Source organism: Lycium barbarum, chromosome 9 (assembly GCF_019175385.1).
Source record: "Lycium barbarum isolate Lr01 chromosome 9, ASM1917538v2, whole genome shotgun sequence".
NCBI lineage: Eukaryota > Viridiplantae > Streptophyta > Magnoliopsida > Solanales > Solanaceae > Lycium > Lycium barbarum.
In genome coordinates this window covers 79,219,171-79,291,259 of record NC_083345.1, presented here as the reverse complement: position 1 = coordinate 79,291,259, position 72,089 = coordinate 79,219,171, and the positions used below count along the sequence as shown (strand labels likewise).

The 72,089-nt window shown below is 38.5% G+C and overlaps 3 protein-coding genes across 3 annotated transcripts; 2 read left to right on the top strand and 1 right to left on the bottom strand.

Moving 5' to 3' along the window:
* The first annotated feature begins 11,014 nt into the window (after positions 1-11,014).
* On the top strand, positions 11,015-12,466 carry LOC132611988 (uncharacterized). The gene is made up of 2 exons (XM_060326341.1): positions 11,015-11,524; positions 11,609-12,466. Exons 1-2 carry the CDS (start codon positions 11,015-11,017, stop codon positions 12,464-12,466), a joined length of 1,368 nt encoding a protein of 455 aa, XP_060182324.1.
* Positions 12,467-22,193: 9,727 nt separating this feature from the next.
* Positions 22,194-47,571, top strand: LOC132608998 (protein POLLEN DEFECTIVE IN GUIDANCE 1). Its single transcript, XM_060322832.1, has 11 exons — positions 22,194-22,899; positions 25,225-25,376; positions 25,679-25,782; positions 33,905-33,993; positions 34,111-34,184; positions 34,593-34,743; positions 34,857-35,024; positions 46,101-46,198; positions 46,330-46,452; positions 46,663-46,731; positions 46,926-47,571. Exons 1-11 carry the CDS (start codon positions 22,377-22,379, stop codon positions 47,124-47,126), a joined length of 1,752 nt encoding a protein of 583 aa, XP_060178815.1. The 5' UTR covers positions 22,194-22,376; the 3' UTR covers positions 47,127-47,571.
* Positions 47,572-51,116: 3,545 nt separating this feature from the next.
* LOC132608997 (protein SMAX1-LIKE 7-like) lies at positions 51,117-56,870 on the bottom strand. The gene is made up of 3 exons (XM_060322831.1): positions 55,052-56,870; positions 53,865-54,105; positions 51,117-53,073 (listed from the first exon to the last, which is right to left on the bottom strand). The coding sequence occupies exons 1-3, from the start codon at positions 56,233-56,235 to the stop codon at positions 51,301-51,303; spliced, it is 3,198 nt and encodes a 1,065-aa protein (XP_060178814.1). The 5' UTR covers positions 56,236-56,870; the 3' UTR covers positions 51,117-51,300.
* Positions 56,871-72,089: the final 15,219 nt, after the last annotated feature.

Genomic DNA, 72,089 nt, shown 5'->3' with positions numbered 1-72,089 from the left:
CAACTCGTAAGCCACTTTCCTAATGCTTCTCAAAATCTCGTATGGAACAATAAAACGAGGGCTAAGCTTACCTTTTCTACCAAACCTCATAACTCCTTTCATTGGTGACACCTTTAGGAACACCTTGTCACCTACCGCAAACTCTAGCTTGCAACATTGCATGTCCGTATACGACTTCTATCGACTATGAGCTATCTTGAGTCATTGCACAATAAGGTTCACCTTCTCGATTGCTTCATGAACTAAGTCAGGACCCAGTAGCTCTACTTCAGTCAGTTCAAACCATTCAATTGGCGATCTCCAATGCCTTCTATAAGGAGCTTTATAAGGAGCCATTTGAATACTTGCTTGATAACTGTTGTTGTAAGCAAACTCGACAAGAGGTAGATGTTTATCCCAATTACCCCCAAAGTCAGTGGCGCATCCAGAGTCTAAATAGTTCTTTTTGCCTGCCCGTCCATCTAAGGATGAAAGGCAGTACTCAAGTTCACACGAGTTCCCAAACCCTCTTGGAGCGATTTCTAGAAATGAGCAGTAAATTGCGTACCTTTTCCAGATATGATGGATGTCAGAATCCCATGCAATATAACTATCTCATTTAGATATAACTTGGCTTACTGTGTCGGGGTATTTGTTGTCTTCACGGGAAGAAAATGGGTAGACTTTGTAAGTCTATTGACGATCACCCAAATCGAATCAAACTTGGCCTTTGTACGGGGTAAACCCATACCATAAGCCATATTGATCAACTCCCACTTCCATTGCGGAATTTCGATATTCTGAGCCAGGCCTCCAGGCCTTTGATGTTCAGCCTTAACCTGTTGATAGTTCAAACACTTAGCCACGAAGTTAGAAATGTCAACCTTTATGCTCTTCCACCAATAGTGTTGCTTCAAATCTTTATACATCCTGGTGTATCCTAGATGCACAGAGTATTTAGAACTATGCGCCTCCACCAACAATTCTTGTCACAAACCATAAACATCCGGAACACATTGAATTCCCTGCAGTCTTAGGACATCGTCATCAACCCCAACTGCGAATGAAGTGTACTCACCCCTTTCCACTCAATTTCGCAGTTTCACCAACAGTCCATCTTCGTATTGCTTGGACTTGATTCTCTCCACAATATCAGATCACGCGGGTGTGATTCTCAGTAACTCCCCATCTTCAATTTTATCAAGTCGGACTCCAAAGCTAGCGAGTCTCCGGATTTCTCTACCCATTGGCATCTACTGAGCGTGTAAATACGCTAACGTACCCATATATTTTCGGCTCAATGCATCAACAACAACATTCACCTTACTAGCATGATACAAGATGTTCAAGTCGTAATCCTTCAACAACTCTAACCATCTTCTCTGTCTATGATTCAATTCTCGCTGCTTGAAGATATACTGCAGGCTTTTGTCATCGGTGAAAACATCACAATGTTCCACATACAAGTAATGACGCTAGATTTTTAATGCGAACACCACAGCAACCAATTCTAAGTCATGAGTTGGATAATTCTTTTCGTGCTTCTTCAACTTATGGGAAGCATAAGCGATCATCTTACCATTCTGCATCAAGAAACAACCCAACCCAATTCGGGAAGCATCACAATAAACTATGTAGCCTCCAGAAGCCAAAGGTAGAGTTAAAATAGGAGCCGACGTTAATCTTGCCTTGAGCTCTTAAAGCTCTTCTCACAGGTAGGGGTGTACATGGACCGTGTTGATTCAGATTTTTCAAATACTAAACCAAACCAATTGCATCGGGTTTTTTAATTTATAAACCAAACCAAACCAACAAATGTCGGTTTTTTCAAGTTTGGGTTTTCTTAGCTTTTTCGGGTTGCTCGGGTTTATCGGATTTTTTCGGTAAAGTCTTCATACTAAACATATAACTTGAACTTCAAATATTTCTTTAGTTATAGCAAGGTACGACTATCTAATTAACATACATTTTAATAAAACAACACAAAATGTGAGATGAGAGATGACATTATCCTAAAATATTCTAAAAAAAAATCGCATAAAATAAAATGATCATAATCTAAAATTACTAAGTTATGTTATAATAAATCCTGCTAATTTATAAGGCATATAGAAAATGATCATAATCTAAAAGTACTAAGTCATGTTAAAATAAGTAAGGCTAATACTTATTAATTACATGGCTAAATATTAAAGAACAAATATAATTAAGTTATATATTTTCACTGTCTAAACCATAAAACTAAATAATAGATATCTAAAATTATTGTCATTCCTAGTTTTATAATTGAATTTCTTTTGTTAGCATTAGTATTGATTTGATTATTTGTTTTGTTTAATTTGAGTTACTAATATCTATGGGCTATAAAACTTAATGACCACTCAAAATTCTAAGTCCAAGCTTGAATTAATATGTTAAAGGACAAAAAACTATGAAAACGTTTAAGAAATATTTATAAATAACATTATAAATAGATTTTTTATGTATAAAATATTTATTAAACTTTGTATATGTAATGTCGGGTTGTTTTGGTTCGGTTTGACTTTTTTTTTTTTTTTTGAGTTAAAACCAAACCAAACCAATGGTGGTCGGATTTTTCTTTTTAAAACCAAAGAAAGTCAAACCAAACCACTAGTCGGGTTTTTTTCTCGGTCTGATTTGGATTGTCGGTTTGGTGCAGTTTGTTAGTTTCCTTTGTACACCCCTACTCACGGGCTACCGACCACTGAAACTTAGCCGTTTTCTGAGTCAACCTTGTCAGTGGTGCAGCTATAGATGAGAAACCTTTCACAAACTTCCCATAATAACCAGCAAAACCCAAGAAATTGCGGATTTCCGTCGCACCAGTGGGTCTTGGCCAGTCTTTAACTGCAAAAAATTTCTGAGGATCAACCTTAATTCCATCACTAGACACTATATGACCTAGGAATGCCACAGAGTTAAGCCAAAATTCACACTTAGAAAATTTAGCATAGAGCTTATTCTTTCTAGTGTTTTCAAGTGTTATTCTCAAGCGTCCTGCATGCTCCTCACGACTCCTCGAATAAACCAGGATATCATCAATAAACACAATTATGAAATGATCGAGAAAAGACTTGAACACACGGTTTATCAGGTCCATAAATGTAGTAGGGGCATTAGTTAGACCAAAGGACATCACCAGAAATTCAAAATGTCCATACCGGGTACGAAACGTTGTTTTCGGAATATCTTTCTCCTTTATTTTTAGCTGATGGTACCCAGACCGCAAGTAGATCTTAGAAAAGAACTTAGCACCCTGAAGTTGGTCAAACAAGATACGAAGGGGAGGACACACAAACAGTAACAGAGAGCACAAAATAATAGAGAGCAAAAAATACTGAGAGAGAAAAACACACAGAGAGCAGAGAAGGAAAAACCACTTTCACAAGGGAAACAAGAGAGTAGTTTTAGTAAAGATTTTTAAGAGTTTGTGAATACAAGTTGTGGTTCTTGTCGAGTTCCAGTAACAACGTTCTTGCTGCTATTTTCAGTTAACTTACTACACAGGTTCTTACTCACTGTATTTATTTTTAGCAACTTTATTGTGAATAAAAACTTGCAGCATATAAGTTTGGATTATTTATGTTGGATCTTCAGTTGAATATGTGTTTTTGTTTAGCGACATTACTTTCTCCTATTCTATTTGAAAATCAAAAAAATTAAGTTCATGTCTCATTAAAGTGCATCTGTAATTGGGTTTAGAACGAGCAACATAATGCAACAATGTAGATTTTGAAACCATGTTTTGACCCCTCTGTTGGCAATCATGATTTTCGTTTTCCCCAGAATGCATGTCCGCATATTTGAAGACTTTTACGTGTATTAGTTGTTATCCTTTCATCGTGAGTTCATGTGTATTATTTTCATATGTTCAAATGTGTACAGTATTTCACGTCACTGTTAGCTAAGGAGTTAGTAAGTTTATTATAGTATCAAATAGTCCAAAATGCTTAGTTTAAATTTAATATGTTTGTTTAATAGCATACCACATCAGTGGGTACTCATTTGTTATATGGCAGTGGCTTTAAATATTTTTATTCTGAAGCTGTGTTTAACACAAGTTTTATTCTCTCATATGTGTTTTGTTTATTGATTTTTTATGGATATTTCTTGGTGGGTAACATGAAATTGTTAGTTATTGGAATCCATTAGTTTTATTGAAAACCCATGTTTTAGTGACTTGGTGCTAAAATAATTTTCTTTCTTTAGTTGATACATGATCTAGCAATAAATGTTAAAACCACAGAGAAGTTTAGGTGCCATTAATTTAATCAATTTGGGTCAAGATTATATTTTTACGTTCAAGAAGGAAAATATGGATGTCAATTGAATTTTAAGTTCACGTTGCCAATTTTTTGTGCTTTTTGTTGTTTAAATTCTCACTTTTTGCATATTAACTCTTCAGTTTATATTTTTTAGTAGGAAAAATGATCGGGACTTTTCGCTAAATCAGTTTGGGCCGTGAATGGATTTAAATATTTAGCACGTTTGTTTTGATTTTTGACTAATAATTAAGAAAAAAACAGTATGCATATGAAGTTTTCTTTGATAAGTCAAAAGTGATCTATATTTATCCAAGATTTTATTTAATTACAGTGCTTAAAAGATCTTTTTGTATCTAAAGTGCTATGAATATTTGAACTGACCATTTTCCTTAATTAGCATTTGATGGCTAAAAGTCGTTTCAGATAATGAGGGATTCAGATACTTAATTGCCTTATGTGTATGATGTTTGTGTCGCTAGTCCGTTACCATATGTATATATGTTATTAGCTTATCTTTCCTTTGTTTATTCCAATGTGTTTTTTTTTTAAAAAAAAGTTATCTTCGACGATTCTTATAAATTTAGTTACTTTGTTCGGACATTTTAGGCCTAGATAAATATTTAAGGTTCAATTTTTTTTTTTTAATGTGAGAAAGAACGAGATGGAATACAAATTTATTTCAATCACGTTGTCACATAAAAATAAAAAGAGTCGAAAGAATATGTATGAGGGAGTGAGGCATGGCCGAAAATATAAGTCGCCATGTTCAAAGCGAATTAATTGGGCAAACTAGAATTAAGGCAAGCATAATTTTATCCAAGATTGGTTTAAGCCTAACATTAGTCAATAAAAGCGACCATGCTAGAACCACGGGACTCGAGGGGTGCCTAATACCTTCCCCTCGGTCAATAGAATTCAACAGAATTCCTTACTCGGACTTTTGTGTTCGCAAACCAATAAAAATAGTCATTTCCTTTTGATTAGGAATTCACAAGGTGACTTGGAACACCAAAACTCAATTCCAAGTGGTGACTCTGAATAAATAAATAATCCCTTCTCAAAACGTCACTTTAAGTGGAAGAACTCTGTTTTTTAAATCCTCAATAATTTATATTATGGAAGAAAAGGGGTGTGACAGATGGCGACTCCGCTGGGGAATAACCAGAATTCGAGCTTTATATATTTACTTGTATTTGGCTTTCTTTATTTCTTGGATATATTTTGTGCTTGTTGGCCTAATGTGCTATTTGCTGCTTATTTACCACGTTGATATTATGTGACTTCATATATAAACTGTCTTCTCTTGCGCACCCCTCTGAGTCTCCGAACACATTCACCACTGTTCACTGTGTGTGCGGGTACGCTCCACAAAATTTTCTGTCTGAATGAGCCTATGGGCGATTACACTCCTGGTTCAGGATAATTAGCAGTCACACATGTTAGGCGGGGTTGGACCACCAGTGAAGCCAGAAAAGCTCTGCTACCGGTGATCTGGCCTTTCCCCGACTCGAGTAGTCTGCTTGGGTAAGCCAGTCTAGACACCTTCTCCTTTAGGATGTTAAACCTAGCAGAACAAGCCACAAGTAATGATTATCCCTAGTAGGCTACGCTTTATTTACATCACGTGCATTTGACTTAGTGGGACTCGGCACAGGGGCCAGGTCCGTCTAAGACAGGTATCCATTTCAAAAGACCACCATGTTCATTTTATGTGTTATATGAAAACATATTTATTTGGAAGGCTTTTTCATGTTGACCAGTTTTTAGGTTGATTAGGAAGAATAAGGGAGAAATAATTATCCTCCATTTAAAAAAAATAATCTTGTTTTACAAAAAAAAAAAAAAAAGCTTTTTCAAGAGTCTAAGCTAGTTTAACGAACTACGCGGGTCTGATTCTCACCATTCAGTGTGATACGTAGGCAACCTCTCTATGGTTCGACCCCACATTTTAAAAATAAAATTAAAAAAAAGCTAATTTTAAGTCTTTTAGTTTTTGCTTTTGGCCATCTTTATCAAATTAGATTTAAATCTTGCAATGGAAAGTAGATAAATGTTGTTTTCGTAAGGGTAACCACTTTGTCAATCTTGTCTCCTATTTGGTCATTTCAGCAATAAAGGTTGATTTTGTAAAATGATTACTTTGTGGTCCCGCCTTCGTCCATTTTTTGCTAAGACAATTTTAAAACTCTACTCGAAAGTATAAAAATATGTATCTTGCAAAAATAGTCCCATTAGTTAGTTTTACCCTCCATTTGATCGTTTCTTTAATTAGTCTTAAAACCTCCTATGAAGTCTGTCAGAGTTTGTTTGGAAAAACAAATTGATTTACTAAGGACCCGTGTCTTGGCCAAATCTACTTTAAGTTCCTCATTCTTTTAACTGTTTTTTTTGTATACTCGAGAAAATCGGGAATTTTGTGTCTTAGTAGGTTTCAATCTTGATTTTCTTTATTTCCCTTTTCCTAAAGGTACAATATGTCGCTACCAACTAGAGGAGTGTGTGACAAAAGGCCCAGGGTTGAAGGGATACCAAAGTTCATGATTGTCGACGAAATACCATTGAAACTGTGGCAATGGTGGAGAAACATGGAGGGATATGACCAAAGGCAAGTAAAAGTTCATTTGGGGCATTTGGTGCATATGATGGAAATCAAACCTAGAAGAGATGTGTTTGAGGCACTAGTTCAAGTATGGGCCATAAGAACAATGTGTTTCAATTCTCGGACTGTGAAATGACACTGACCCTAGAAGAAATTGCGGGCTTCATGGGGATGGGCTCTAAGCTCCAGGGTTCTGATCTTCGTAATAAAAGACCCATAGTTCTAAAACCTGTGGATGGAACTAAGTTTTTGAATTATTTAAAAATCAATAAAATGAAGGAAGCAAGTTTGGAAAGCGGTTAGGTTTCTTTGGAGTTTTTATACGAAAGGTACGGGCAAGAAGAAGGATTTGAGAAGTATTTGGGTCAACTTAACAACAAAGGGGAAATCGAGACATCTAAAATACATAGACGCTTTGCTTTCATGGTTGCGTTCCTAGGCTGTATTGTTTTCCCTGAGCGAGATAAACAAATTGATATTCGTCTGGCTAGAGTAGGTACAGGCATTGACTACGATGGATAACCCCACTCTCATACCCATGATTCTTGGGGACATCTTCCGAGCACTGACCAAATGTAAAGAAGGTGTTATATATTTTGAGGGATGCAACATTCTTTTACAAATTTGGTTTCTCGAACACTTCTATCGTCTTCATTTTGCACCAAAATTCCATGTTGATTGGGTGAACTACATGACCGAGCATAAAGAAAGGGTCGAGAAGTGTGATCTACCAATCTGTATCAAAGCCTGGGAGGAAAAACTCACTAAGTTGACTGCTGATAAGATTATTTGGAACTACCACTGGTTCCCCGCACATGAAGTCATTTGTATGTCCTCACATCATCCTTTTCTAGTACTAATTAGGCTCAGGGGTGTCCAACCTTATGCCCCACTTCGGGTTATGCGACAGGTAGGTAGACTTCAAGAAATTCCTCGAGAGGAAAACATGAGCATATTTATGTATGACACTCCTCCAGGATTTCTTTTTGATAGTGATGGAATACTAAAGATTTGGTATGGAGGCATAATCTCCGAATTGAGAGAAATGGTAGAGCATCGCGACAGGGGGAGAGCGGTTCCTGGGTACCTTTCATGGTTGCACAAGCCATCCCTATCTAAAAAAGGGCCCGAGGGGTCTAGAAAAAGAAAGTTGGATAGAGAATCAGTGGTCAGAGCAAGAGTTTGGCAGGCCCGTCTGGAGGTTAAACATGAGTTTCGAGCCAAATTAAATGAGCAACTGCTGTATACGAGGTGAGGATCATGCGAACCTATTTAGATGAGGAGAAAAATTATCAGTCCACTCTACACGCTCTTGACAAAGAGCTAACAAATGCCAAAGAGTATTTGGCCCAGATGGAGGCACAAGTGGATGCTAGAGTTACGACAGCCTGCAAAACAGCTGTGAGGAAACATCGCTCTACAATTCAGACCTTGTATGAGGACTTAGGCATTGTCACGCAAGCTGTGGATCAGTTACAGAGGAAGCTTGATTAGAAGGGAGACCCTTTTGATGCAGAGAAAGCGCGTTTTGAAGACGAGAAAGCTCAATTCTTGACCCTGCAAGCTCGACAACAAGCCGAATTTGACAGAGAAAGAGTTCAATTTGGTGTAGAAAGGAACCAATTAATGAATGACCGAGCAAGAATTCGAAACCATCTTGAATTAACATTGAATTGTGAGGCAGGTATAAGAGAGATAGCCACTACTCGCCAGCAGCAAGTCCGAGACGTAGAGCAGAACTATCAGGATGTTAGAGAACATGTCTACCATTTAGCTGTTCATGCTGCTCAAAGTTGTCTGGACTGTCAGGGGATGGGTTATGAGCAATTTGCTAGAGAGGTACCTACCTTCGCACGCCACTTCACAGCAGAACTGAAGCAGATATACCACATGTTAGGGGGTGAGCCTGGGCCAGAAGCACCGTGAGCAGATATGAATTAGTTCACATGTAAGATCAAGGATTTCTCAAGATTGAAGCTCAGTTATGATTATTAGGAGTTTTAGTGTAGCAGTTGCATTTTTTAGACTGACTCTTTTTGAGTCTTTGTTTTTAGTTTGTTTTTTGGATATTCTAGTCTTGTTTTAGTCTTTTCGAGTCTAGGGTGCCTTTCTTTTGGTTATTTTTCTTTACGTCCTTGTATTGGAAAAATAATAATTTGAAAGTATATAAAATGATTTTGTTTGTTCTAATAAAAAATAAAAATAAAAAGTCCAAATTTTTCTGTTAGTTTTCATGAACTACGTAATGATCTGATTCATGTTTAACATGGTACGTAGGCATCTCTTAATGGGTTCGATCAAAATACTTCAAAATCACTGAAAGAGAAAAATAAATACATAAAATAAGAAAGTGTTGAAATGAATTCACCTAAAAGCCGGGATGAAACATGAAAGCCTTCCGATGCTCATATTAGATGGGAAATAATTTAGGTGCATGGCATACAACGTGTGATTAATATCTGTAAAATGATAAACCCTAACTTGTTTGTTCTTGTCTTAAAGATAAGGTGGTTGGTTTGTGGTTGAACTAGCTCCTCACGAATATAACACAAGGTCCAAAGGAAAGGGGATAATGGCCCATAAGGGTGGAAACGAGTCAGACAGTGACGAATCTCGAGGTCAGATGGTTCAACATGAATCAACGTCAATAGAGGAAGTAAGGATGTTGAGACAACAAATGGCTGACATGTACCAGGCTTGGATGAATGGGCAAGCTCCACCATTTTCAATCCCTGAATTTTCAGATGTGAATATGTCTATTTCCCCACAAACCCAGACAAGTGATCCACTTTTCCCACCTGGTTTGGTCCAAATGTTAACATATCCAACATTTCGGGAACTTCTACGGTGCGCCCTCTAAATGCATCCTTCGGAGATAACCCACTTTTCTTTCCCACTGTACGAACTACTACAGTCCCTCAATCAACGTTGGTACAGAAGTCCAACAATGAGTCTCAATCCAAAGTTCATTATGATCAATATTAGTCTCCTAAATTAACTTTTAATATCCCAGACTCATATAACCCTTTTCATCAGAATAGTTTCCCCGTCGAAGTTGAGAAAACAACTAAGGACGAGGAACAAGAAAAAATGGCTAGGCAAATGAAGAGTCTAGAGCAAAGTGTGAGGAACATGCAAGGGCTGGGAGGTCAGAAAAGCGTCTCATTCAAGGATTTGTGCATGTTCCCCAACGTTCATCTGCCTCTTGGATTCAAGACTCCGAAATTTGAGAAGTATGAGGTCATGGTGACCCCGTAGCCCACTTGAAGAAGTATTACAATCAACTAAGGGGGCCAGGGAGTAAGGAAGAATTGCTCATGGCATATTTTGGAGAAAGTCTAGTGGGGATTGCCTCAGAATGGCTGATCAACCAAGATACTTCAAATTGGCCTACATGGGATGACATGGCACGAGATTTTGTTCAACAATTTCAGTATAACATCGATATTGTGCCTGATCGCACTTCTCTCGCCAGTATGAAGAAAAAGCCTACTGAGAGTTTTAGTGAATATGCTATCAAATGGAGAGAACAAGCTGCCAGGGTCAAACCGCCGATGACAAAGTCAGAAATAATTGATGTTTTCCTCCAGGCACAAGAACCTGATTACTTCCACTACTTGCTTTCCGCAGTGGGAAAGACATTAGCTGAAGTAATTAAAGTTGGGGAAATGGTTGAAAACGACATCAAGTCCGGCAAAATTGTGAGTCAGGTAGAACTCAAGGCTACCACCCAAGCAATTCAAAATGGGTCCGGTGGTTTTGGAAATCGAAAAAAGAAAGAGGAAGGATCCATGATGGCATCAGGGTCCAGTGCTGCTCAAAAGGGGACAAACCACCAAGTCCAACAGGGACGATACAACTCACCTCAACATTTTTATCCGCAGCAGGATCCCCACTACTCAGTTGCTCCACCCCAATATACGGTTTTCAACACCCAGGCATGTGCCCGACTGCCTCAACGCCAACAATGGAGGGCGCCTGCTCCACAAGGCTTTCGTCCTCAACAACAAAATTTTCAAGCACCTTATAATCCACGTCCTAAGATTGATTATGTAAGAGAGCAAGGACAGAGGGAAATCTTCACCCAATTGGAGAATCATACACAAGCCTGCTGCGGAAATTGATACAATTGGGTTTGATTGAACCTATCATGCCGTATAATGTGAACCCAAATGCAAGAGGTTTTGACCCCACTATCAGGTGTGAGTATCATTCTAACACTCAGGGTCATAGCACAAAAAATTGTTTTACTTTGAAGAGAGCCATTGAGAAGCTAATTGATGACAAATCAATTGTGATACATGACGAAGAGGCTCCGAATGTCACCAACAACCCACTTCCTACTCACAACAATGCTCATGTTGTTGGGATGATCTGTGATGATAAGGAATACAAGCAAACATGCAAAACAGTAATGGAAATTGACACCTTAAAAGAAGGGTTGGGTATGGTGACAAAATCCGCACAAGAAGCACCATTGATTGTAAAGGTGGCAAGTTTTAATGAAAATCTCAGAGGCTCGGGAAAGTTGATATTGTATGTCCCTGGAGCCATAAAGAAAAAAGAGATATCAGTGACTGGACCAAAATTATATGTTCCTAGTGGATTTCCCAGGTTTGGTCAAAATCAGAATGGTTTAGGAAAGATGACAGAACCAATTGTGATAAAGCACACGACACAACTTCCAGTGACAAACATGAAAACTATCCCATAGAACTACAACAAAACCACTGTGACTTACAAGGGAAAAGAGATTATTGAAGAAATAGATGAAACTGATGGCTTAACGCGTTCTGGAAGGTGTTATGCTCCAGAAGAATTATGGAGAGACAAACAAGCCAGGGATAGCCAATTTCCAGTGAAAAAACCTATTACCGAAGAAGAGGCTGAAGAGTTCATGAAGAAGATGAAAGTTCAGGATTACTCTATTGTTGATCAGTTGAGAAAAACTCCTGCTCAGATTTCATTGCTATCTTTGCTCATACATTCTAAAGAGCACCGTCAAGCATTGATTAGAATTCTGAACGAGGCACATGTTTCGGACAAAACAATCGTAAGTCACTTGAAAAAGATGGCCAATAGAATATTTGAGGTGAATAGAATCACTTTCATCGATGATGAGTTGCATGTGGAAGGAGCCGGACATAACAAGGCTTTGCATTTAACTGTCAAATGTGAAGAACATTATGTGAAAAGAGTCATGATTGATGGAGGCTCGGGTGTGGACATCTGCCTTCTCTCTACTTTGCAAAGTTTGAAAATCAGAACAGATAGAATTCGTACTAACAATGTGTGTATTCAAGCTTTCGATGGCATAAAAAGAGACACCATTGGTGAGATTGATCTTACTTTGAAAATTGGACCTGTTAATTTTGGGATCACATTCCAAGTTATAGACATGGACACTTCCTACAACTTGCTTTTAGGAAGGCCATGGATCCATGCAGCCAGAGCGGTGCCGTCTACTTTAAACCAAGTGGTCAAGTTTGAATATGAGAAACAAGAAATTATTGTTCATGGTGAAGATGATCTTTCAATATATAGAGACCCTTCCATCCCATGCGTCGAGGCCAAGGAAAGTTATGAATCCCTCGTATTTTAGACCTTTAAGATAGTGGCAGCTGATCAGTTTATGGAAGGGAAGCCTGTCCCAGAGCCTCGTCTATCCTCTACTTCGGTCATGGTGGCTACACAAATGCTGCAAAATGGTTATGAGCCAGGAAAGGGCTTGGGGGTGTTGTTGCAAGGAGTTGTTGACCCTATCTCTCCGTTTGGTAATCAAGATACTTTTGGGTTGGGTTTTAGACCAAATACAGCTGATAGGAAATGGGAAAAAAAGCAAAAAAAGAAGGTTTGGAAATTGCCAAACCCAGTTCCCCATGTTGCTAAGTCTTTTACTAGGTCACGTCTTGAAGAGAATAAGGACATGTCTGTCCAAAATGACGTGGACGAAATATGTCAAGGTCTCAAAGAAATGTTCCATGGGGTAAACATGGTTCAGATTGGTAAAGGCCCCAGTCATGCAGATGTGCAACTTATTGGCCCAGAAGTCAAGCTCACCAACTAGGAAGTTATTCCTCTCCCCACAAGGAAAGAGTCTTGGTAGTTTATTTTCCTATTTTTCCTATATTTGGATTATTCTCTGGGTGGCAATCCAGATAGTTTAGTTTCTATACTCTGATGTTAACCCTTCTATCCTTTCCAAGTCAATAAAATGAAGTTTCAGTTTCTTAGTCAATTCCATCTTCTTCTTTTCCCTAATTTTGTTATTTAATTTTCATTTCAGTTTCATTAATATCGGCTTTAATAATATGACATGTATGCGGAATTCACGTCCAGATCTTAAAGACCTGTCTAATATAGAAACAACGAATCAAGAGGTTGATGAATATGATGAAGAAGAGGCTTTTGAAGAAATAAAAAAGGAACTGGATCAATTTGAGAATAAGCCTAAGCCTAATCTAAATGAAACCGAGGCAATTAATTTAGGAACTTCGGAAGAAACTAGAGAAACAAAGATAAGCATTCATGCCGAACAAAAGACCAGAGATGACATAATCCAGGCTTTGTTTGAATATAAAGATGTGTTCGCTTGGTCTTATGATGACATGCCGGGTTTGAGGGTTGATCTGGTAGTGCACAAACTTCCTACATAACCTGATTTCCCACTAGTCCAACAAAAAGCAAAGAAAATTCAAGAAAGAGGTGAGTGATAAGATTAAAGATGAAATCATGAAGCAATTGAGTGCAAATGTGATCAGGTCGTCCGATTTACTACATGGTTGGCAAATGTTGTGCCCGTACCAAAGAAGGATGGGAAAACTAGAGTTTGTGTTGACTATAGAGATTTGAACAAAGCCAGTCCAAAGGACAACTTTCCCTTGCCTAACATCCACATTCTTGTTGACAATTATGCCAAACACGAGATTCAATCTTTTGTGGATTTTTATGCCGGGTATCACCAAATTTTGATGGATGAAGAGGATGCAGAAAAGACCGCCTTCACCACCCCCATGGGGTACTTACTATTACAAGGTCATGCCATTTGGTTTGAAGAACGCAGGGGCAACTTACATGAGAGCTATGACTACTATCTTGCATGACATGATGCATAAAGAAATCGAAGTGTACGTTGATGATGTGATCATTAAGTCCAAAACTCAAGCTGACCATGTGCGTGATCTGAGAAAGTTCTTTGAAAGACTGCGCAAGTACAACCTCAAGCTCAATCCAGCCAAGTTTGCATTTGGAGTTCCATCTGGGAAACTTCTGGGGTTTATAGTTAGCTGGCGAGGAATTGAATTAGACCCCTCCAAGATAAAGGCCATTCGGGAATTATTGGCCTCGAAAAACAGAATTGAAGTCATGAGTATTCTTGGTAGGTTGAACTACATCAGTAGGTTCATCGCTCAGCTCACCACTACATGTGAGCCCATATTCAAGCTATTGAAGAAGGATGCCGCCGTCAAGTGGACAGACGAGTGTCAAGAGGCTTTTGATAAGATTAAGGAATATTTATCGAACCCTCCAGTGCTTGTCCCGCCAGAACCGAGTAGGACTTTGTTTTTGTATCTGTCAGTGATGGATAATTCCTTTGGGTGCGTTCTAGGACAACATGATGCCACAGGAAAGAAGGAACAAGCGATCTATTATTTGAGCAAGAAGTTCACAAGCTATGAGGTAAAATACACATTTTTAGAAAGAACGTGTTATGCTTTGACTTGGGTCGCCAAGAAACTGAAGCACTATCTTTCATCCTATACGACTCACCTCATATCTCGAATGGATCCTTTGAATCATATCTTTTAGAAACCTATGCCGAGTGGAAGGTTGGCAAAGTGGCAGATTTTACTTACGGAGTTCGACATTGTCTATGTCACCCGCACCGCTATAAAAGAACAAGCATTAGCTGATCATTTGGCAGAAAACCCAGTTGACGATGAGTATGAGCCTTTGAATACTTACTTTCCTGATGAAGAGATTAATTCAGTTGAGGAAGAAGTTCGCGATGACAGTCACGTCTGGAAATTATACTTTGATGGGGCGGTCAACATTAAAGGTGCCGGGATTGGGTCAATTCTCATTTCACCAATGGGGCATCATTATTCCGCCACGGCACGACTTCGTTTCTTCTATACCAATAATGCAGCAGAATATAAAGCTTGCATAATGGGTTCAAACATGGCAATACATCTGGATGCACATGAGTTAATAGTTTTTGGAGATTCTGACTTACTCATTCGGCAGGCTCATGGTGAATGGGAAACTCGAGACATCAAGCTCATTCTGTACAAACAATGTTTAGAGGACCTTAGCAAAAGGTTTAAGTCAATCGAGTTCAGATATATTCCCAGATTTCACAATGAGTTGTCTGATGCTTTGGCCACCTTAGCCTCAATGCTTCCATACCTAGACAATGCTTACATTGATCCGTTGGAGATTCAGATTAGGGATTAACACGGTTATTGCAACACAATTGAAGTAGAGCCAGATGGTGAGCCATGGTATCACGATATCAAAAGATTCCTAAAAACAAAAGAATATCCAATACATGCCGATGGAGATCAAAAAAGAACTATTAGGCGACTTTCCAATGGTTTCTTTCTGAGTGGGGAAATCTTATACAAAAGGACCCCGGATGAATTTGTTGAGATGTGTGAATACCCAAGAAGCTGAAATGGTCATGAATGAAGTGCACTCGGGAGTATGTGGCCCCCACATGAACGGTTATGTTCTAGCAAAGAAGATTCTTCAAGAAGGATACTATTGGCTTACCATGGAGCGAGATTGTTTTCTCTTTGGTCGCAAGTGTCATCAGTGCCAAATTCACAGTGACCGGATTCATTCGCCCCCTTCGGAGTTGCACCCTATGTCTGATCCTTGGCCTTTCGTAGCTTGGGGGATAGATGTTATTGGGCCAATTGAGCTAAAAGCTTCTAATGGGCACAGATTCATTCTAGTTGCCATTGACTACTTCACTAAATGGGTATAAGCTGTTACGTTCAAATCAGTCACCAAGAAAGCGGTGGTAGACTTTGTTTATTCTAAGATCATATGTCGTTTTGGTATACCAAAGACCATTATCACGGACAATGCAGCCAATCTTAATAGTCATCTCATGAAGGAGGTATGTGAGCAATTTAAAATTGTGCATCACAACTCTACCCCTTATCAGCCCAAAGCCAATGGAGTTGTTGAAGCTTCAAACAAAAACATCAAGAAGATCCTCAGGAAGATGGTACAAGGATCCAAGCAATGGCAAGAGAAATTGCCTTTTGCTCTTTTAAGGTACAACACGACAATCCGCATGTCTGTTGGCGCAACTCTTTACTTATTGGTTTATGGAACTGAGGCAGTCATACTAGCAGAAGTAGAGATCCCCTCTCTTCGAATCATTGTTGAAGCAGAGATTGATGACACTGAATGGGTCAAGTCTAGACTAGAACAATTGTCGTTAATCGATGAAAGCGGTTGACGGCGGTTTGCTTTGGCCAGTTATACCAGCAAAGGATGGCTCGCACTTACAACAAGAAAGTGCGTCCAAGACATTTTGAGGCTGGCCAACTTGTTGTGAAACGCATCCTTCCGCACCAAGAAGAGGCGAGGGGAAAATTCTCCCCAAATTGGCAGGGCCCTTATGTTATCAAACAAGTCTTGTCAAAGGGAGCTTTGCATTTGTCGAGTATAGAAGGAAAGGTGGCTGACATAGCCATTAATGCAAACTCAGTCAAAAGATATTATGTTTGATATGCTTTCACTTCGACGCTATGGTACTTGGCATTTTTAGGTTGGGATGATGAAAGGTTATCGTTCTCACTACCCAAACACCAGTCACCCCTTTTCGCCCTTTTGAGATTTGTTTACATCCTTGTTTTTCCCTCTTTGGAACTAATGTAGTAAAAAAAAAAAAAAAAAGAGAAAAAACAAAACGAAAAAAAAATCAAATGTGTTTATTGAACTACGTTTGACCTGATTCCTAAAAGGATATGTAGGCAACCCTATTTCGGGGTTCCGTCCCACCACCCAAAAGAAAAAAAAATCATATTTCCCTAGTATTCGAAGAAACTGGGGCATTTTTTTTTTTACAGATATTTCATAAGAAAGGTTCCAAAGTTGTAATTCAATCTATCATTCTTTTGCCTTTCCCCTTTAAGACCATCTGATCAATATCTGAGAATGTCAAGTTTAGCGTTCCACGAATATGGTGCTATATACGACGCTTTATTTGAACGCAAATGAGGAAAGAAAAATGAGAGAGTCTTACTGGTGAAAACCCTTACGGGCACTATAAGGTGATAGTAAGTTCAGAAAAGAAAAAATGAGAGAGTCTTATTGGTGAAAACCCTTACGGGCACCATTAGACGATTGTGAGTTGAGAGAAATAAAATGAAAGAGTCTTATTGATGAAAACCCTTACAGGCACTATAAGGCGATAGTAAGTTCAGAAAAAATAAAATGAGAGAGTCTTATTGGTGAAAACCCTCACGGGCACTATAAGACGATTGTAAGTTGAGAGAAATAAAATGAGAGAGGTCAGTTGGTGAAGACCTACAAAGGGAACCATTGGTCGGACGAGTTTCTTCTATTCCAGCATGAACATGATTAAGGTAGAAGGCTCGGTTTTGGATTGAAGGGTACTATATTTTGAGATTTAGACAGCTCAGACGGATCAAGCGTCCAGTCCAAAATGCATGTCATGATTTATTGAAGTTGGCATATACCTCTAGATAAGCCTCTTCCCTCTTTCCCCGAAAGGGACACCTTTTTGTTTAAACATAACTCCCTGGTTGCATTTTAGGGAACAAAAACCCCTACCTTTTTCTCATGTCTTCACAGGGTACGACAATCCTTGGTTGCATTTTAGGGGAAAAAAAACCCCCTACTTTTTTTCATGACTTCACAGGGTACGACACTCCCTGGTTGCATTTTAGGGAACAAAAACCCCTACTTTTTTCATGACTTCACAGGGTACAACATCCCCTGGTTGCATTTTAGGGAACTAAAACCCCTACCTTTTTGTCATGTCTTCACAGGGTACAACATCCCCTGGTTGCATTTTAGGGAACTAAAATCCCTACTTTTTTCATGTCTTCACAGGGTACAAACACTCCCTGGTTGCATTTTAGGGAACAAAAAACCCCTACATTTTTTTTCATGCCTTCACAGGGTACGACAATCCCCGGTTGCATTTTAGGGAACAAAAACTCCTACTCTTCTTTCATGCCTTCACAGGGTACGACAATCCCTGGTTACATTTTAGGGAACGAAAACACCTAAATCTTATTTCATGACTTCACAGGGTACAACAATCCCTGGTTGCATTTTAGGGAACAAAAACCCCTACTTTTTTCATGACTTCACACGGTACAACAATCCCTGGTTGCAGTTTAGGGAACAAAAACCCCTACTTCTTTTCATGACTTCCTACTTTTTTTTCATGCCTTCACAAGGTACGACACTCCCTGGTTGCATTTTAGGAAACAAAAAACCCCTACTTTTTTTTTCATGCCTTCACAGGGTACGACAATCCCCGGTTGCATTTTAGGGAACAAAAACTCCTACTTTTTTTTCATGCCCTCACAGGGTACGACAATCCCTGGTTGCATTTTAGGGAACAAAAAACCCTATATCTTATTTCATGATTTCACAGGGTACGACATTCCCTGATTGCATTTTAGGGAACAAATTCCATACTTTTTTCCATGCCTTCACAGGGTACGACACTCCCCGGTTGCATTTCAGGGAAGAAAAACCCCTGATTTTCTCATGCTTTTAGGTTGACTACCTCATAATATAGTTAGGCTTTTAGGTTGACTACCTCATAATGTAGTCAGGCTTTCAGGTTAACTACCTCAGAATACAGTCACGTATTTAAATTTCAGGTTGACTACCTCTGAATAAAGTCATATTTTCATAGATTGACTACCTCTGAATAAAGGCATATTTTAATAGGTAGACTACCTCAGAATAAAGTCATGTTTTTAAATTTCAGGTTGATTACCTCCAAATAATGTCATATTTTTAGGTTGACTACCTCACAATAAAGTCATATTTTTAAATTTCAAGTTGACTACCTCCAAACATAGTCATGTTATAAATTTCAGGTTGACTACCTCCAAATACAATCATATTTTTAAATTTTAGGTTGGCTGCCTCCGAATACGGTCATATTTTTAATTTTAGGTTAACTACCTCAGAATATAGTCATGCTTTCAGGTCGACTACCTCAAAATAAAGTCATGTTTTTAAATTTCGGGTTGACTCCTCCGAATATAGTCCCAAGTGGTTTATGATTTTGCTAACACTCATAAAATTTTCCTAGTACAAACTGGGGCAGAAAAATTTTGTTTCGTTTTTGTTTGTCTTTGATGGCTTGCAGGTTCGCTCGCAAGCGCAGAATTGATATTCAAGAATAAAGTTCCATATTTGGTCAGAGAAAAGAAGAATGTTCAATCTCGAAGACAGCTAGAGTCAGCTTTGACACATAAGGCGGCCCAACGTCTCAGGACACATCTTCTCAGCTTCGAATCAAGAAAAAAAAATCCAAGAATATTCTACGAACTGTCATTTGGAAGAGCATTAACAACTCATTCCAAGTCGCAAGTTCAAGGCTCAAATTCTAACTTCAAGATCAAACTTTGAGATCAAGATACCCACTGAAAGAAGGTGAGTTGATCACTGAAGATCCAAGTGAAGATCTAAAGGAAGGCTCAAGACAAGTAGAGCAGATAGGATCTTGTATTTCATTTCGTCTTTTATTGTATTTTTCATTCTTTTTATGTAATAATAGGAGTCATGGACCGGAACCTCGAAGGAATCTCACTCGATTCTCCAACTCACCATTCCATCCTTCTACTCACTTGAACTACACTTGACCTGATTCCCTTATAACTCGGGATATGTAGGCTGCCCAAAACCAGGACTCGACCGCATCCTTTTCTTTTATTTCTTTTCGCCTTTCAAATAATGGTCGGTCAAAAATCAGTCACAGTGTTCACTTCTTTGCCTGAAAACTCTTCATGTTTCCAAGCAAAGAGGGACATTCTGTAAACACCTAATTTTTGACCAAACATAAGTTTTTACACCATTTGTAGTGTTTAAATATTTCTTATAGGTTTAATTAAATCTTTTTATTTCATTTTTACTTTTAAAAGATCGAAAGCTACAAAACTAGAGTCACATTTTAGGATAAGTTTTGTTTTAAAAAGAAAAGAAAATTTACAAAAAATAGATTTTTTCTTCTGATTTAGATTTTAATAAATAAGCTAGTGATTTTTAGTAGTTTTCTTAGTTATATTTTATTTTGGATTAGCTATTTGACTTTTCTATATTTTTAGTAGTCTAAAGATGGTTAGTTAATATTTTTATGATATATCATTTAAGCAAAAGAAAACAAATAAAAAAAAAGAAGAAGAAAACAGATTTTCCTAAAAAAGTTCTAATTACCTCACCTGCACATCTCTTTTATCCCTACGAATTCTTAGCAAAATAAATATCTAATACTCCCTCTTCACGTTTTTTTTTTAAAACCAATCCTAATTAATCCAACAACCCATTCCCTAATACCCTAACCTAAACCTCACCAACAACTCACCCTCACGTCTCTCAACCATAGCTAACCTCCCAAAATCCCCTTCCTAATCCCCTTAAACCCTTCTCCCTTAAATCACTCCTCAACATTATCCTTTAGCTTTCCATACTCCCTCACGTCCCATAAATCTCTCAACAACATTATTATCCCATTTCCCACTCCTGCACGTACCCTTCTTCAAGGAACCCACATACCATATATAATATACACCCACAACACAGATACGAAGGGGAGGACACACAAACAATAACAGAGAGCACAAAATAATAGAGAGCAAAAAATACTGAGAGAGAAAAACACACAGAGAGCAGAGAAGGAAAAAACACTTTCACAAAGGAAACAAGAGAGTAGTTTTAGTAAAGATTTTTAAGAGTTTGTGAATACGAGTTGTGGTTCTTGTCGAGTTCCGGTAACAACGTTCTTGCTGCTATTTTCAGTTAACTTACTACACAGGTTCTTACTCACTGTATTTATTTTTAGCAACTTTATTGTGAATAAAAACTTGCAGCATATAAGTTTGGATTATTTATGTTGGATCTTCAGTTGAATATGTGTTTTTGTTTAGCGACATTACTTTCTCCTATTCTATTTGAAAATAAAAAAAAATTAAGTTCATGTCTCGTTAAAGTGCATCTGTAATTGGGTTTAGAACGAGCAACATAATGCAACAATGTAGATTTTGAAACCATGTTTTGACCCCTCTGTTGGCAATCATGATTTTCATTTTCCCCAGAATGCATGTCCGCATATTTGAAGACTTTTACGTGTATTAGTTGTTATCCTTTCATCGTGAGTTCGTGTGTATTATTTTCATATGTTCAAATGCGTACATTATTTCACGTCACTGTTAGCTAAGGAGTTAGTAAGTTTATTATAGTATCAAATAGTCCAAAATGCTTAGTTTAAATTTAATATGTTTGTTTAATAGCATACAACATCAGTGGGTACTCGTTTGTTATATGGCAGTGGCTTTAAATATTTTTATTCTGAAGCTGTGTTTAACACAAGTTTTATTCTCTCATATGTGTTTTGTTTATTGATTTTTTATGGATATTTCTTGGTGGGTAACATGAAATTGTTAGTTATTGGAATCCAACAGTTTTATTGAAAACCCATGTTTTAGTGACTTGGTGCTAACATAATTTTCTTTCTTTAGTTGATACATGATCTAGCAATAAATGTTAAAACCACAGAGAAGTTTAGGTGATACATGATCTATAAGCCATTTTTAACTTATTTGAGCGTTTGGTAAAATAGAAAATAACTTAAATTAAATTAAAAAATGCTTAAAATAAGTCAAAACCAAGAAGTTGCTCAAGCCCATCTTATTTTTTTTGGCTTAAAAGCCATTTTGGTTTGACCAACAATTTTACCCATTTATGTCTTATATTTTTTGTTAATTCCAATACTATCCTTACTTTTAGAAATCCTTTAAGCACTTTTATCCAACACGTAACTGCTTATTTATAAAATAACTTTGAGCACTTAAAAAATACTTTTGCTTAAAAACTATTTTTTTCAGCTAATCCAAACGGGCTCAAAATATGCTTAGCATTATATTTGAGGGACCAAAATGAACCTACTCCGATATATAGGAGATCAAATATGTTGAGGATTATATTTGAGGAGCTAAAATGAGCTACTCCCGTAAATAAGGGATAATTTTAGCCCAAAACTGAAATTTTCATTAAGCTTTAAAAAGATATTTTCGCACAGATATTTAAAAATGAATATCTTTTAAAAACAAGGGAAGAAAATAAATCACCCCGTCAAAACGGCTCTGTGTGAACTTGAGCACCAAAAGCCTGGCAGTGAAAAGCCCAACCCACACAGAGATCCCCAAAATCAGTCACCTCCGTGTAACAGCCGATGAGCAACCTCCATGAACCGCCAACATCGGCATAGGTTGAATCTTTGATCAATGGCAGCGTTGAGATCAAGTGGACGCAAGTTCTCATTTGATATTCTCTCTACTTCCATCCTAGACGATGACGATCATAACTACACGACTTGCCTCCGATCAAATTCCGATCCTTCTCCTATCGATGACGCCACAACAAGCCCTACCGCAAATCGCCGGAAGAAGAAGAAGAAGAAAAAGAAGAAGCACAACACAATCACGGAAGAGCATTCCGAATTAAACGGTTACTGTTACAGTTTTGCTCAGAGCAGCACTAGTACTGTTGTGTTGACTGAGGAACATGATACGCCCCCGATGCATCACAGTAATTCAGCTACTGGACTTCCCTTTGGGGAATTGAGACAGAGAAATGTTGTTATGCTCAATGAAGAGAGTGTTGAGAGAGGAAGTGAAACACCTGTTAAGGAATTGGAATCAAGGTCCAATTCCAGAGATTTGAATTTGGATAATGGGATTCCAGTGAGGACTTTGGAGAAGGAAGTCTCTTTAGATTGGAAAAGATTGATGGCTCAAGATCCCAATCGTAAGTATTTACCTTGTTCTATTTTCTCTTATGCTTTTCTAAATGTTTTCCAGTTCCTGCCATTTGCCAATATCAGATGGTGTTTGCTTTGCAATTTAAAAACCTGCATAACTAATACATGTATAAGTTATGAGGGAATCTATGTATTATTTATGTAGGATAGAAGGTGGAATAACTAAAACTCTGCAATCTTTGCATAAAATAATACATAGATTCCCTCATAACTAATCCCTGTATTACTAATACTTGCATAACTCTAATCAACTATCAAACGACCCCAAGCGTGTTCTCACTCAAGTATTAACAATATATGGCGATTTGGGGACATCTTTAGCTCTTTCCCTCCCTTTCTGCATGAATGTGTTTGAATGATTTATATTTGGCACCTAAGGGTGTGGCTCAGTGGTCAATGAAGCGGGTTGAGAATCATGAGATCTCAGGTTCAAATCCCAGCAGAGACAATAACACTAGGTGATTTCTTCCCATCTATCCTAGCATTGGTGGATAAAGTTACCTAGTACCTGTTGTTGGTGGGAGGTGACAGGTGTTCTGTGAAATTAGTCGACATGCGTGCAAGCTGGCCTGGACACCACGATTATCCAAAAATATGATTTATATTTGTGGTTGATATATATTGTGAAATGATGTCGGAAGATGCTAAAAGAGTATAAATGTATCACTTCAAACTAGAAATACTCTAAATTGCCTTTTCAGGGGAAGATGCCATAATTTTGAGAAGGACTAAAATTCAAAGTAGGTCAACTAAATGGAGTGGAGGGACTACATATTTATGAAATTGGAAAAGTGAATAATGTAAATCTTATGAAGTTAGGAACTGATAGAATATGGCTAATACCCTAAAAAAGCTAGTTATCACAGGCCTACTAGCCGGTAAAATAACTATGAAACCTTTTTACACCTGTGCTTTCATTTTTTTGGGGCTTTACCTTAAAATGAATAAGGATCTTGCTATAGGTTTTAACTCCCAGATCTTACTTATTTTTTTTTGTGTTCTGGAGTTATCACTAGGGGTGTCAAATTTGGCCCAAAAGGTGATGGCCCGCCCAACCCGCCCAAAATTTTATGGGTTGGGCTCAAGATATTTTTATACATAGCCCATTCTAAAGTGATCTCCAACTTAGCCCAATTCTAGCCCATTTTTAAGATTTACTTCAATTTGGGTTTATTGCTTGAGATTTACTTTTTTTTTTTATGCATACACTTTTCTTGAATCATGTATCTTATAAGTTTGTGGTATATTTAATATGAAGGGAAATATTTTTCAAGAAAAATGTTTTCCTCAAAAATATTTTTCAAGAAAAATCCGCAAAAATAATTTTCAAGAAAAATATTTTTCGAAAAATATTTTTCTTGAAAATAGACCCTTCAAAAAAATTGGGTCAAGTTGGGCGGGTCATGACCCAGCCCATTTTTAGCCCATTTCAGCCCAACCCATTTTAGCCCAAATAACTTTTGGGCCAATGTTAGCCCAACCCATTTACTACCTCAGCCCATTTTGATTGGGCCAATTTCAGCCCAACCCGCCCATTTGACACCCCTAGTTATCACCATACTTTTTTCTCTGTAACTTTCTTGCATCTACTTGATGCTTTTCAATACAACCACTTACTTCATCAAAAAAAAATAAAAAAATGAATAAGGATCCATATTCACGAGAGAAGCAAAACTTGTAGGTTTTGTCAATGTCTCATTATTTGTTCCATTTGCTTCTACAAGTGTAGACATGGAAGGTTCTAGCTTTGCTAGATTCAAGACTTTCTCCTTTCTATTTTATTTTCCTGGGGAAGGAGAATGCTAATGAACCTTAGCAGAGATATTAAAACTAAGTTGGAGGGAAATCCCTTAGATATCACCAAATTATGGCATTGGTATGTCATGAGCACCTATGAGAATCCAGTATTATCCGTGGTGCGCAAGGGAACAAAGGCAATCAATATGCTCGTTTGTACTTTAATGCTGTAATCTTTTGATAAATACACATGTAGTGAAACGATGGTGATTAGTACTTGAATTGAGAAATTCTACTTCTAAAGCGAGCTTGAATGGGGTGTCCTTAATCTTCACTTCTCTTTTTATCTTGAGCAACAGCGTCATTGTACTTTAAATGTATCATGACAGTTATTTACCATTTGCCTTTGTCCTAAATATAAGACAACAATAAATTCCTCTTGTTGCTTGGTGGGTGCACTGCGCAGGTTAGCATTTATCTCTAAATTGAATTTTGCTTCTAATTTGTTTTAGTTATAGAAGACAACTTCCCATGTATCCTTTCTTTCCTCTCACTTTAGTTTGTTATTTTGTTAGAAATATTTCCTGTGGACAAGTCACCAGTGAAGTGCTTCATGGAAGAGATGTATGCTGGTAATTCGTTAAGGAGTACGATTCCCCCTGGCAATGAGAAAGAGCGGGATAGAGTTTATGATACCATATTCCGTTTACCATGGCGATGTGAGCTGGTATAATACTTTATTAAGAAACATTCTCAAATTATATGTTGAGTACGCACTCTTTAATTGCTCTCAGTTGCCTGTTGTTCACTGCTTGACTTGCATCTTTTGTTCCTCTGTTATTTATCTACCCCTAGAGCGTGATAATGCAAATAGGGTCTTTTCGTTCTTGCTTCCCGATTCTTTCCCAATCTAACTGTAGGCTAGGAGGTCTATTTCTTGTTCTTTGTAGTTCTTCTTGGATATGGTCTTGTCTCAGAAACTATCATGTTGGCTTAGCTGCATAGATGACAAGACTATTGCTTTTGCAGCTTATTGATGTTGGCTTTTTTGTCTGCTTGGATTCATTCCTTTCACTGCTAACTGTTATGCCAACGAGGTTAATCATGATCTGTTGGAGGTTTCTGAAAACAAGGTTTGTATCTCATACTTTCCTATTCCTTTTGTTCTTTGAATTTGGAATGATTATCTGGGATCTCCACTATCCAGGAGAGTTGTGTCTATCAGACAGTTCTAATTTCAGCATACCATTGTGACCTTATAGCAGATGGAATGCGAAGTTTTTCTGTAATCTCAAATTAACCTTTTAGTCAAACTGTTCATCGAAGATTTTGTCTAGATGCTGTAATAGTAGATTGCCTCACTATTAACCACTATATATCTCGAACCGAACTTGAGGGAATAGGCAAGTTTTTCCTTCATTCTGCAATCTTTTCTTCCTAACGAACTGTCTTTATCCAAAGAGGCTGATAATATTTGGTGGTACTCATACTTTTGGGAACAGTATATCTGAGCAATGGTTTTTAATTACTGGGTTTGTCATTAAATTCTTTTGGTGTGAAGTTGTAGCTGGGATATGTTCTGTGTTGCCTAAAATATCAACGTGAACGAAAGGAGGGGGGACGGTTATTGGTGGGTGTATTGACAACAGATTTCCTCTTTTTGTGTGTTTTTGGGAGTTCATTACTGATTGCAGTCTTGTTATTTGTTTCGATTTATTTGTGATTGGGCGTATCTTCATGACTAGCAATTGGACATTACACCAATTATAGCATTTCTTATTTAATTATCAGAAATACGGTATGGTTAATAAAATTAAAAAGAAGACTTTGTACAACTTCTGCTGCCAAAAAAAAAAATTCACAATCAGCTTGCTTCTTGTTTTTATTTGAGCAAAACAGTACATAGGTTGTACTGAAACCATATTTACAAAAACAAGAAGCAAGAAGGTAGCTTTTCCTTGCTAAAAAGACTTGTTTGCATTAGCACAAGGGGATAATCTCTAAACACCAAAGCCATATATAATTTTTAAAAATATGCTCCCAGGCACAGATCCCGAGGTAAGCGGTAATAGACCCAAATCCGACTCTCTCCTCAAACCACCACCGCAACCCTCTCTCCAACATGAATCTAGCTTTCTCTCTCCTCCATAGCCTCCACCGACTACTTCCCTGTCGTCCTTTTTCGTTTTCTCTCTCCTCCAAAATCTTTTCAGATCTTCTTCTCTACTCCGGCGACCCTCTGTCAGTGCCGGAATCTTCACCGGCGACTCAAACAGTGCTGGAAATATGCCGGCGACTCTGTTAGTGACCGGAAAATGCCGGCGACCTCTGTCATTACCGGAAAAAACCACTGGCGACATCTGTCCGAGCCGGTAACATCACCACTGACCTCTGTCAGTGCCGGCAAACACCCCAATCAGCATAAATTCCATCAACTGCCTCTTTAGTGAAGCTCTTCTCCTTAGAAACATGCAGGGTTCTAACCTTTTTTTCATCAGTGGGGATAAATCCTTTGAACTCAGGAATGCGGGGGACAAATATTACAACTGGTTTTCGTTAATTGAAAGGGGTAAGAGATACACAAGCAAGATCAACATGGATATTCAGAACCTGATATGGGTGTGCGAAGCACTTATTCAAGCATCAAAAGGTACCAGACGATTATACAGAAGGTGGGTTAGGAAGCAACAACACAATCTTTTCAGAGTCTTATCAAAATTTCAATGTTTATGGTAGATTTGTTCGGATAGAGGTTTGGCATGGTTCATCTAAAGTAGCAGTGATCATCCCTGAGATCAGTCTCAACAGTGGATGGTCAGATAGTGCGATGAAAATCCTACGATTTCTGGGGGAATTCAGCAAAACAGAGCCACTGCTCCCTCCTCCCCCATTGACAAAATCTTATCGTGCAGCTGCTAGCATTGAGAGGTGGCCAGAAATAAGTCAAGGAACGAACAAAGGAGAATTGAATGAAAAGCATCCTCTGCACAGAAGGTTGGTTGGCACCTTCAATGATCCATTTCATCACAGTCCCAATCCCGACACTATTCAGAAATGGTTCATTAATAGATGGAGAGTTACCGCTGGCATCAATGTCATACCTTTAGACCACAATCGGTTCCTCTTTGAGCTTCCTTCCAGGCAAGAGGCAATAAGGGTAAAGACAGGGAATTGGTTCTGGAACGGAAGACATCTCTCTTTATCTTGGTGGTCGCATGACACTATCTCATTGCAATCTGGTAACCGCTCGAAAAACATCTGGTTGAAAGTTTTTGGAATCCCCCTAAATGCTTGGTCAATGCACACTTTTGAACATATAGGGGTTCGTTGTGGGGGTTTTATCGGTGTTGATGAAGATACGAAGAACAGAACCCACCTGATTTGGGCTCGTATCTGCGTCAAAAAATCAGTCATGAAGTCTCTGGCAAGTTTGAATTTTGAATTTGACGATAGGATTTTCGAACTGCCAATAATTTCGGAAATCCGGTCTATTCCTTTACCTGCTGGCCCTTCAACTGGTTTGCCTGAGGATGGTAATAAGATGGGGTCAAATTCGTTTTCAGTTCCACGTGGTAATACCTTTAATGATTCACGTGACACACATGTGGGAGAACCTGTGGAGAAAAGAAGGAATTCGAAAGATTTAAACACAAATGGGCCAGCCTTATTCTCATCTAATAATCAGGCAGTAAGAAACACTGCAAAGGGAGAACTTCATTAGCTTTGAACAGTGGATACTACACTATAGGCCCACTTACAAGCAAACACTTCAAGCAACACAAAAAGAAGCAAGTGTGGAGATCATCTGTATCAAAGTTGGACCCATGCTGCTTCAGAGCTTCATCTTCCTTGAATGCTTCATCCTCATTTGATCCTTTTGAACTAGAAATTCAAGCATCCAGTCTTAGGGATTTAGAACTCGTGGAGGGGACATTCTCTGAGCCTGAAGCAGATGATGAAGCAGACCATGCAGGACACTCGATGGACTCTTATATACCCAAACCGATATTCTCAGTACTATCAGCTCCAGATGAATCTGACTCTGGTATCTCATCTCAGTCCTTCAACAATTTTCTTCCTTTGCTTTGGCATGATCCTCAAATTCAAACTGTTGATATCCCTGATGTGGTGGAAACCTCAAAATGGACTAAGTTGACAATGATGAAGGCTTGCAAAGTATTGGGGGTGAATGTTGTTGGTTTTGAGCATGAACTTCTGGGTATTATTCTGAGAATGGAGGAAAGAAGGAAAACACAGATTCTTGAGCAAAAAAATAAAACAGGGGAATTAAAGAAAGGGAAAAGCAAAGCAGTTACTGAACTTAAAAGATTGGATTGGGGTCTCCATGACGGGAGTGGGAAGAAAGAAAGGGGCAGGTCTCACAAGGCTCATTCCAGATGAGAGTTAAAACACTCAGTTGGAATGTGCAGGGTCTCAACAATAAAGACAAGAGAGCCACTTTGAAATCTCTTATTCACAAGTGGGGAGTTGATATTATCTGTCTACAGGAAACCAAAATAGAGACATGGAATCCATCTCTAATCAGACAAATCTGGGGAAACAGATGGATCTCTTGGGCAGAAGTCAAAGCAATTGGTACCAAAGGAGGGATATTAATAATGTGGGACAAAAGAGCTTGGAAATGTGTTGATTTTGAAGCAGGAGCCTTTTCTTTATCATGTAGACTTGAAAGTCTTGTTGAGGACTTCAAATGGGTTTTTACTGGTGTTTATGGTCCTCACACCAATCCAGAAAGGGAGGATCTTTGGCTTGAGTTAGCATCTATCAGGGGATTGTGGTCTGACTTATGGGTCATAGGAGGGGACTTCAATGTGTGCAGATTTGTGGAGGAAAGACTGAACTGTGCTAGAAGATCAAGGGCGATGTTGGGCTTCTCCAACACTATTCTGGATTTGGATTTGATTGACCCTCCACTTCAGGGAGCACAATTTACCTGGTCAAGAGGGGAGGAGTCTCTCCAAGCCTCTAGAATTGACAGGTTCCTTATCTCGACGGAATGGAGTGAGTTGTTCAATGCTATCAAACAGTACCCTTTGCCTAGAGTTTTTTCTGATCATAAACCAATTATCTTGGAAAGTGGGGATTGGGACGCCACACCTTCTTATTTCAAATTTGAAAACATGTGGCTTCAAGCTGAGGGTTTCATGGACATGGTAGAAGGATGGTGGATTTCTTACACTATATTTGGCGCCCCAGATTTTGTGCTAATGCAGAAACTAAGGAATCTCAAGAAAGACATTACTAAATGGAATAGGGAGGTTTATGGAAGAATTGAGACTCAAAGGAACAAGGCACTCAAAGAATTGGGAAAGCTGGATCAGTTAGCTGAGCTCAGAACTCTCTCTGCAAAAGAAAAAGATCAGACACTGAATATTAAACTTGAGCTTCAGCAAATAGCAACCGCTGAAGAGATCTCTTGGAGACAAAAATTAAGATGTTTATGGTTGAAAGAGGGGGATAAAAATACAAAGTTTTTCGAAAGAATGGCCAACTCACAAGAAAGGGCAACTACATTGACAGACTAAAATGGGGAATGAAGTAATTGAAGATAAAGAAAGGATCAAGGATGGTATTCTAGAGTACTATCAACAAATCTACAAAGAGACTAAATCTTGGAGACCTTCAGCTGTCTTTGAAGGTCTGCCAAGTCTCAACACAGTTGATAAAGAGGACCTTGAACTTCCTTTCACCGAATTGGAGATCTCGGAAGCTCTCATGACTTGTGCCCCCGACAAAGCTCCAGGCCCTGATGGTTTCACTATGGCCTTCTTCCAGAAATCATGGAACTTCATCAAAGCAGACCTGCTAGCAGCTTTTAATTTCTTTCATCAGAATTTCCAAATGGTGAGATCATGCAATGCCTCATTCATTGCTCTTATCCCAAAGAAAAAAAGTGCCGTAGAACTTAGAGATTATAGGCCTATAAGTCTTATAGGCAGTGTCTACAAATTGCTGGCCAAAATTCTAGTTAAGAGGCTGGAAAAAGTGGTGGGTTCCTTAGTTTCTGGACAGCAGAGTGCTTTTCTGAAGAATAGGCAGATCACTGATGCATCCATGATTGCCAATGAAGTGCTAGACTGGAAAATTAAAAGTGGAGAGACTGGGATCCTATGCAAATTGGATATTGAGAAAGCTTTTGATCAGCTTAACTGGGCTTATTTAGTCAACATTTGAAGCAAATAGGTTTTGGGAAAGGTGGATTTATTTTTGTATTTCGACAGTGAAGTTCTCAATTCTGGTGAACAGATGTCCAGTTGGGTTTTTCTCTTCTCAAAAGGGTCTCAGGCAGGGGGATCCACTGTCCCCTTTCCTCTTTATCATTGCAATGGAAGGATTATCTCAGTTGTTAGCAAAGGCCAAAGAACTTCAGTGGATTCAAGGGTTCCAAGTGGGCAGAAATCCTTCCACCTCAGTCTCGGTTTCTTGTCTGCTATATGCAGATGACACCCTTATATTTTGTGGAGCTGATTGTCAGCAGGTCTCTAATCTCAACACCACCCTTATGATCTTTGAGGCCATTTCTGGACTTCATATCAATATGCTTAAGAGCACTATATATCCAGTGAATGAAGTGGCCAACCTAGAAGCTCTTGCTGACATTCTTAGCTGCAAAACAGGCTCCTTTCCCACCACCTATTTGGGACTTCCTTTGGGTGCTAAATTCAACTCATCTGGGATATGGAGTGGGGTCATTGAAAGAATGGAGAAAAGACTAGCCACTTGGCAGATGCAATACCTCTCATTGGGTGGTAGAGTCACCCTCATCAACAGTGTCCTAGACAACATTCCCACTTACTGTATGTCACTTTTCCCTATGCCAAGCTCAGTTCTAAAGCAAATTGATAGGCTTAGAAGGAAATTCCTATGGGAAGGTAACAGTGCTACTCACAAATTCTCTTTGGTCAAATGGCAATCAGTTATTCAACCCAAAGGACAAAGGGGGCTGGGAATCAAAAATCTCAAGCTTCATAACAACAGCCTACTCATGAAGTGGCTTTGGAGATATGGTCAAAATGAGGTAGGGTACTGGAAGGAAATCATCAAAGCTAAATATGGTATTCAAGACCACTGGACTGCAAAGAGAAGCAATGAACCACATGGTGTTGGAGTATGGAAGCACATCAGCGGTCTTCAAGAGGAATTTTTCCAGAATGTCTCATTCAAGGCTGGAAATGGGCTCAAAATCAGATTTTGGCAGGACAAATGGCTTGGGGACACTTTAGTAAAAGACTCATTTCCTTCACTATTTCTGATAGCTTCTAACAAAGAAGCAACATTAGCTCAATATAGAGATAACAACTGTTGGTCACCAATTTTAAGGAGAAACTTACAGGATTGGGAAGTTGATGATTTTTTCTCTCTTACAAAGATTGGGACAAAGTACTTTGGTGGCAGAATCTCAGGACAGAATCCTCTGGGGCAATTCTAAGGAAAAGCTTTTCACTGTGAAGGAATGTTACAACAACTGGTGTTCTCAAAATAGCCTTTTAGAGGTCTAGCCTTGGAAGCTTGTATGGAGAACCAGACAACCTCTCAGAGTTACTTGCTTCACTTGGACTGCACTGAAGGAAGCATGCGTAACACAAGACAATCTCAGAAGGAGAGGTGTAATCGTCGTTAACATGTGTGCCATGTGCAAGCAGACCAATGAAAGTGTCAACCATCTATTCTTGCACTGCCCTGCAGCAGCTAGCCTCTGGTATTTCTTCTATTCGATGCTTGGTCTCCAATGGGTAATGCCCTTCAACATCAAAGATGCCTATGCTAGCTGGATACTCTGGAGAGTTGACAAATCCATCAAAAGAATCTGGAGAATGATCCCAGCAGTAATTTTTTGGACCCTATGGAAGGAGAGAAACAGTAGATGCTTTGATGGAATCTCAACTCCCATTTGCACTTTAAAGTCTAGGTGTTTAGTTAGTCTTTTTAGCTGGCACTTTTTTGCCCCTGTAAGCAATGTGGATAACTTTCTGGATTTTGTTAGCTCCCTTTCTCTAGTACTGTAGAGATGGGATATCTTTAGATTGTTTTACAGGGTTTTTGCTAAGTGTGCTTCATGTTTTGTTCGAAGCAACTTTTTGCCCATCTGTAACCTTGCATCTTCTTGATGCTTTACTAATGAAATTTTATTACTTTACCAAAAAAAGGTAGCTTTTCCTTGCTTCTTGTTTTTATTTCAGTCCCTGGAAAAGAAAATTATTTTAGGAGTTTAATGGATTATGAATAAAGCCAACAAAAGGGAAGTTGAGGTTCTTTTTTTTTTTTTTTTTTTTTGTGTTGAAGCTAGTGTTCAATTGGTGCCCCAGAGGTAATGTTTTCTCCAAAAGTGTTCTCCAGTACCTAAGAGCGGACTTATGGGAGGAACTATCAGTTGAAACAAGGGTAATGCCCTTAAGTACCTAAGAGGGTGGGAGGTTAGGGCTATATTGCTTTCAAAGTTATTTTATTGTTTAACTCTGCAGTAGGAGACTTCCCATCAAATTTCAGATGGAGAAGAGAGACTACCGTCTTGATTTGCCCTTCAAAGCTGAGAGTTTCTCCTTGCTTTATTTTTACTTTTCTTGTCCCTGTTATTGTTGTTCCAAGTGGTCCTTATCTTATCACGCCACACATGGAGACATCTCAAATAGATAAATTGGTTTGGGAAGACGGGGGAAAATAATCCGTGGTTTAGGTTTCTGAGTAGCTAAAGTTAAGATAGAATAGGTCATCACATCCTGGGTTGAAGAATGAGCAGCTTTAAAAAGGAAATGGCAAGCAGGAAGGAGAGTAGTAACGTTGAAAAATTCTATGGCTCGGATCTTTAGCATTCTGTTATTTATTATTACCTGTGTCTGCTATTTAGGCAGAATAACCTCACCCATTCATACTAAGAAACCTGGAAGAAGCCTCAAAAACAGAAGAAAAGGTGGAAAAGTGAGGAAGAAAGAGATGTAGAAATAGTAACTGCTTCTGAAATGAAGGGGACTAAACAGGAACAAAAATTATTCAGCTTTGAAAGGCAAATCAAGACAGCAGTCTCTCTGCTTCCCTCTGCAATTTGATGGGAAGTCTCCTACTTCAGAGGGACAGTAAAGTGCTCAGAATACTTAGGTGCAGAATGTTAAAGTCTAACCAAAAGAACCCAAAGAACGAAGCCATGAAATGAAGTCTCCCAGCTGAGAACTTGTGTTAAAGTAAATCTATTTAACTGCAGCTTATGTTTACAAAATAACCTGACCATGCTCATGGCAGGCAGTTCAAGAACCATTCTGCAGTTGAGCTTTCTGATATTGGCTGTTTTGTCGCGCTGGCTAGTGGAGCAATTTTGTTGCAACAAACAGGTACAGTGAGATTCTTTAATCTTCACCAATACTCTGAGCTTTGACTCTTCATTTCATGACTTCCTTATTTGGGTTCTTTTGGTTAGACTTACTCCTGTTTGCAATTTGCTATGGCAGATATCAGCCTAATCTATCACATGATTCGTGGTCAAGGAACAATCAAGCTTTATGTGGTTTACAATGTATTGGAGGTGAGAACTTGACTTGTTGATCTATAATTAAGGTCATGTGCTAATTGCCACAAGTTGGTTCTACTTTAGGTCTTCATATCATGTTGAAGTTGTTTGGACCCTTATACAATATTGTTGATTTCATAGAATGTAATTCATGTTTGTGCTTCAAAGTAATAAGATGATATATGGTCCGTTTCTTGCTTGTTACTTGTAAGAGAATAGAATTACATATTCAGTAATATTGATATCTTCAGATATCCTTCATCAAATAATCTTTCCGCTCCACTGTTCCAGTCTGCTACAAGATATTGGTTTATTACATGTGCATGTTCCTGTCCTAACATCATTCACTATGCTATTTTTTATTGATACTCTTTTTTTCAATTTGTAGACAAAGTTGAGGTAATATTTGCCGTTCTTTGGCAGGTTTTTGATAAACTATTCCAAAGCTTTTGTGGAGATGTGATGCAGACTCTCTTTAACACAGCAGAAGGGCTTGCAAATAGCTCAACGGAAAGTATGCAATATTGGATGAGAAAATTTATTGTGGATGAAGTTGTAGCTGTGGCTTCATCAAATATCCTTTCTGTTCACGTATTTTGGTCACCGTCATAAATTTCGTTCCTCATATTTTTGTGACCATCATGAATTTCATTCCTCATATCATCTGCTTTCCTTGACTCCCCATACTTGTTCATTCTTTCATCCTCCTAGCTCAAGCCATTACTTTGTCAACCTGTATAGTTGCCCACAACAATGCATTATTTGCTTTGCTTGTATCAAACAATTTTGCGGAAATAAAGAGCAATGTATTCAAACGCTACAGCAAGGATAACGTTCACAATCTCGTATATTATGGTGAGTTATCTTCTCGCAGTATTACCTGAAATTTGTAAGGTTCTATTGCCATGATTAAATAATATTTTGTCGATCAGCTGATGCCAGGCTGGTTTGTTCTTTATTATCTTGTGTGGAGGGGTTCCATTTGCTTCATGTTGTCATTGGCATGTTTGTACTCCATATGGTGTTGCATACTTGCATCTCAATGCCAATCAATCACTTGATCAATTAATTTATCTTTTCATATGAAAAATACTCAATCAATTTGTTCTCAATCCTAAATTGGTCCTGGTCCGCTATATGAATCCTCTGCTTCATTCTGCTCTATATAGGCTCGTTCATTTAAAATACTAAGTAGTTTGTCTTTTTTAAGACCTTAGGTTCCCTAAAATTTGAAATTTTCTTAATTGCGCACATACGAGACCTAATGTATGTAAAAAAACAACTTGCTTTTCTTAATAGGTGAAAAGCGTAAAGATTGCCCTCCTTCTTATAATAGGTTTTTTTCTTACACTAATAGGCAAATGAAAATGCTCCCAGGCACTTTTCCCGAGAATTTTCTCTCTCCTACTTCTTAGGATTGCAGAATACCTTTTCTGGTGATCTTCTATCGGAGTCAACCCTTTTTTATTAACCTTAATCCGGTTTTCACCTTCTGTGACACTGATTCAAACCTTTTCTTTCATACTTGGCTAGTGTTATTGGAGATGGGGGAAAGCAGAATTTATTTCAACGCGGGATTTAAATCCTTTGATATCACCATATGGTCATCCGATAGGAATATTTGCTACGAATGGGTGGAAAGAAGCCGCAATATGATGAGACGTTCATCCATGAGCAATAAGATCATGGAGTGGATCTGTTTCACTCTAAAAGAAGCTTCGAAAGATCAGAAGAATGTGGTCAGAAGATGGAGAACTAAGGACCACATGACAGAATATTTTTGTACTAGAAAGTACAATGCTCATGGCAGATATATTAGTGTTTTGTCCTTAAAAGGGGAAGGAAGGTCGGTGTTAATTATCCCTGAAGCAGCTTTGAATGCTGGCTGGAAAGACATTGCATTTAAGATAGAAAGGTTCATTAAATGCTCCCCACGCAAAGATGGTTGAGCCTCCGAGAGTCACTGAAGACAACTACCCCTATGCAAAAGCTGTTAAAGAGAGTAAATGGCAATCGAAAAGCCTTGGCGAAGCTACTGTCAGCTCCAAGGAAGGTCACATCTCTATCTCTGAATCATCTGGATCAAAGAATGTTGGTTTGCTGAATAGATGTGTAGTTGGGTATCTGGGGAAGGAAACCTCAGAGAAACCTACTCTATCAGACATTAGGAGGTGGACCTCTGTTAACTGGAAAACAACCATCGGAGTGAGCATTTATGAGATGATGGATGACCTATTTCTATTCGAGTTCCCTAATAGAAATATGGCAGAGAAGACACTTAAAGCAGAATGGAGATGGAAGAACTCTAAATTTTATTTAGAGTGGTGGAACCCCATAGCTGGATGCATATCTAATGATACTTCAGTTAAAAACACTTGGATCAGAGCTATCGGAGTCCCCGTTCATCTTTGGTCCCAAAAAATCTTCCAAGAAATTGGGGAGTTGTGTGGTGGGTGGATTGCTACGGAGGAAGAGACTGAATTAAAAAATCATCTCAAATGGGCAAGGATTCAAATTGCAGGCGACGGTCGGAATACACCAAGCGAGGTAGTCATCGAGAGAGATGGTGTTAAATTCTATATCCCGATCTGGTTGGAGAGACAGACAAGGTTTGACCTAATTTCACATTCAAAAGAAGAGGTCATCGGAAAAAAAGAGAAGGCAGTCACTGTTGAGGAAGAAGAAGTCGCAGAACTGGACCAAGCAAATACCCACTGGACAAATCGATCAAACCCTTTAAAGGACGTACTTGACAGGTGTACTTTTAGGGATTTGATGGGAAATCACGTGGGCAGTACTAGTGTTACAGCTGGCCAGATTGAGATGGAAAGAGCACATGATCCACAGGTGGAGGGTTTAATTGACTTCTTTTCTAAATTGGGCATTAAACTGCTGATACCCTTAGAGATAATTTAGGGCTAAAGTCTGCAGCCAGACCTGAAGAGTCTCTTAAAAATAAGCTTGGGCCAGATCTAGCAGGCCAAGTCATTTTTAATGATATTCTGGTAAAGCCCGTGGAAGAAACAAGAGGTGTATCCTTGGCTGAACTACTGGAATTCTCTAATCCAGAACAGAGTGAGGCAATTCAACAAGTCCCAAGTGAGACTTATTCTTATACAGAAGATGTGATGCATGCAGAAATTTCGGGGGTAAGGGAAGAGCCAGAGGAAGAAAACGCGGGAAAATTTCGAGAGAACGATGCAGATTTACATATGATCGAAGAAGAGGGTTACAAGGACACATATGCGGATGTGTTGCAACAACAATATTCCCCTTCTACTCCTATTTCTAACAGGATATTAGTGGACTCTTCACGTATTGACTCGACGAGCAGAGAATTGTCGACCTATGTTAGAAGAAGCTCGAAAAAGGGAGAACAAAAACGACTGGTGAACACCAGCGGAGAGATTCCGTTGTCTATCACAGTAATGGAGGAACCAAAGCTTACTTGCGATACTGCAGAATTGGGGAATTGTGGGGAAATCTGGGAAGTTGAGGATGCCGAACCAATTTTGGTTCATTAACAAGATGGATGCTCAGACAAAGAAACAGATACGCCTATTTGGGTCCGCCGATACTTACTCAAGCTAAATAAATTGTTTGGAGTTGACTTTCAGGGGCACGAAGAAGAAGCCATGGAACTTCTCTTGCAGATTGATAGTAGTAGACAAGCAAGGAAGATGGAATCAGAGATTAATATTAAGAAGAGCAGGTTCAAGGGGACACAAGAACTGAAAGGATTAGGCTCTTTTGATGTTAAATTCAAAAGTAATGGAAACATGAGCAGGGGAAGGGCTTTAACTTTAATTGATCAATGAAGCTCAAATTAGTCACATGGAATGTGAGGGGATTAAATAACATGGATAAGAGGAGGTTGGTGAAGAATTCTATTCTTGATTGGGGTGTAGACATTATATGTTTGCAGGAAACAAAGCTTGAGGGGGATGTAGAAGATATTGTTAATTATATTTGGGGAGGAAGACGGGCAAGTTATGCATGTCTAGAAGCCAGTGAAACTAGAGGTGGAATCATGATGATATGGGATAGAAGGGTATGGAAAGGGGAGATTCTTCAGATTGGGTCATATACTTTGACTTACAGATTTGAAGACCAGTTACAGAACTTTGAATGCCATATTATAGGGGTGTATGCTCCAAATTGTGACATTGAAAGAGAAGAGGTTTGGTGGGAAATAAGTGCTGTCAGGGGTCTGATGGAGGGCCCATGGGCAATTTGTGGGGATTTCAATATTGTTAGATTCCCGACAGAGAAAAGAAATTGTAGGAGAAGGTCCATAGCTATGGTGGAATTCTCAGACTTCATAGAGGATATGAGTCTTATTGATCTTCATCTAGAAAGAGGTGCTTATACTTGGTACAGAGGGGACAATCACACTAGTGCTTCAAGAATTGACAGAATCCTGATCTCTGAAGAGTGGGATGACAGTTTTAGCAATATTAAACAATCTCTCCTTCAGAGAGTTACATCTGATCATGTCCCTATTGTTCTGCAATGTGGAGATTGGAACCAACCAAAGTCATATTTCAAATTTGACAATTGGTGGTTGAATACTGATGGCTTTGTTGATAGAATTAAGAGTTGGTGGACAACATTTGACTTCTCAGGGGAACCTGATTATATTCTAGCTTGTAAATTGAAGGCTTTGAAAGGTAAACTAAGAGAGTGAAGCAAAAGCAGCCAAGGCAACCTGAAAGTACAAAAATCAGACCTGCTTAATCAATTGGCAGTATTGGACAGAGTACTAGAAGTAAGAATTCTAACTGAAGGGGAAATGGTGGAGAAGGCATCATTATTGCTGAAGTATGAAGATCTTCTGAAGAATGAAGAAGTGGCCTGGAGGCAAAGGTCCAGGGCCATCTGGCTCAAAGAAGGAGACAAGAATACAAAGTTCTTTCATAAGACTGCCAATGCTCACAAAAGGGGCAACAACATTGATCACTTAATGATCCAGGAAGAATTAATCACAGAACCACAGAGAATCAAGAATGAGATAGTAGATTTCTACAAAACACTCTACACTGAGACTGAAAAATGGAGATCTGCAAGCAATTTTGGGAATTGTCCAACAATAACTGAGCAAGATAAGAATTTGCTACAAAGCGGATTCGATGAACAAGAAGTTTTGGGGTGTTTGAAAATGTGTGCTACGGACAAGGCACCAGGACCTGCTGGCTTTACAATGGGATTCTTTATCAAATGTTGGGAGGTACTTAAACAAGACATCACGGGGGTGTTTCACAACTTCCATTCCCATGGTCTATTTGAAAGGAGTTTCAATGCAACCTTCATTGCCTTGATCCCTAAGAAGAATGGTGCAAAGGAGCTAAGGGACTTCAGACCTATAAGCCTAATAATAGGCAGCATTTACAAGATTATTGCAAAAGTCTTGAATGAGAGGCTGAAAAAGGTGATGGAAAAATTGGTAGATTCTCAACAAATAACATTCATAAAAGGAAGACAAATAATGGATGCCATACTAATAGCCAATGAAGCAGTAGACTCAAGACAGAAACAGAAGAAGCCTAGCATCCTTTGCAAGCTAGATATTGAGAAAGCATTTGACCATGTGAATTGGAACTTCTTACTAAGCATGTTACAACAAATGGGATTTGGAGTGCAATGGGTTAAATGGATGAAATTTTGCATATCGACTGTCAGATTCTCAGTCATCATCAATGGTTCTCCAGAAGGATTCTTCTCTGCTCATAGAGGTCTCAAGCAAGGTGATCCCTTGTCACCTTTTCTTTTCATAATAGCCATGGAAGGTTTGAACAACATGGTCAAAACAACCAAACTTAATGGGTGGATTAAAGGCTTTGAGGTAGCCATGAATGGATACAACAATTAGGAGATTACGCATCTTCAATATGCTGATGACACCTTAATTTTTTGTGATGCAGAAGTGGAACAACTGAGAATTTTGAGAATTATACTGGTCCTTTTTGAAGGCATTTCTGGGCTGCATATTAATTGGAGAAAGAGTCATCTCTTCCCAATTAATGAAGTAACAAACATGGAGGATATGGCACTGTTCTTGGGGGGAGAAGTGGGGACTCTTCCTACTACTTATCTTGGCATGCCATTGGGGGTCAAGTCAAAATCTACTGGTATATGGAACAACGTCTTGGATAAATGTGAAAAGAAGCTCTCAAGATGGAAGTATCAATATTAGTCAATGGGAGGAAGGCTCACTCTGATTAACTCTGTATTAGACTCTCTACCAACCTATATGATGTCCCTTTTTCCCATTCCTGTGAGGGTCATTGAAAGATTGGACAGCATAAGAAGGAACTTTCTGTGGCAAGGTAAAAAAGAAAAAAAAGCCTATCACTTGGTCAAGTGGGAAGAGGTAATTCTCAGCAAGGCTCAAGGTGGATTGGGAATTAGAAATTTGAAGAAACACAGCAAAGCCCTCAAGTTGAAGTGGTTATGGAGGTACTCTCAAGACCCTCAAAGCTTATGGAGCAAGGTAATCAAAGCCAAATATGAAGTAGAAGACAAGCGGATGACTAAACCAGTGAACTCAGCTTATGGAGTTAGTCTTTGGAGGTCTATAAGGGTACTATGGCCAGCTCTAAAGAGTCAAGTTTCAATCAGGGTGCTAAACGGTAACAGGACATCCTTCTGGAATGATAATTGGCTAGGGAATGGAGCTTTGAAGGATCTATTCTCTAACATATATGCTTTAGCTCATCACCAACAGAGATCTATAGCTGAAATGTGGTCACCTCAAGGTTGGGAATTGATACTCAGAAGAGACCTGAATGATTGGGAGATAAGTAGAATGGTTGAGTTCTACAAACAACTGGATGACTTCACAGGAACTCAAAACGGAGATGACACATTGAGATGGCAGGGACATAGTAGTGAAAAATTCAGTGTTAATGCAGCCTATAAAATGATAAACCAGCCAATACCTCAAGTCACCAATTGGCCTTGTAAGCATATTTGGAAGACCAAGATACCATGCAAGGTTGCATGCTTCTCATGGTTACTGGCAAAGGAAGCTGTGCTCACACATGGAAATTTAAAGAAGAGGAACTGGACTATGTGCTCAAGATGTTTTCTTTGTGAAAAAGAAGTAGAGACAGTTGGTCACCTATTTTTGCAGTGCAGGATAACTGATCAGCTATGGAAGATCTTCATTAATCTCAGAGGCATAGCCTGGACAATGCCTAGAAAGATTACTGAAGCTCTCTTTAGTTGGGAGGCAGCTGGAGCTGGAGCAGATGACATAAACAGATGGAAGATGTGGTCCCTGCTTGCATTTGGTGGGCAATTTGGAAAGAAAGGAACTCTAGATGCTTTGAGAACAACAACAACACAATGCAGGAGATCAAACTTAACTGTATTAAGCTTTTTTCTTTTTGGTGTAACCAGATCTACCCAAAGGGCTCACTTGTAAATATGGTTTCAGTACAACCCATGTACTGTTTTTTGTTTAATACATACAACATGTTACCTTCTCAAAAAAAAAAAAAAAAGGTGAAAAAGTGTAAAAAAACGACAATGGGGTTTTTAGGTGAAAAGCATGAAGCGAAGTACATTTTATATGAATTAAAATGCACAACTTCGAATAAACAAAAGTTAGCTAATCTTGTTGATGATGGAAATCTTAAGTAGAATGCTTAAGAAAGCAGAACATCTAGGATGGATGATGGATCAGAGGACTAAAGGTTAGAAGAAATGAAGGGGAAAAACTGAATGTCTCTCACATTCTCTTTGCGGATGATACCTTGATACTTTGTGAAGCTGAAAAAGATCAACTTTTACATCTCAGAGGAGTACTACTAGCTTTTGAGGCTGTGTCGGGTTTGAAAGTAAACTTGACAAAGAGTAGTGTGTTTAGTAATAATACTGAACATTGTATTGATGAGCTGGCAGACCTTATAGGATATAAGGTAGAGCAGTTACGGACCACTTATTTAGGACTACCACCTGGAGCCAATAAGAATGATTCAAAGATGTGGCAGGGGGTCCTGGATAGGTGTAGTAGTAAATTGGTACCTTGGAAGAGACAATATTTATCTTTTGGGGATAAACTTACATTGATCAATAGTGTGTTGGATGGTATTCCGACTAATTTGATGTCACTCTTAAAATTGCCAACAGCAATAGAGAAAAAGTTGAATTCTATGAGAAACAAATTTCTGTGGGAAGGCAATGCAGATAACGAAAAATTCCATTTGGTCAGATGGCAGGAGGTAATCAAAGGAAAGAAATGAGGGGGAGCAGGAGTGAGGAATCTGAAGTTGCATAACAAAAGCCTTTTATTTAAATGGCTCTGGAGATACAATGATAGCAGTAATAGATTACGGAAACAGTTGATTGATACCGAGTATGGTAGGAAGGACATCTGGGCTCCTCGCTTAGTTCAGTCTTCTTCAAAAGGGGGAATGTGGAGCACAATCAGTAAGTTATGGAGTGAGTACAGTCAATTTGTGAAACTGAAATTGGGGAATGGTAATAATATTAAATTTTGATCAGATATATGGCTGGGAAGTGAAAGTCTTAGATCAAAATTTCCTTATCTGTATAACTGCTCCACAAACAAGAGTGGAAGTGTATCAGAATTCTACTCAAGCACTGGCTGGCAGTTGATTTTGAGGAGGGGTCTCAATGATTGGGAAGTTGATGATTTTGTTCAGTTGATGCAATTGGTGGACACTGTTTGTCTGGAAGATAACAAGAGAGACTCTTTAATCTGGACAGCAAACAATGATGGTATCTTTACAGTTAATAGTTGTTACAAGCTGCTACAAAAACAACAAGGGCGCTATCAACCAGATTGGCCATGGAAACGATATGGAAATCAAGAGCACCTATTAAGGTAGCTTGATTTAGTTGGATTGCAGAAAGGGAAGCTTGTTTAACTCAGGAGAACTTGCAGAAGAAAGGGATCACTCTTTAATAGGTGCTACATGTGTGAAGAAGAGGCAGAAACAGTCAATCATGTATTCATTCATTGCAAAGTGGGAAGACAGGGCTGGAGCTCGTTCCAAATTTACATGGTGTCAAGTGGGCAATGCCTTTCAGTGTGAAGAGCCTGTTGGATTCATGGCAACACCAAAGGATGGGTAAATCTCAAAAGCTAGTTTGGAGAACAATTCCTGTGTGTGTGTTCTGGACTATATGGCTGGAAAGGATCAGGAATTGCTTTGAGGAAAAAGGCAGCACTTCTCTAGGATTAAAAATAGATGCTTATTAAATTTGTATTGTTGGTGTAAAAGACAAGTTATGGAAAATATGGAACAATATATGAATTTCCTAGAGGAAAGGGGGTTTGTAGCTGCCCTGGTATGGAAGGGGCTGTTTTTGTTGTACTTCCGTACGATCGTGGTACCTTTTAATAAAATTTACCTTATTAAAAAAAAAAAAAGCTACCCCCTCTGTCCCAATTTGTTTGACACTTTTCGCTTTTCGAGAGTCAAACTTCTTAGTTTTGACCATGTGTTTAAACATAGAATCTTTAAATTTTTCGAAATAGAATTTACATATTTGGAAATTACGTAAAAAGTACTATAAGTCACCATAATTAATTATTTAAAATATTTAAAAGACGTATGAAAAAATTACGGTCAAAGAACAACTCGTTTGACTCTCGAAAAGCGAAAAGTGTCAAACAAGTTGAGACGGAGGGAGTAATTAAATAAATTTAGTACCTGTAACATCAAGTGTCAAGTGAAGTTATTAATTTTGGCATACGCCCTAACATAATGACAAAGTAAATTCAATAGCTAAAATTAAACATCATTAAAATTAATCGCGAGATAAGTTCATGTGCAAATTGAACGTTTATAAAAAAAGACAAAGAAAAAGAAAAAGAAAAGATACTTAATTTTCTGTTAATCAATTGTGAAATAGAATTCATTTTTAGCATTAAATATAATAGGCATAATACATAAACAGACCCTCAAACTTGGCCTCAGCTAGCAAGTATGCCCTCCAACGCACAAGTAGGCACCTCAACTTGTCTCCACTTTGTTAGTTGAACACTCCAACTTACAAAATGATCATCTAGACACCTCCAAAATTTATGTGCTACGCCAACATTTGTGTTTACGTGTTCAACTTTATACAAGTTGAGGTGCTTACTTGTGCACACCCAAAGTTGGAGGGCATACTTACCCACTGAGGCCAAGTTTGAGGGCCTGTTGTATTATGCCAATATAATAAATTATTTTTTTAGTAACATTACTACACAAGTAGAAGAGAAGCAAAATCAGTAGTATAAAAGTAGGTGATTCGCATATTAGAAGATTCATGGTCTGTATAGTAGAAAGGTAAATTAAAAGATTAGAGGAAGTGGGTTGAAATGGGGGATGTGGCCTAGTGATCTATGATGGGTTGAGAACCATGATGTCGCAGGCTCAAATCCAACGGAGGCAAAAAGACTAGGTGGTTTCTTCCCATCTGTCCACGCCTTGGTGGACTCGGTACATCTGTTAGTGAGAGGTAGTAAGTACTCTGTGGAATTAGTCGAGGTGCGCAACAAACTAAAAAGAAGAAGAAGAAGAAGATGACAACGACAACAAAAAGTACTCTAAAGCATATGTGGAGAGTAGACATTCTTTTTCTTTTTTTTTTTCATTTTAAAGCTAGAGACAGAGAATTGATGGCCTTTCTTTGGTATTCATTTGTGCCTGAATGATTGAAGTTGCGCTTCAGAGCAATTCTTCACTGAAGTATAAACCCTCGACTTGAATGGCTTACTTACTTTAAGTGACTAAGAGATGACTTTAACATCACCTGTATATCTATGCCTTATCAACTAGTCGGTCGTCTATATGAATATTTTGCTTCCACCTGATTAATAATGATTCTTTTGCTTCCATTCTTATGTTTTTACCTAAATCCTCATTAGTTTTGGGAGATGTTAGTTATTGTGAAACTCCATCTATATGGTGTTAGGTCTACTTCGTCTTTTTAGGCACGTTGAACCATCAGAGTCACAGTTATTGGATTTTACATTTGAAGGTCTACGTAGAATAAGACCATGACATTATTTCTTTTATTTTTATCCTTTATGTGTGCTAACTTGAACCTTGTTTGTGGTGATCATTTTTATTTTCTAACCTTATATGACTGGACATCAATCTTAACATCCGCATTTCTACGATTCTCATGGTTACATAGAGTCTTAGACACCCTAGATTTACTCCCCTTTCACATTGTTGGTTTCAGTACCATTATCAGACCTGTCTTTCACTTTGTAGGGTTGTCTTAAATGTCAATTAAAATAAAAATTTAACCCCCAAAATACAAATAAGGTGATGATTGTCGAGTCCTTTGTCGATCATTGTTTTGACTGACAGTGTGGTATATCCCAACATTCAGATAAATGGCTGTTTCTGATCTGCCCTGTTATATGTGCACAGAAAAGTGCTCAGAGTACTTAGGTGCAGAGTTGAATATATAAGAAATGGTAGCAGAACCTACTTTAATAGAAATGGTAGCAGCAAGACTTTATCACTATCCTCATATGGTGTCAATTGATTGTTTGTCTTCAGTTTATGCATATCTAATCATCAATCTTTCCCAACCTTCTCCCTCTCTAACTAGAAGTAGTGCAACAAAAAAATTAATCCCTCTTCCCTCAATATAGTGCTTCTTGGCACCTCAGAAGGAGGAAGGTCAGTGCCAATTTTGGTATTGCCTATCGATGGATTTTTGATTTTTATTGCTAGGTGTGGTTTGCTCTTTCTTTTGTTTCTCCTGTTTTGCTAGTTCCCATCTTCACCCATCCATGTATTAGTTGCTGGCTACTTATTTGTTGTTCTACTTATATTTTGTTTAAGCTTAGCGGTGTTTGGAAATGCTCAATCTTCTGATACTGATGTTATTTCCAAGTTTGTGCTTGAATAAAAAGTTTCTGTGCATTTAAACTTCACTTCCATTGGCTGTGGGCAGATTCAGTGGAGCGGTTCCATATTTCGGCATTTCTCTTATTTGTCTTAGCTCAAAACCTTCTGGAGGCCGATGGACCTTGGTTTGGAAGTTTTATTTGTGTAAGGCCTGTTCCTGTGCTCCTTGTGCAATGAAGTGATTAATTTACTGAATTGTTTTCAAATGGAAAACGTTTACTGTTCCTAGTAATTGGCTCATATATATAAAAAAAAAATTCTTTTGAATCTTGCAGAATGCAGTTGTCGTATACGTAGGTGAGATGACAATTGATATCATCAAGCATTCATTTATTGCAAAATTTAACAACATCAAACCGATTGCGTTTTCAGAATTCCTTGAAGATCTCTGTAAGCAGGTACTTCTAATTTACAGGCTACTGTTTGGCTTTGCTGGTAGAGTCAAGCTATTTAAGCTGGTGGATATTTCTGATAGCTTGAATAATTTGTAGTGTTATACTGCTATATTGCACCAGTCTTTATCCTGCTAAGCTGTTGTGGCACCTAGTATTTTTCTCTATTTTGAATATTCTGTTTTTCACATTACTCTTATTGTTGACTTTGAACAGACACTAAATATTCAAACAGACAATGTAAAGAATAACCTCACTTTTGTCCCTTTGGCACCTGCTTGTGTGGTAAGTTTTTTCTGATTTGACTGAAGCTGCCATCTTCTCTTTTTATAATTTCTGAATCACATTATGGTCTCTCTATTTGAAAAAACTATACTTCGTGATATGGAGCATAAGGGAATCGATTTATTCAATTGGACCTATCGTATTTATCCGGAGCTGATTTATTCCTTACCAAGCAGGCTATTTTTGCATGGCAGGTAATCCGCGTGTTGCGTCCTGTGTTTGCTGCTCATCTTCCCTTTAATCCGCTACCGTGGAGGCTCTTTTGGATTTTCCTTTTGTCTGCAATGACGTTTGTTATGCTTGCAAGTCTTAAAGTAATGATTAGCATTGGCCTCAAAAAACATGCTAGGTGGTATATAAACAGATGCCAGAGAAGAAAACTTCATAGCGACTAAGATACAATATCATGATGAAGCTGCATTCTTTGCTCAGATATATAGATCTCCTTTCCATGAGAAGATAAGCAGATGGGGGCAGGGGTAGAGGTGGGAGTGGGGCGGGAAGTTTGGGTGATCTGGTTGGAAATTTCTATAGCTGCTCTCACTCCGGGTTTATAGGGCATTTGTATGCACTCATGTGGAAGTATTTACGTTGATCAAATGGCCTGCACTTCCGTTTTCGCAGAGGGAGAAGGTCCATATAAGGAAGTTATATTGATAATGTATTTCATGTGCAATATATTTAAAGCTTTTCTCTAAAATTGGTTATTTCAGAATAACTGTCTTGTCTGGAATTGTCTAAACTTCCTTGGTAGATTCATAAAAGGTTGATGTTTCAGAGAGGTAAACTCTCTTCTTAGATAATTTGGAGTAATTTGATTCAGAACCTTTGGCCAACTAATTGCTCCTTATATTACCATAGCTTTCATTCAATCCCATGAGAAAATATAACAATCTCTAAGATTTAAGATGATCCATGTGGGGCTTTGATTCTTTACAGTCGAGAAGGTAAAGGCACCATCACATCCAATTCATCCCAAAGATCTTTCATCTTAGAATGGTAACTAGTACTCTCTCCATCCACTTTTACTTGTCACGTTTCACTTCTCGAGAGTCAAATTGCATAATTTTTTACCAACATTTTAAGATGTATTTTTTTATAATATGTGAAAAATTGCAACTTATAGTATTTTCCGTATAGTTTCTAAATTTTTGTTTTAAAATATTAAATTAATCTAATTTAATTTAACTTCAAAGATTAGTCAAGTTAGACTCTCGAGAAGCGAAACGTGACAAGTAAAAGAGGACAAAGGGAGTAACAGACTCGGTTTCTTGTTTCGGAGTTGCTATTTCTGGATATATTCTTGTGAGACTCGATCTATCAACTCTCTTTGATTTCTGCCCAAATTTTCTTAGCATTCGAAGCATAGACACTGCGGGGATTAATTAACTGGACACAATACTTCCTATCCATGATAAGACAATTGCATTACATCTCACCCACAGTCCCCTCTCAGAGCTAGTTTCATCGATCTGCTCCGCAAGGTATAATTTTGTGGCCTTGTGAGCTTAGTCCAGCTGTTCAGGAGCATCTGAAGCTTGTAGATACAATAGATGATTGTGATCAATCCTAACTGCCGTTCCTTTTGCCATTTTGTTTCAATCTCAAACACCTTTTCTCCAATGGAGTTTCCTTCTGCATATGCTAGTTGTAGGACCTCTGCTATGATACCATATGAAATTATCAAGTACATACAATGGATTAAGCTTGAGAATTACAGAGAGCATAAAGAAATGGATTTTATCTGTGTGTTTGATACAAATGCAAATACTACCAAATAAGTATTTGTAGACCCTCGCTCTTGCCCAGCCGTAGTCCACCTGGCACCTAATCACGCGCACACATGTGCACTTCTTAACCGACTTAACAAACTACTAACAGCCTGCACCATTGGCCCGCCTAACCAATTAATCCTCTAGTGACTGCAATTAACCTGATAGAGTTAGACGTAAACACCATATTTCAGCAGCTTCTTCATGCAATGATGAATGATCGAGAATCGAATTGGTCCAACGAGAAAAAGTCTCTGATTACCAATTGATGCAACTTTCAGGAATTCGATATATATATATATATATAATAGAAACTACCCTCAATACAATAGAAAGAAATACTATCTTAGAAAATAATCAGCCAGAAAATCCTATTTAAAACTTCTAGCATAATTTACCATTCCTAAGAATTTTTGTAATTCTTTAACATTATCTAGTTTATCTGGCATTTTTAAGGCCTTTTTAATTTTTTCTTCAGTATCTTCAGTATATACTTTCCGTGTCTGACATATATTCATCTACATTTATTCAGGCTTCTTGAAAGTCTTCAATTAGCTGTGAATTTCGTGTCTTATTATTTATTCTTTTTGGACATGTATTTGCTAAGTGTTCTACACTTCCACAAGTAAAACATTCCAGTTTATTTTTATAATTTCTATCTGTTCTGTATTTTCTTATATGTCTATTTCTGTCTAAATAGGGTTTTCTGGCTGATGATTTTCTAAGATAGTATTTCTTTCTATTATATTGAGGGTAGTTTCTATTATATTGGGTTTTGTATTTCTTATACTTTTTCTTTTTATAATTGTCTTTATAGTAACTCTAAATAGTGTATACCACGCTTTTACAAAAATTCATAGAGAGAGAGATAGAGAGAGAGAGGGGGAGGGAGGGAGGGAGGGAGTGGGGTGGGGGTGGGGGGTGGGGAGTTTTATTTCATATTAATTTTGGTGTATTTACAATGTGCTTTTATGCACAAACCAAATGCAATCTATCAGAATCTTACAAGCTAACTAACTGCTAGCTCCAGTGACCAACTCCACTATCAACTCTTCTTGACTGCAGAGTGAGTGAGTGAGTGAGTTGACCGAACTCCCAAATTTGTGTAACATAAGGTTACTTGGGATTTTGTATTTCCAAGTTGGGTTGTAAATGATGCTGTAATAACCATTGACTCTTCGATACCTAGTGTAGATGACGAAATTTTATTAAAAGTAAATTCACAAGAAATTCGAATTATATTAAATTCAAGATATATTTGTCCGAACAAATATTATGGGCTAATATAATTGGATTAATTGCTTAAGTCCAATTGGTATGGATTTAATTGAAAGACTAATTCAATTGGGCCAGCTAGTCTATCTTGTCGGACTTCACATGATGAGCCCACTCTATTAGCCCAAGGTCCATGCCACGTGTCAAATGATGTGGCGCGCCAAGTCAAGTCAAGGACCAATAAAATCATGCCACATGCATAAGTGAGCAGCATGTCGAGTCAATAGAAGAACCAATCAAATGTCACCAAGTGTTCAAATGACATGGTTCAACCAATCATATACAAACCCTAGCTCTCCCCTGTAACTATAAATAGGGGTCTTCACAAAGCCAAAGAGAAGAGGAAAAGACATAGAGAAGCTCTCAGCCGCAAGTCTTCCGCATACTAAGAAGTCTTCGCTCCAAGTGGTGAGCCGCAAGTTTCCATACCTCTACGTTTGTGATTAAAGCTCGGCTCTGCATTCGTAGTGAAATATCAACAACAAGTGATTCGTCCATTCAAGAACAAGCAAAAGCCCTTGATTGACGGCCGTATCGTGAGGAGAAGAATCAGAGGATTACATCTTTTTATTTAAGATTTCATAAAGATTGTTACCCCCGCGCAAATTCTTGAAATCAAATATTATTCTTTGTCGCTATTTTTCTTGTCTTGATTATCATTTTCAAGAACGAAAGATTAGTCGCTACACCTAGTATGCAGTAATATAGTAAAGTTGTTCACGGAAAAATGAAAAGAAGAACCTGCGCTAATATATTATGGACAAATTGTCTATAATATAAGAGGGTAAGAGCGTCACTATGGATCTGTAGGAAGAGTATAAAGCAGCATCTTAACTAAATAATAAACCCCCCCAAAGAGTATAAAGTTCAAAAGTTACAGAAGACATGAATACAACATTTTTTGCGCGGATTGTCCTTCAAAGGCACTGGTCTTTAATTTTTGTCCCTCAAATTGTTGGTCTTTAAATTTTGCACTTCGCCTAAAAATCCATGGGTTCCGGTTCGAATCTCGTTCAGTCAAAAATTAAAAAACAAATTCGCAAGACAGAGTTTTGAATTTGCCTTATGCCTGAAGGCAAACTCTGCCTTAAAGTAGAGTTTGCTACCTTAAGGCAAACACTGCGTTATAAGGTAGCCAACTCTACCTTTTGCAGACGAATTCTGCCTTGCGAATATTTTTTTAATTTTTGACTAAGCTTGGGTTTGAATCCGAAACCTATGAATTTTTAAGCGAAGGGTAAAAATTAAAGACCAGCAATTTGAGGGACAAAAATTAAAGACCACCCCCGAATAAGGGCAATCGTGCAAATTGCCCGAATACAACAGGGAGCAATGATCAGCTGATAACACATAAATAATTCATACCTAACCGTTACCTTGGTGAAATATTACAATTTATACCCTTAAACTATACAAACGTGACCCGCATATAAAACCCAATAAAACATGGGGATAAATCGGGTAACACAAGCATACTTGTATACACTATATATTACATATACTAAATAGAGAAACTTAGATCTTAGTTCACTATGATTCTGCAAGGAAGGAGAACACCTGGTATATGCACTTCTTGGAAATAGCTTTCACAGGTCACAAGTTTCACTATAGAACGGGCACTTAAGCTATATCTTTCTTTAGCTTCGACAAATCCCCTATTAAGAACATGTTGAATCCAATCTTCTATTTTCTTGCTGTCACTTAAACATGCAGCTGCCAGAATTTGTTCCAATACTTTTGTGTCGATCTCTAACAAACATTCTGGACCGACAGTTTTGTGGAAGCATAGTCTGATCTCCTTCAACAGCTTCTCAGCCAGAGAGTCGAAATCAAATGGCCTGAAAATCACGGTCTCATCAAATTGTGCGAACAATTGTTTCAACCATGCTGTGGTGTTTTCATTGGCAAAGTCACAGCCAGAATCTCCAGCAAAGTTCTCATAATTTTCAATCTCTTCAGCTGGAAGATTCAAATCTAGGCATGTGTTTGATGCCCTGTGGGCTCGTTTTGCCATCTCTGAGCTTCCGCATTGCTGATCTACACTTTCGGTTGGACCAGTAGTAAGCTTTCTTTTATTCACAAAGATTTGGCTAGACGATCTTTTCCTAGTTGTTACCAATGCACTTGAGTTGGGACTTTTGACATCATCTGCAAGATCAAATGCTATTAGTATCTGGATTTCCCATCCTTTAGCTGCTAATATATCCTCTTCAGAATAGTCAGTTGTTTCTTTGGCAGAAGGAAGTGTGCTTTCTTCAGCTGATATTGATGATGTTGTCACAAAGATTGCATTAGCTATACTAACTTCTCTACCATGAGAGTCCGAAAATCTACCAGTCTTAACAGTCCGGGACAAGCTTTTCTGAACGAGTAGATCAGCTCTATCCACATTTTCAAGGAAAACAACAGATAAGGGGTTGTTCCTCAGTTTATCAGAAACATAATCGACAACATGCTTCCCTCTGAATCTCACATCGTATTGATTCAATACCTGGTGATCAAACAACACGGCTTCATCCTGTAGACTTAGGTCGACACAGATTAAGTTGTTTGTGCTTCCATATAGAATCTCAGCCAAAGCAATCGCGACTTTCTTCTTACCAAGCTTATCAGGTCCAAGAAAGTTGAGCCATACGTCTCCACGACTTGGACAATTGTTTCTTTGATCATTTCTACTTCTGCATCGAGCTATTGTTTGGCTAATGGCATTTACAGCCTCCTCTTGCCAATTAACCTTTTCCGTAAGAGCTGCGTATAGCATCTTGAAATCTTTTGGATCCAATTGCTGTTGAAGAGATTTAGAAGATGGAGATAGAGGAGTCCGGTTAACGAAACTCCTCGAGACCACCTCAGCACTTGCTGAAACATTGCATGATATGTCATGTGCTTGTTCTTTGCTTGGAGAAGTAGAGGCCATGCACAAACCTAAATCTGTTGTCACTGAAGTTACAGAGGTTGGGGAGTTGAAGGCCTGTTCATCATCACCTTGTGAGGGCGGTTTACTAAACTTGGAGACAAAATTGGTGCTTTCAATTGATGAAGAAATTGTGGAAGTCATATTTTTCCTTCCAGTTTCTGCTGAAGATGCATTCTGGTGGCCAAGTTTTTCGTTATTGACGCTTTCTTTGTGGTCTTCAACAACTTGAAATCCTACAACTGATGGGATTTGAGAACTCATCTGGGAATCGCTAGTCTTGGGTAATGGTTGATTGTAGTGTAAACGCTGGCAGAGATTGTCCCATTTTCTCTGCAAACCAGCAATTTTAGCACCCAACACCATCTTATCATCTTTGGCCTGCACTGAAGCCGTATAAAGAAGTTATTACATGATTAAACCACACCAATGTTAATATTTATTCTGCTGTACTGAAGTAATTTTGTTGGGACACAGGGAAGAATGTAAGACTCTAGATTAGTAAAGGTGTTGAAGAACAGAACTACTGGATCTAAACAAAACGAAATACTCCCTCCCTCCCATTTATGTTAAGGTATTTCACTGGTTATGGGTCCAAAAAATTACATAGCATTTTTTATACATAAGCTAAATATATGCAAGTACTAAAATTATCCTTTTAAACGAGTTTTGTTGAGTGTTCCTCATGTACTTTCATATTCACTCCTTAAAAACTAATGAGTGTTTACATCAAGTGAGTCCCCACAAATCATGTTTGATGTCTTTAAAGGAAGAACACGGATGCTGAAAATAAATACTTTCCACAAAGAGAAGTGTGTCATTCTTTTTGGTAAACTACACAGGAAAATATTACATATAAAATAAGGACAAAGGGTGTTATAGTTAATAGTACCAAGAAAATAGCCTATGCTATCATAAGCCAAATCCAAAATCTAGAGATCCCAAATACAAAGAAAAAAATCCAAAGTCTATAGTCAATGCGTTCATAATGCGTATAACCTGATTATGCATATATTTTAAAATGTCTTTTTTGTAGGTACACACCTAAGTCGAGCCAGAAGAAATATATCTAGTTGAACCCATATAAGGTGCCATAAATCCTCCTGTGTAATAGTAAATACTAGTACAAGGAAAATAGAGAGCTGAAAAGTAGAATTGCAAGAAACACAGACCTTCATAGGTGTGTTGAGTTGAGTCATTTGCAACCAAGAAGGCAGACTTGATTGGTAGTGATCTGCAACTGAAACACTGCTGAGTAATCCACTCTTTGAGAGAGCATTTACTTCTTGTTTGCATTTCTCATTGCATAGGTGACACCGGGATGCAGTCTGGTATGAACAGCTTAACGGGCTTTTAATATCACCAGCTGGGGTAGAAAAAAATCCTCCCAATGGCACAAAAGATTCCATCAAGCTGTTAGGTATAAATTGGAGATCAAATTAAACATGTCAAGCACATGGTAATAGAAAGAGATACAATCAAGGCATGGACTCACTGTAAAAACCAAAAACACTTAGTAGGCAACCTGTTAAAGTGTGTACAGAAATTAATATTATACTTGCCGTCAAGAAACAAATTCATTTTTGCTCAAGTCCTTAATGGCACTATTTCTTGAGGTATTTGGACACACCGAGCACTTATTTACGGTGAAGCTCTATTAATAATAAGGGCAAATAAGACACTGATTTGCTAACGACAAGGACATCGATCAAGAAAAGATATATCAAACAATAAAATAAAACAATTTCAGATAGTTTTGAGGCAAATTTAGATTTTTTTCCCAGAATTAATTCTGCCTGCTCTATAAAAGCTCCTGTAAGCAACCTAAATATATAACAGGAAAACATATTGGTCAAGCGGAATTGATATATTCATATAACTGACCCCAATTACTTTGGAATTGAGGCGTAGTTGATCTTGATCGATAGATTAGATATGCTAGTGAAACGATGAAGAGTTGCTAGTTTTTGTTCAGGAACTTAGATTAATTTTGGTTCGTCTGGTTCTGGTAATAATTGAGAATTTTCATGGTGAAGCTAAACATTTCTAAGGTAAAAGCCAGAGGATTTGTGTGTTTTAATTTAAAAGTATAGAAATTAGTTGACAAAGACAGAAGGCTAATAGAAGCAGAGCAGAGCCATAGTTGGTTATGTCTACTCGTACAAGTCCTTCACCAGTATCAGACAAGAGAAAGCAAACAAACTACACCATAAACAAAAAAAACAACAGAATCAAAAAGCTAAGATATGCTGCATATCTAAAGTACATCATACTGAGTTCGACTTCACGGTACAATAATTACCAAAAAGCTCAATGAAATATCAAAAAACTGTGTATCTACTGGAAGAGTTCAGTTTACCTGGATCTGGGAAATGTTTCTTCCTTTGGAGGTCCAGAAGAAGTGATTGTCAAAAGCTGCAAGTCCCAATCTTTTTCTATGTAGGGAAATCTATTCAAAACTTTCAAATATATCTCATACCTCTCCACCCACCCAATCAACCACAATTTCCCTTGATAAACTTCAAGCAAACTTGTCAATTTGCTAACTATATACCTACAAGAATCAATAGAAGCATCATCTCTTGCTAACTGTTTTAAATCCCCATAATTGACAACAAGACAAGGCCCTAAACTATGCATCACCATAATTCCAATTTCCTCAAACTTCAACTTCACTAATTCCTCATCACATTCCCCTTTAACAAACCTTAATAGCTCAATATCGATACGAATCACACTCAATCCACATACCTCAACAGGCAGAATTCCTCCTCCTCTATTTCCTTGTACCATTTCCAAGAAACTATTCATAGCACCTTGTGCACAAGTACCAAGAACAAGTGGATTTTTTCGTCTATTCTTGACGAAAACCTCCCCAATTCTCCTGCAATCATCATCTTCTCCACCCGAAAAACCCAAGAATGGGAAGCGATGATACAAATCTGTTTGATTACACAAAAACATGGGTGGTGGTCCTCTGAATCTTGAATATCTGAAGAGTTGATGAACAGGTCTAAGAATAGCAAGCTTAATATCACAACTCCTAAAACCAGCCTCTCCAAATACTCTACTCACAACAGGGTCATCAAGGATAGAAATTACGAGATTTCGCAACTCAACCTTAACTATTGGAACTGAAGAAGAAGCTGACTGATTCTGCTGAAGCTGCAGCTGTTGTTGATAAAAACTGAAATTCTCTGGCTGCCGTCTCTGATTTGCTTGCGACCGCTTTATGGCTGCCATGAGAGAATTCGAGACAGGCGGATCGTCGACCCTGTTGGGCGATGAAGGTAATCGATCCATTGACACCCCTAAGCAGAGTTCTAGCGCTTTGAATTGGACACGAACGGAGTATGCATTGTTTCGGGTACGAGAACATGCCTCACGTAAACATGAAGAAGGAATAGACGATAAGGAAGATATGAAATGAAGAGACGTAGTTTGAGCATGGCCACGACGACCTGCCATCGCCACAGCATCGTCGAGAGTTATGGAAGCTTCTTGCATCAAGCATTGCCTAGCAGTACTAACTGGCGTCGGCATCTCTGGGAAAGAAAGTACTCTCTTGTGCTAGTAAACGAGAAGACAGAAGTACAGAATTCTTGATATGTAACTTAGTAGTATCAAGAAAACATAATAAAAGCTACAACTATCAAAGAGCTGACAACAAAGTACTAACAAATATATAATGTTATTTGCATCAAATTCTGAAACCTCATGTTGGTATTAGTACAAGTACGGAGTAGTTATATATAATAATACTACAATAAGAAAGAAAGAAAGTTGAGAAATAGAGTGGCAGAACCTGTTAATACAAACATCAAGTGTATCCATCACATGGGTGCTTATTTATGGGATTTTTTGGAAGGAAAGGGAGGTCCTAGGAGATGGTGGGGTTAGATGTTTGTTGATGGTGCTTGACACTGCTGGTGGCTCCTGTTGGTGGTGGGGGAACTTGTGATGGTTATACCAGTAGGGGACCATTGTTTTCTTAGAGAGCAAAAAGGCAGGTGTAGGTGGTAACTGAGTATAGATTCTTGTATTTGAGATCTTTGTGAATTTACTTACTTGCTTATACAATTCTTGTCAGAGATATTGGTCAAAAACATACTTGAAATATAATTTTTCAGCGAGTTTCACACCCCAACTATCAGCTTTTCCTTTTTCCTTCCTAAACTATCACCATTATCTATTGTATGAATTAAAACACACCTAGTTGATTAATTCTTCTTGTTAAAATGGTAACCAATACTCAGTGCATCATGACAGTGAGAGAGAGATGCTCAGTCCACTTACTAAGTAATGGGCCAAATAGGACTCTAAGGTCACTTTCTACTTGTAGAATGGTCTATTTCTAGTGCACCAATGCACCAGCACTTTGCACCCAAATATATGTGAAAAGTAAACAACAGTATGTTCGTGTTGACTCAACAGATTATTCTCCTCTTTCTTTGTTACAATCAATGTTAGTTAAGACTAGATTGTTGTGTTCTTATATAATTCTAAAAAATTCTTAGTTTTTATACTAGGTTTTGAGCTTGAGTCAGGCCTAATATCTTTTTTCTTCTTTAACGTGATATTAGGGTCAGCTTAATTCCTCTTCTTGATTTATCAAACGTTGGCACCCAGTGTTACATTGTTATATCCAACCTTATGTTTGCGGGGTGTTAGGATGTCCTAAGAAGGAATTGACAATTTCTGCCTTATACTCCCCCCGTCACCCCGTCATAAAAAGATTGTCCTCTTTTAATTTGGCACAAAACTTAAGAAATAAATAAAGACTTTTGAAATGTGTGGTTCAAAACAAGCCTTAGATATTTGTGTGGCTGTAAATTATCTCATAAAGTTAAATTGTTTCTAAATATAAAAAAGAAACAATCTTTTTGAGACATACTAAAAATGAAAGAGGACAATTTTTTTTTGAACAGAGAGAATATCATTTTGGACCATCCTTACTAAATGAATTAACTTTTGAGTTTAAATTAGGCCTAGAATATAATATGTTTAACAACCTTACCTTTAGCCACCGTAAAGTTAAAGACAGGATCCATCTTCATGCCTGCAAATTTTCTTCTGATTCTTAAATTGTCGTTTCAGCGAACCCCTGCTCCCTCTCTCTTTTTCTTTATGTCACTGACTTCAATCAAGATTCCACTTTTTTACAAAAACATCAGAATACCCATTTTTTTTTTTTTTTTTTTTTTTTTTTTGTATTCTTAGTTTCTTTAAATACGATTTAGCAGTCTTAGAAGATACTTTGTGCTCGGCATTAGCATATTGTTACTTTAAGTCAAAATACCAATAGCTTCATAAAGAGTTTTCCTTTGTTTTTTCCTCCACTTGTTGCGAGATTATTACACTCAGGAGTTCTTTACTGCAGTGCAATCATTAGTGTTCACTCCGTGCATCCTTGAAGGTGTAGGTTAATTTTTACTACTATTATTTTTTCTTTTGCTAATTCAATGATGGAATGATTTGACAACAAAAAGAAGTGAACAAAGTCGTCAACCATTAGACTCAGCTTGTCGTCTTCCCATTTGCACAAAAGTATTTGATTCGGATTTCCTTACGCTTTCTATTAGCATGATGAGCACTTATGTGAAAGAACTAAGGAGCCTTTTGACTTTCTCTAGTCTAGAGCTCTATGAGATTTCTTGTTAGTTGAAATGTTTTTTAGTTAACCATCCGGTATTTGAAATCTACTAACAAAATTATTCTAAATTGGCGTCACACATGTTTTTTTGAAGAAGGAAGCGCTCCTTATTAAGAATTGTTTATTCTTAAGGCTTGAATTTGAAAGCTCTAGACAAGGATGGAGGTTGGGCATACTTCTGTTTGATTCGTCCTCTTAGATGTAGAGTCAAGTTTAACATGTATACTTTTCCCAGGGTGTTGCTTGTCCTCCTGAGTTATCTTGACTTTTGTTAGATGTTGTTGTTATGATTCGTCATATTTGTGTGAGATGAATACTCATATAGTTAAGTCTCATTCTTATTTACTTCCGGTAGTTCTTTCAGCAACGCTTTACTTTTGTCATGCTTAGCCTGCAGTTCTCCATTTAATATATGGAGTGATCTCGGTTGATCCCTCAATGACTGCTCTACTCGATTCTTCATAATTACAATGGTTGGTTCAAGTTTCTCCTTCTCATGGTGCAATTCCTTTTCTCATCACTAATTTTTGATACCTCTCCTATAATTCATCAATTGTCGTTGTTAGATTGCCATAGAGAGACCAATTTTCCAAATATTTTCCTTTGCCTTTTGGAGATCTTCATAGGCATCGATGACGTTATATGTCATTTGTTCTAGTTTTTGTTCTGATAGCTTTGGAACAACTTCCCTGAATTTTGGGAAATCTGCCCGAGGACCCTCGTTTTCTAGTTCTAAATTAGATTTTATCATGAGTACCAGTATGTCTTCTGTTTCTAATTATTCTAGAGCCATCAATGACTACTTGGGTTTCTTTTTTTATCTTCATCATCACTTGAGGAATTTGCCATAGGATCTAGGGCTTTCTTTGCTATATGATAGACTTGTCCAGTGCTCATCCTATTCCTAGGGACCTGTTCCTTCCATCTTTTGTCAGGTTCATCTTTTATCTTTTCTTCCTCTATTTCTGGGCAGTCTCTTATAAAGTGGTTTGTATTTTCACATCTCCAGCATCCATCTTGACTATTACTTTCAAATCCCATTGATCTTGAGGAACTTCCTCTATATTGGTGTCCTCCGTTTTTTTATCAAACTTTTGAAATCTTCTGGTGAGCAGGGCCATGTTTTCGTCACTGAAATCCTTGCTCTGATTAGCTGCAAGGACTAGGTTCACATCTGTGGTTGATGGAGCGTTACTCTGTGCCTAGAGCTTCCACATCTCATACAATTTCAGGTTTCTCATAAGGTCTTCTATGTTCATTTTATCCATGTCTGGCTTCCATGATAGCATTGACTTTTCTTTCCCAAGAGTCGGGTTGGATATCGAACAGTTTTACAATCCTTTTTGATTGACGAATCTCTAGATCTAGAGAGTCAAGTTCATTGGTTATATTGGTGAACCTATTGAACATCTCTTGAATGGATTCCCCTTCGTTCATCTTAACTAACTAATGCTGCTGATTTAATATGGAGATCTTTGATTTCTTTACCCAATTTGTCCCTTCACGGGTGGTTTGTAAGATATCCCATACTTCTTTGGCCGTTTTGTAGTGGAAATTCTGCTGTATTCTTTTGGTCCAAGGCCATATATAAGTATCTTTTTGGAATTGCATTCTTTTGTATGGCCTGAAAGTCCTTTTCTGTATAGTTCTTTTTATCTTTGGGTAAGGACTATGATGTTGATTCTTTCCCGTCGGAGGAAGTTGATGCTTCGGGAACAAGTGGTGCTTTTTGAATAATTTTCCATAGCTCCGGATCTTCGCCTGTAATAAAATATTCTATGCGGGCTTTACACCAACCATAATAATTTCTATTTAAGCATGGTGGTCTTGTGGTTGTGTCCTTCTTGGACGATGGGCGGTGCAACGATCTTTCGAGGTACTAGCCTTTGTAAAAAGGTCTTGCTCCGATACGACTTGTTAGGATCAGGCTACTCCTATGCACTTCAAAAATCAGATTCTTGAAGCAATTTTCTTAAGAAGGATTTGCAGCGCAATATAAAATCACACAAGAAATTTTCACGTGGAAAACTTCTAGCTGAAGGGTGTAAGAAACCATGACCTATATTTCTATAGGATTTAACCAAATCTTCACTATAATCCGGAGCGATAACAGGTTTATAATCTTCTTGGAAAGCCTAAGGGATGTTCCTTAACAGTCCGTCTAGATTCCTCGAAATAATTTACCAACATACACTTATCACCAATCCTTGCAAAGACAAATAAGTGAAACCACAATCAGAACCTCATTTTTACAACAAAACTAATAGAATGATAAATCTTGATAAAGCTTGAGTTCTTCGTTGATCAATTGACTCTTTCTGAGAATAACGTGTTTACTGCGCTCACACTTGTCTCTCGCTGGATATTTGTAGTAGTAGTTGATTTTTGGTTGAGTTCTAATGCTCCTTTATTGTTGTGTATATATAGTGGCGGTTTCCGTCTTTAGTTCTTGAATCCTTGAAGGTTTTGGTTTCATTAATTTTACCTGAAAATCAAACCTTGTAAAACTTGGATGTTCCTTTCTTTCCTTGTATGCGTGTCATCTTCCTTTTCTACTTTAATGCTAATTTCCATGTTACTCAATTTATGGTATATTGTCGAATGTTACTGTTATATCCCGCATTTTATGCAATCAGATAATTCAAGACAATCGCGGGAAAACAACAAGCAAGGCAATATTTTATTTTGTTTGGCACATGAGTTGCTTATGAAAAGTCTAGAAGTGGAAATATGGAGAACGACGAAGGGCAAATTTGGAAGTTGGAAAAATTGTTTCCATAAATTACAAGAACTAGCTAAGAATATAATTGGGCTTGAAATTTTTTTTAAAAAAATAGAGGCCCAACCGGCCATGGCATGGGCTAAGCCCATGTGGGAATTTAATTTTCAAGAACAAAAAAAGACAAAGTCATCTTTATCACATAATATTCAAGAAGTTTCAAGAAATTGAAAGAACAAGAAAGAGAAGGAGAAAAGTTGAAGGCCATTTCGGCCATAGCAAGAATTTCCAAGGAAAATTGACAAAATTCTTTCAAAAATCATTTTCTACCAAGTAAAGGGTGCTTAACAAGGTGGAGTTGTTGTTGGAGCAAGAAAGATTCATAATCATTCAAGTTACCAAGTTGTAGTCAAGTGAGGAATTGAAGAAGAAAGGTGAATTCTAATCTTGTTTTATGTGTTATACATGGTTTATATGTGTTGTAGTATGCTAAAATAGATGAAATTCATGAAGGAGAGAAATATAGTATATGGCCGTGCATATATGTATATGTGTAGGCATCATATTTCAATTATTTTGTCTAGTGTTTGGTTGTTGTTGTTGTGAATACTATATTGATAATGGAAGTTGAGTGAGTTTGGAGAGATTGTAGTGGTGTATGCGCGTTGGAGCCGTGTGTGTGTGCATGGCATATGTGGCCGTGTATATGGCATATGTAACCATGTATGTGTGTTGAATTGTTGAGGAATAATGAGAAAGTTGTAATTAATATCTTAGTTGTTGTGTTGTAGATTTTATATCGCAACTAGAGACTTGATAAGTTTGATGAAGTCTTGGTAATTAGGAGGTTGTGTGAATTGAAAAAAATAATGTTCTTGCATGGATAGCATGTAGTGATATTGGTATGATGTCGTTGGAATGTATAATATAAGGTTGTTATTGTGTTCATTGAAGTCGGAAGGTTTTGAAGAAAGTGGTAAATTGAGATCATGTGTATTGAATGAAATATGTGAATCGCTAGTGTAGTTGTTGAATTATGTTAATAGTTTGGCCGGGTTTGAATTCCCGGATTGTGGTTGATGAGGATTTGGCTATGTTGAATGTCGAGGATGGTGTATTTACAGAGGAAATGCTGCCGAAATTTCGGTAGCCAAGTGTTTCCTTAAGATTCTAACTCTAAGTATCCTAATAAGAGTTTTGGCAAACATGACCAAATTGCAGATTTTGACGAGATTGCAACGTGAATTTGGAGTAGCAAAAGGAGCGGAAAGAGGTATGTAAGGCTTCACCCTTCTTTCTATGGCATGTCTTAGATGTAATAAGTCGGGTACGAGCCTCGGGGACAACCCTAGTCCCCGGAATCCACACCTAAAGTTTTCCACTTTTTGTTCAATAGAATTGAACTAGAAAGTGTGCAAATGATGGAAAGACCTCTTAAACCCTTAGAACTTGCATAAGTGGGACCCGATTACCCTAGAACCCTCACAAGTAATGACATGACACGTAACATATGTAAATCATATACGCCACCCCATCCGGCCCGAGGTGGGCCCGTTACTCTCAGAATTTCCTTACAGTCTTGCTTGACTTACTTGAAGTGAATCCAAAGGGAACCTTTGATCCCGATTTCGTTACCAAATGATAAGTACTATGACTCCTCTAACGAGGGCACTTCCATGACGATAATGATACCAATGATGTTAGATAAGACGATATGCCTATGATACGTACTACCAGAACGACTCTATGACTAAGATGACTAAGCTAAGTATCTTTTGTAAACATGAAAATGATAAACTAATTTTTGACTCCTATTTATATTTCCTAGCTATGACTTTATTTTCTAAAGATTTCAAAGTCTATGAACTGTCATCTATGATGCCCACGATTTCATTCTACGTTTACTTTAATATTATTCTCCGTTGATAGTCTCACCTTAAAATACTCGTTCCTTCAAGGTGAGACAAAGCGATCACGAGTATTCTATAATATAATCGGAGGTTACCGACTTTATGTCACTCCGATAGACGTAACTTCTTTGGACTCCCGTGCATGCTGGTTATATGATACAGGGATATGTGTATGGACATGTATATGTATATAGGACAAGTATTTGTATATAAGACATGTATATGTATAATAGAGAAGTAAATGTACACGTATATGTATATGGGGAAAGGGGAAGGGCCACTGTTATATCACCACCTGATTCAGCTGGATTTCATCCTGGACGCGGGATGCCCGGACGCGGGATATGGGAGAGCCGTACGCGACGTCTGTATATATATGATGTATGATATATATGATATGATGTGTTGGGACACCGTTGGGGAGGGGGGTTGGGAGAGCCGATGTATTCGGCGTCTGTAAATGTGAGTAAAAGATACCGTTTACTGAATTGTACTGTTTTCTGTATACGAGAATAAGGGACACCGTGTTCTGAAAAAGGGGCAATGCTATGACATGATACGCTATGCCAAGATATACTATGATATGAGATGCTACGACATGACGTGATACGACACGCTATGATAGAGCAACACATAATATGATAAAATATGACACGATATAAATCCTATTTTCTGTGTCTACGAGAAAGAAATGTCTCAAAGAGAAAAGGACAAGCCTACATGATAGCCGGCCTGAAACAGAGGCCTTCCCACGTACAGGTTACTTTCCTGCCCCGTTATATGTCCTATGACTCCATGATATTGTTAATCGTACTCTATGTTACTGTTTATATTATCTTTTATGCCTTACATACTCGGTACACTATTCGTACTGACGTCCCTTCTTGTGGACGCTGCGTTTCATGCCGCGCAGGTTAGCAGACAGGTGGACGTGATCCTTAGAAGCTCTACCAGCCACACTTGACAGCGCTCCAGTTGTTTCGGAGCCTCACTCCAGCGGTACTATTTTGTGTATGTACATTCGGGCATGACAGTACTCGGCCCTTTCTATGTATAAGTGTACTATGTCTAGAGGATCGTAGACAGATATGCACAGTCAGCTATGTACAGTTAGATGTGTTGTATTTTGAATTGTTCGCGTCCCGGTATAACGCGATAGCGGAAAGCTTACTACTTATGTTTATGGTGACGCTGCTAATGTTAATGTTCAGAAAGGAAAAAAAAATATATGGCTCTGTTTACACGGCTTGCCATGAAGTAAAGGTAATATGATAGATAAGGGGTGCTCGGTACAAGTATCGGGTACTCGTCACGGCCCCTAGTCGGGTCGTGACAGTTACCATAACTGAATTCCTTCTCTTTATTGAATAGGAATCAGTCAATATTTTGTCTTCCCTAAGCCGGTCATGGAATCGCTTGAGTCTCCGGTTGCGTAAGGACTAGTTCCTTTGAGCAGTTCTTCAGATTATTGTGACTGCTTCACTTATTCCTTTGGAACTCTGGTTGGATGTCTGATTGTTTATATGATTTCCTCCTTATTTCTCCTGTTGATTGTCTTGGGTACATTGTTTTCAAATCATTAAAACTTCAATGTATATATCATAATTATTAAGTTAGCAGCTACTCAACAAACTACTTGTAGATCAACAGTACGAACAAGCTTTGGAGCTTAACCACCATCACAATATCCAACGTGAGGTATCAAGAATGAGCGGAGTCAGCACTTGAGTCTCTAGAGAACCAACTGCATATCAACAAAGAACCCGATCTTATCAAGATTTACCATTCAATTCTTGTGTTGAATAATGTTACACCTCGAAAATTTCTGATTTGTTGCCTTGTGGATAGGCTAATGTGAGCTTAAGGTGATTATAAAATCCTTAAGAGATTTAGGAAGATATTAGATAACTTAAGGTGCATACCATAATATTTTGAAGTTGTACGAATAAGTGAAATTTAGTTCGTTGAAGGAAGTGAAATATAAGTCGTGTTCGGAAAGGTTTTCGCTATAATTGAGCTAATATTTATTTGGTGATGTCTTGAGAGGCTGCTATAGGGCCTATTGTATGGTTAATGAAGTATTATGTAAGTGCCAAGAAGGTTCCATGAGGATTGGAAGTCAAACGAATCAACGAGAGGAAGTTTCGCATAACTGGGAGTTATACGGCCACTTATACGGTCCGTATAACTTTATACGGTCCGTATAAGGAGGGTCCGTATAACATGACCTTTACAGAAAGGGTCATTTTCTTGGTGGTGTTATACGACTACTTATATGGTCCGTATAACTTTATACGGTCTGTATAAGGGGGTCCGTATAACTTGACCTATTTCAGAAAAGGACTTTCCCATGGTGGTGTTATACGGTCCACTTATACGAACCGTATAATATTATACGGACCGTATAAGTGGTTCGTATAAGTCTATCGGGCTGAATTTTTATGTTTTGTATAAATAGATGGCCTTTGTTCATTTATTTCATTTTACATCTTCCACAAGTCTTCAGAGCTTAAAACCCTTCTCCAAGCATATTCCACCCCAACCCAAGAGAAAACAAAGATCAAGATGCAAGAATCAAGGTACCCATGTGTTAGGAGTCTTGCTAGGGTTAGTAGACTACAAGGAATTCTTGAGTATTGAAGCTAGGTTTTCACCTAAGTTGATAGCTGATGTAAAGCTCGTTCCCATGAGATAAAAGGTTAGTTTTCATGCTTATTTCATGTTATCATGAATGCTTGGTTGTTAAAGAACTTGGGTAGAAGAAGAAAGTAGAAAATGTGGGTTAAATGTAACTTTTATGATGTTTTTGAGTAGTAAGCTAACTTGAGTCATGATTCTTAGTATAATATGGATATAATCTTGTTATGGAAGGTAGTAATAGTGATGAGGAAGCATTGTATGGAAATGTGCTAAGGTTGAGTGTGAAGTTGTGACTATAAGTTGAAAATAAGGATGAATTTTGAAGGCTTAATGGAATGTAATTATTTGATTATGCTATTGTGGGTGTTATTATGGATGTTTAGGAGTTGTTTTGTAATATGGTGGAAGTTGACGAAATAGGGGAAATGCCGCCAAATTTTCGTTATATCATGAATTATTCTAGTTTGAATTTAAGAGTATCATTAAGGCTTAACCATGGTATGAATCCTTCTAATGTAGATTGTTCAAGATTCGACGATGAACGTTAAGTAGTTAAGAAGACAAAGAGGTATGTAAGGCTAACCCTTCTTTCATTAAAGCATGGTTCCTTTGCTATATATCCTTTCATGAGTTCCATTATCTCTTCCAAATGACTCTATCTCTAAGATTACCAAAGCTCATGATTCTCGATACTTTTACGATTCTAGTACCTCCTTTATATGATAGTTGATCCTTTAAGGATAGATGTAATGAAAACGATGGTGGCAATGATGTTGATGATACTTATGGACTTTTATGTATATGTGTCTAAGTATGTATGACTATTATGTAACACTGAGCATATATGGCCGGGTATGATACCTATCGCGCGTGCACTTCTGCAGTTGGGTACGGATAACACTGAGCCTTGGTAGGGCCAGGTATGTATAATCACCAAGCCTTGTCATGGCGGGGTATGTGAATCACCGAATCTTTGTGGCCGGGTACGGTATAAATACGAATATGAATATGAATATGTATATGTATGTATATATGCATGAGTAAGCATTGGAGATGGAAGGCCCTTATGAAAGACAAGTAAGTAAATATGATGATGGCCACTAGAGGTACAAAGGGCTCTATTGCCTCATGATTCTTCTATCTTATGATAGTCCTTATGCTACTTCTTACGCTATTTCTTATGCTCCTACTATGATGTTGATTATGCTTTACATACTCAGTACATTATTCGTACTAACGTCCTTTTGTTTGTGGACGCTGCATCATGCTCGCAGGTGGACAGAGAGATAGGCTTGGTCCATAGATTTCTTATTCAGGGACTGCATAAAGGAGCTCCATTTCATCCGGAGCTACAGCTTTTGGGTATTATTCTTTTGTGTACATACATATGGGCATGGCGGGGTTCTGTCTCACCTATATGATGTTACCTACTCTTCTTAGAGGCTCGTAGACAGTTGTGTATGGTTAGATGTCTTGCAGCCTTGTTGGCTCATAGTTTGTATATTATTTTGATAGCCTCGTCGGCTCATGTATTTGGATATGGGCATTGCTGTTCATGATGATATAAATGTGTTGTTGCCCAATGAGATTAGTACTATTGATGTATGTAAATTATGAGTAAGCTAGGTGGCTCACCTAGATGTGCATATGAGAGTACGTATAGGAGGTGTCCGGGTGGGTTAGCACCGGGTGGCCGTCATGGCCCTCCGATCGGGTCGTGACAAAAGTGGTATCAAAGTAGTTCTGTCCTAGGGTGTGTCTACGAGCCGTATCCAGTAGAGTCTTGTTTATGGGTGTGTTGCGCGCCACATGTATAATTATGAGGCTGCGGGCATTTTAGGAATGAATGACCTTTTTTATTCATAAGATCGTGCGATAGAGCCATAACATAAGGATTTATCTTTCCTTAACCGTGTATTATGTATTTCAGAAATGCCTGTAAAGAGAAAGGCTACGGCAGCCCAAAAGGGAAAGACAGTGGCAGAAAAGCAGACTGAAAGAGCACCACCAACGGATATAGAGGAAGGTGAGTCCCAGAATACGGCTCAATCTCAGTTCTCCCACTCGGTGCCTATTTCTGAGGAGCATGAGGGAGCCTCAGCTCCAGCTCCAGCACCCCCAGCTCCTCCACCAGATGCTTCAGGCTAAGATGTGAAAGAGGCCATTGTTATGTCCCGTGTTTTCGCATAATTTGAAATCTTGAAAATAATTAAGACTTGTATGTTATAAGGCCATATCTTTGATTCTAGTTAATATGCCTATGTTGTTTATGAAATTATTGGTGTAAAGACATAGGGTAAGGCCGAGGGCAAAATTTGGAATTTCAGAAATTAGTTTCGGGAATTTTAAAACGAGAGTTTTAACGAATTGGGCTCAACAAAATAAAAGAAAAATTGAGGCCCAAACCATAAAGGTGGCCGGCCATGATCCATGGCTAGCCCAAGCCATGAATTAAAAAAAAAGGTCATGTGATTATCATGTGATCATTAATCAAGCAAGCATGATATATATACATGCTTATCTTTAGAATGTTCAAGAAAAAACAAAACAAAAAAAAAATTAGAGCTCCAAGCCAAGAGGCTCTCGTCCGAACCCTCTCCAAGAAACAAAAATAATTTTCCAAGCTTTGATTCTAATCCAAAAATCTTGTTCTTCTTGTATTCATAGAGTATGCAAGACGCTCTCCGACGTGATATAATTAGTTAAGCGAGAGAGCGACGTTTGCGGCGGGTTGAAACTTGAAGGAAAAGGTAAGGATCTTCCTCTTTTGTGTTATGGAACAAGTATGAATATTGTAAGGATTGGTAATAGACGAGAATTACGTAGTTTTGGTATGTATGTGTGAAGCCGTGTGTGTGTGTGTGTGTGTGTGTGTGATGAAGTTGGCCGTGAGCCATGACATGGTCAAGAATAACGGAATAAATTCTATTTAGTTCGTTAGTTGCGTCGTTGTGACAATTGTGACATGAATGAAGGTTTAATGAAACGAGTTGGCATTGAAACGGATTGTATGTCATTATGGAAGATTATGCGATTTTTGTATAGTTTTTATATAATTGTGAAAGTAAGACTTTAAATGTGAATTAATGTTGTTGTTAATGAATTTGGATGAAAACGATGCGAGTTGGTAGGTTTGTTGCATTTGTGGAAGTTTTGGATAGAATATGGAAAATGGCGGATTATTTGAATTCATGTATATTGCTTGGAATATTATTGGAATGTATTTGGATAACTTTGAATGAGTAAATGAATATGATAATGTGGATGTTAGTTTGATGTTGTGAAGTTTGGATGAAAGTTGTTGAGTTATGTAGAAAGAAAGAATATTGATGTTAGAGTGATTTTGTTGTGACTTGTGATGTTTGTGTTATTGTGGGTTGTTGTGTTGATGTATTTGAGCCGAGCTAAGTCTCGGGGATGTTATATGTATAGGGGAAGTGCTGCCGAAATTTCGGTAGACAAATATATAGTTAAATGAATTCTTAAAGTCTCGCAATTTCTAATTGGTAACTTTAACCATTTGTAGATTCTGAGCGAAACGGGACTTGAGTTTTGGGCGAGCGTAAGACGCATATAAGGTATGTAAGGCTACCCTATTCCTTCTTTTGGCATGTCTTAAGTATCCTAGGTTGATATCGGAGCCCCGGGGGCAATTCTGTTCTTTGAAATCCGAATTAGAAATCGAGCACTATTCATTCAATTGAATTGAACCTTAAAGTTCTCATTTTGGTTGGAAAAGTAATCAAATGTCCGAAACTTATGCAAATGTAACCGAATCACTTCGAAACGTTCATGTATGATTCCATAGACCCCAAATGTTCGTGATTCATGTCCACCACCTCGACGTGACCCGAGGTGGGCCCGCTAATAACGAGACTCCTTTATTTGCTCTATTAGTCTCCTTTTTGCATAATATCGGCAAAGCACTTTTGTTTATGGATTTGGCTATCATAAAATAATGTTTTGACTACCACGATATTCTAAATTATATTTTGAACCATAAGTACTATGTAGGAAATATTTGGTGAAACGAACCCCGTATTGACTAACTATTCGAACTATTTGGCTAATGAATTATCATACGATATTATCAAGCTTCACAAGAATATTTTGACATACAGATTGCATTGTTTGCTCACGACTCCGCTCGTGCCCATACTATGACTTCATTCACCGGTTCCCGGGCCGGTTATGATTCGTGCGCGCTATAATAAATTCGGTCGTATGCTGTGTTACGGTTCCCGAGGCCTCGCCATAGGGCCGGGTTCCGTTTGGTGTTATGTTGTGATATGGCTAGTGACACGTATGATGATATCTGTGTTCGGGGATGTACGGAGATTTGAACCTTCTGGTGTTATGCTGTGTGTGGCACCAGCGTCAGAGTGGTGACCACGTTCCTGAGCTTTGCATGATTTTAATTGCATTATATATATATATATATATATATATATATATATATATATATATATATATATATGTTTGATACAAATTTTGATATATCATTCAGTACTTCCCTTTGTATCTTGTTTGCTTTCAGTTGTGGCCTATATATTTCTGTACTCTATGCTTTACATACTCAGTACATCTTTCGTACTGACCCCCTTTCTTCGGGGGCTGCGTTTCATGCCCGCAGGTACAGACACAGGTGATCCATCACTGTAGGCTCCACTTTATGCTATTTCGGAGTACTCCCTTTTGATCCGGAGTCCACTTTTGGTACATACATCTTTTGTTATGTATATATTTCTGTATATCTGACTATTTGGGTACGGCGGGGCCCTGTCCCGTCATATGATTCTGTCGGTCTGTTTAGAGGTCTGTGGACATGTTTGTGGGTTGGGTCTTTCTGTACGGATGTGCGTATATGATGTGTTTGGGCGATCCCATTCGCCGCGGCGGCCGGTCCGCATATGTTTACATGTTGCCTTGTTGGCCGGTGTGGCCTTTGTTGGTATTTTCTGTGCGCAGGGTTATTTTGGATAGTCTGTAAAACAAAGGAAACTCTGCCGAAATTTTTCTAGAAATTATCTAAATTTAGAATGTAGCCTTGACGGCTTCTGCTATATACTTGAATGCATATGATAGATGGGTTTGGGTGCCCAGATCGGGCACTAGTCACACGGCCTACGGGGTTGGGTCGTGACAAAAGTGGTATCAGAGCGGTTTGTCCTCAGAATGTCTACAGGCCGTGTCTCGTAGAGTCTTTTTTATCGGTGTGTTGTGCACCACATCTATACACAGGAGGCTACAGGGCATTTAGGGTGTTACTTTTCTTTGGAATCTTAGATCGTGCGTAAGAGCTGTGCTACTAGGATGATTTTGATCTGATTCGTTATTGTGTTTGCAGTGATGCCTCCGAAGAAGGCAACAGCGGCCTAGAAGGGCAAGGCAGAGATGGCAGGCACTAGTCAGGCACAGCGAGTTACCCGGGCTCGTGTTTATGATTTGCCCGAGGTTGTGCCCCATTCAGAGGGATCCGCTACACCACCACCGGCGGAGCCTGGAGCAGGTCCATCAGCAGCTCCAGGGGCCCGAGTACCCGCACCCGAGCCTCCAGCTCCTCAGCCAGGGGCGGAGGACAGGACACTGAGAGAGGCTGTGCAGTTATTGACCACACTGGTAGCGGGGCAGACTCGCAGACGCGGGCGGAGAGATGATGACGATGACGACAGGCGTGACAGCCTGAGGGTTCGAGAGTTTCTATTATGTGGCCCTCCATAGTTTTTCGGGTCTAAGCCCGACGAGGACCCCCATGACTTTATTCGGGGGATGCGGCGCTCACTAGATTTGGTCAGAGCTTCAGAGACTGAGTCTGTTGAGTTGGCTTCGCATAGACTACGGGATGCTGCTGCTCACTGGTATGAGTCCTGGGAGCTATCCAGGGGTGAGGGTGCTACCCCAGCTACTTGGGACGAGTTCGTGACTGTTTTCACTCACCACTTTTTGCCCCTAGAGTTACGGCGGGCGCGGGTTGACCGATTTTTGCATCTGCAGCAGAGGGGTCGGAGAGTCCGTGAGTATAATATGGAGTTTGATTCTTTGGCCCGGTATGCACCTGCCATAGTAGCAGATATGGCCGATCGGATGCACAGATACGTGATGGGGTTAGACCGTTATTTGATTGATGGCTGTATGGCGGTGGCATTGCAGGCAGACATGGATATTGCCCGACTACAGGCTTATGCCCTGGGTATGGAGGACCGACATAGAGCTGATTATTCCAGCAGAGATCGGGACAGGAGGCCGCCCAAGAGGGCCAGATCCACAGGTTATTCTGGGGATTCTCGAGGCGGACAGCCTCAGCAGCAGCAGTCAGACAGACATCCTCCTCCGTCAGGCCGGGGTACACAGCTAGCCGGTAGGAGATTTGACAGTGCAGGACAGTCTAGGGCCGGTCAGAGCTCCAGAGCATCAGGGTCACAGATAGCCAGAGGTCCCAGCCAGCCCAGACCACCCAGGCCCCGTTGTTCCCATT

What these genes read in the sequence shown, in the direction of transcription:
- LOC132611988 (XM_060326341.1), top strand. Translation starts at nt 11,015, where the DNA reads ATGCCGTATAATGTGAACCCAAATGCAAGAGGTTTTGACCCCACTATC. An exon ending in GAAAGATGACAGAACCAATT is followed by an intron (nt 11,525 to 11,608) that starts GTGATAAAGCAC and finishes GTGACTTACAAG; the next exon opens with GGAAAAGAGATTATTGAAGA.
- LOC132608998 (XM_060322832.1), top strand. Translation starts at nt 22,377, where the DNA reads ATGGCAGCGTTGAGATCAAGTGGACGCAAGTTCTCATTTGATATTCTC. An exon ending in TGTAGCTGTGGCTTCATCAA is followed by an intron (nt 34,744 to 34,856) that starts ATATCCTTTCTG and finishes GACTCCCCATAC; the next exon opens with TTGTTCATTCTTTCATCCTC. An exon ending in TCACAATCTCGTATATTATG is followed by an intron (nt 35,025 to 46,100) that starts GTGAGTTATCTT and finishes GGCTGTGGGCAG; the next exon opens with ATTCAGTGGAGCGGTTCCAT.
- LOC132608997 (XM_060322831.1), bottom strand. Translation starts at nt 56,235, where the DNA reads ATGCCGACGCCAGTTAGTACTGCTAGGCAATGCTTGATGCAAGAAGCT. An exon ending in GAAACATTTCCCAGATCCAG is followed by an intron (nt 54,106 to 55,051) that starts GTAAACTGAACT and finishes TATACCTAACAG; the next exon opens with CTTGATGGAATCTTTTGTGC. An exon ending in AACTCAACACACCTATGAAG is followed by an intron (nt 53,074 to 53,864) that starts GTCTGTGTTTCT and finishes GCTTCAGTGCAG; the next exon opens with GCCAAAGATGATAAGATGGT.